This window comes from Squalius cephalus, assembly GCF_949319135.1.
Source record: "Squalius cephalus genome assembly, chromosome: 1".
NCBI classification, from domain to species: domain Eukaryota; kingdom Metazoa; phylum Chordata; class Actinopteri; order Cypriniformes; family Leuciscidae; genus Squalius; species Squalius cephalus.
In genome coordinates, this window is record NC_137122.1 from 16,591,687 (window position 1) to 16,663,775 (window position 72,089).

General features: G+C 35.7%; 2 protein-coding genes across 3 annotated transcripts; one reads left to right on the forward strand and one right to left on the reverse strand.

The window, feature by feature from the left end:
* Positions 1-7,626: 7,626 nt before the first annotated feature.
* LOC307170699 (uncharacterized protein) lies at positions 7,627-19,470 on the forward strand. The gene is made up of 3 exons (XM_079891919.1): positions 7,627-7,695; positions 8,708-8,882; positions 17,451-19,470. The coding sequence occupies exons 2-3, from the start codon at positions 8,774-8,776 to the stop codon at positions 18,656-18,658; spliced, it is 1,317 nt and encodes a 438-aa protein (XP_079748045.1). The 5' UTR covers positions 7,627-7,695; positions 8,708-8,773; the 3' UTR covers positions 18,659-19,470.
* A 10,528-nt stretch (positions 19,471-29,998) lies between these two features.
* On the reverse strand, positions 29,999-36,353 carry LOC307161939 (galactose-specific lectin nattectin-like). 2 transcript variants are annotated; one of them, XM_079876908.1, is made up of 6 exons: positions 36,157-36,353; positions 35,678-35,749; positions 34,592-34,671; positions 32,889-33,023; positions 30,283-30,394; positions 29,999-30,160 (listed from the first exon to the last, which is right to left on the reverse strand). In XM_079876908.1, the coding sequence occupies exons 1-6, from the start codon at positions 36,212-36,214 to the stop codon at positions 30,078-30,080; spliced, it is 540 nt and encodes a 179-aa protein (XP_079733034.1). In that variant the 5' UTR covers positions 36,215-36,353; the 3' UTR covers positions 29,999-30,077. The 2 variants fall into 2 exon arrangements, with proteins under 2 accessions (XP_079733034.1, XP_079733035.1); XM_079876909.1 differs by lacking the exon at positions 35,678-35,749 and having other exon boundaries at positions 36,157-36,297.
* Positions 36,354-72,089: the final 35,736 nt, after the last annotated feature.

Here is a 72,089-nt window from a genome sequence, read left to right on the forward strand (position 1 = left end):
GGTATTTGCGCTGGTTTAAATAACATCATTTTTATCCATTTCTTTCACATCTACTGCAGTCAGATTCACTCGTGTTCACTCTGAAGGAATCACTCACATTGGCTGTGCACTTGTAATGACACATCAAGGATGTTAAGAGGCTAAAAGCAGGTTTAAATATTGCCCCATTGAAGTCAACAGGGTGCAAATTTTAAAAAGAGGATAACACGGTGTAGGCAACACCGATTTTTGTCGTTGTTCTCTGTATTGACAGCACTCCAAATTGACAAAAAAATTAGCTCAATGTTAAAATTGACCGGAGTTCTCCTTTAAGCACACCAGCTGGTGACTGGGACACTTTTCAACAGTTTTTACTAATAACCTTATATCTGCACTTTTGTTACAATGAGCTCATTAGGCAATGATTAAGAAGTGAATTGTTATTAACAGATATGTGTGTTTGGCAGGAGGAAGCAGATGTTTGGTGCTGATAACCGTGAGTCTCTGGCTGATTTGTTTTGTTCTAATGATCATCATCATGCTGCAGTACTTCATGATCACAGCAGAGAGAGAAGAGATGAAGAATTACAAGAATGCAGCTGGTCAAGTTAGATACTGCATAAGTGGTAATTACACTGGATGTAAATAGCAATGTTGCATCTTTGAGTGATCAACTAGAGAAGACAGCTTTCAAACATGGTTAATACAAATCCATTTCAGTGTCAGTAGTGTATTTTCCTAGTTTTCTTTATCTTTGCTGTTTTAAAAAGTGTGTGTGTTTCTTTTAGGAACTGTGATTGCTTTAGGTGGGTTTTTCACCACCATGGGATATAAGAACTGGTCTGACAGCAGACAGTTTTGCAGAGATAATGGTGGAGATCTGGTCATTATCAAGAGTGAAGAGAAGCAGGTGAGTTTGTACGGGTGAGTGTCTGTTAATGAATGAGAGGAATCACACTTATTCCCCAGTCAACACGTTGATCTCACAGTGATCTCTCCATATGATCACAATATGAGTCACAGTGAGCTAAAAGGTGTAACCTCACAGTGCACTCACTGTGTGCTCATACTATGATCACAATATGAGCTCATCCTAGCTAGAAATGTTATTGGACGTGGACTCCAACATTGCTCAGATGTAAAATTTTGGTTGAAAATGAAAATTGGGTTGACATCTAAACATTTGTTTGATTTATTTGAACATTTGTTTGAACTCCACAAATAGTATTACCAGCTTCACTTATTACAAACCAAATTTACTTCTGTCATATGTGTACAAAGTCCTTATTGAGATTAACAGAGGTTTAGATGATAATAATAAAAATAAATAATAGTTTGGACATACTATCATCATTATGGTGATCAGTGTTTGCTTTAGTAGGGCAGTTTTCTCTGGCTGCTGGAACTGTGTTATGGCAAGAACAGTAAGAGAAAATGTGATCAGATGATGTCAGCTACTTGATAATGATGATGTAACTTTTCATTTTTTTCTGTTTAGATTAGCCACAAATGAGGGTTTACCATTAAAAACAAATAACAAACATAAGCATTCCTCCCACATTCTAAAATAATAAGGAAGACAATATTTATATATACTCACATGTCGAGCTTAAAACCCAAAGTTTACCAACTAGGACTTTTTTAATAACCAGTTCAAGGTAGCCATAAAAAAACATGTTCCGTCTACCCAACTTAAAGGGGGGGTACAATGGTGTTTCATGTATTCAGAGTTGTTTACAATGTTAAAGAGATGGATTATCATGCTAAACATGGGAAAAGTTTAAAAAATATATTTTGGACGAATAACGGAGAATTTCTGTGCCGAAAATCTTACTTCCGGGTTGGTACAAGTTTCGGCTGGGTTTTTTTCGACCGTGGATCTAATGACGTAGACCAGAGTGGAACTCCTTATATGAGCATTTCTCTCGGAAAAGCGCGCCCGCGCACACGTCGCCCAGAGGAGAGCGAGACCGCGCACATCAACGCGCTTCAACAGGAAATCATCGGCAGCGCTGCATAGGATTTGTTCAAGAATGTCTCCAAAAAAGTGTGTTTTTGGATGTGAGGGAAAGCTTACCGTGTCCAGCTTTCCAAAGAACCCAGTGTTACAGGAACAGTGGATGCAGTTTGTTTTTCCGGCGCAGCAACGGAGTACCGAGTGCTGTTGTGTGTTCTGGTCATTTCAGTGACGAATGTTTTATTAACAAGGCCCAGGTCGACGCTGGATTTGCAAATCGTTTGCTATTAAAACGTGGAGCGGTCCCAGTGATAAAAGACCCCATTCATGTAAGTACAACTGGATCAGATTTCTGTCTTTTGCTGGAAATCAAGCACTACCGCTTGACTCTATAGCTCCGCCTCCAGGACTTCGGCTTTTTCCGGAGAGAATCGGAAAGCTGTATTTTTCTATTATAAATATAATAAAACTAAACACTTTTTGGATATATTAAGGATGCACTACTACTCTATAGGTACTCAAGATTAACATGAGATTAGGTGAAACTGTGCATGTTATGTACCCTTTAACTACTTCTTCAGGCAAGCACTCAGCTTATATACAAACCCTGTGATCTAACGAGCGCCCTCTAGTGGATCGTAGCATTACTAGACATGGAATTGATATCCCTTTTTGGATATGGAAAACTGTGTCAAATATTTCACTCTGTTACAATGATAAAAATATAATCATCATGTACACAGCAAAAAGTCCAGTGTTAAATTAACTCTCCTGGGAGTTTATATGGCTCCAGAGTCAGTGTTAAAATATGAGTGTTAAATTAACACTCAAGAGTGTTAAAGTTAATGAGCTCATTAAGTGATTAATTGAGTGATGATTGAGCATTATTGAAGACACCTGATGTTAGCAAGCAGAATCACTGAAGGAGAAAATCAATTTTTTTAAGACACCGTTATGGAGATCAGTGTTTGTTTTAGTTGGGCTCTTGACCCTTAAACTGTAAACATTAGATTATCTTTGGCTGTTGTATCTGAGTTATAACTGCCAGATGAACAAAGAGAAAGTTTATCAGGTTTTTTTGGTTATGTTTTGACATAATCATAATTTCACTTGAATCACTGATCTCATTTAGAGTCTAATCTCTGACTTAAATGTATATTGTTGATTACAGCATCACTGTGATTCTACAGCATAAGATCTTTTTTTCTAACTAGTCTAAAGGATTTCTTAAAAGTTGTTCTGATAAAACAAAATCTTTCTTTTAGGCACATACAGACATCAAGAATCAGTGTATGAATCTCAACTATGGTGACAAACAGAATATTCAATTAGGAAAAGGAAATTAGTAAGACAATTCAGATCATAATTTATTCATACCGCAATGCATGATGGGAGCCATGAATGAGTTTTGATTGGTGGCACCCAGAATGCACTGCAACATGCTTTATTGTTGTCACCATTGTTGAGATTCACAGGCTGATTATTGATGTCAATGTGTCTAAATAAAGTAAGTTTCTAAGTCTTTTTATCAGAACAATTTTTAAGAAATATTTTGGACTATATTGATAATGATAAAAAATCATTTGCTGTAGAATCACAGACTGCTGTAATCAACAAGGTAAACCTGACTCTCTAAATGAGAGTTGATATTAAGGTCGAATTATGATTATCAAATCATAACCAACACCACCTGATCACCTTTTCTCTTTGTTCATCTGGCTGTTATAACTCAGATACAACAGCCAAACAAAATCTAAAGTTTATGTTTTATGGGTCAAGAGCCCAACTAAAACAAACAATGATCACCATAACGGTGTCTTAAAAAATTTGATTTTCTCCTTTGGTGATTCTGCTTGTTAACATCAGGTGTCTTCAATATTGGTCAATTATCACTCAATGAATCACTTAATGAGCTCATTAACTTTAACACTCTTGAGTGTTAATTTAACACTCATATTTTAACACTGACTCTGGAGCCATATAAACTCCCAGGAGAGTTAATTTAACACTGGACTTTTTGCTGTGTAGTGCTCTGATCAATTGATCTATTCTAGACCATCATATATGTTATTAATTTCATATAATTGATTATAATAATGTTTCTACAGCATGACATCCAACAGCATTTAAATAAGAAAAACTGTATAATAATAAAAAACAAACTAAACACTGTGAACTAGACTCTGTTTCACGTAAACACAAACAAACTTTTTTTTTTTACTTTTTTTTTTTTAAATTGCAGCATGAAACATATCACTGTTATTGAGATTCACACGCTGATTCTTGAGGTTTGTGTTTGTCTCACTGAAGGGGTCAAAAATGTATTGTACACATATTTTGTTTTTATTATATTAAATATTCAAATAATTTTTTTAATTAAAATACTGTAAGATCTCATGCTTTATAAATTCAGGACCTTTATGCTCATTTAAAATTGATACCAGAGAAAAACTAACTCAAATCAAGGCCAAAGAGCCCAACTAAAGCAAATACTGATCACCATAACTGTGACCAAACTATTACTTTCAAACAAACTTCAACATCTAAACCTCTTTTAAGAGGTTCAGTCCTGTGTCTGCTGGGAAACTTCCTGCTAAAACTTTATAAGAATGTTAGGGGATAATGTTCTATCAATGTTATCACTAAACATGTTTAAAATGTTTTTAGAGAGTGTTATCCTTCCATTAGGAGAACATTCTGGAACTAAAACTAAAATTATCTACAGAAAACATTACAAGAATATAAGATAATGCTCTCAAAACATTGATAGAACAATAACATTTCTAGCTGGGATGAGCTCATATTGAGATCATATTATGAGCACACAGTGAATGCGCTGTGAGTTACACTTTTAGCTCACTGTGAACTCATGGTGGACACATGGTGAGATCAGTGTGAGAGCAAAGTGTTGACTGGTCATGTTTTTATTCACACACAGATGCTTGTATATTCATTTGTCGTGGAGAGGATAGGTTTGACTGTGTGGATTGGTTTGTCTGACACAGAGAGTGAGGACAACATGAAATGGGTGGATGGTTCAAAACTGAATAAAGGGTAAGTGCGTGCTGAAACATTCACAAAAAAGCAGTATTTTTTCAGTCTCATTTTAAAAAAGAGACTATCACAACCTTCAGAAAACAGCTGAAGACACAATACTTCCAATATTAGAACAAATCTCTTCATCTCTGTTCTTTTACTCTTCTTTCTGTACTGCTTTAGTTTATTCTTGAGTATTGTTGACTCATGAATTTGGGGTTGTGAATAACTGAAAATCTAATACATGTTATTCAGGTTTTGGAGGAAAGGTGAGCCGAGTAACAATGGTGGAAATGAGGACTGTGTTGAGATGAATCCACAACTCGACCTGTTAAACTGGAATGATATCCCATGCTCAGCGCAGAGCAAAGTTCTTTGTGGATAAAAGGGTTCGTCTTATCTTGTCATGCATTTTCTTTTATTATTTTATGGCACAAAATTGCAAAGTCATTAAGATTCCTGCCTTTAAAACCCTGTAAGCTCATTTAATCATATATAAACTGCTTTCATGATGTCCGTTTCATTTTATAATTTACTGTATGTTCTTATATTCTGGATATTGATATCACACACTTCTGCTGTGTTCATGTTAATACCTTCTCATTCTGTTTGTTATGTATTTCGTTTGTTATCAAGTCATTGGTCTGAAGTGTTCAGCGGTAGATGAAGCTCACAAATCATGTACTTGATTAGATACCCAATAAAACATTACTTCAATAAAAATATAAAGAACACTTTTCTGAATTTACTTGAGTAAAAGTACATTTAATTAGCCTGACGTCGTCATACTCAGATTCTAGTCAGAATGTGAGTCTGATACTGCTCCATTGGGCTGTGATTATGGGGCGTGTTTCAACCGAACCAGGAATGAAAATGCCTCTGTACTCAATTGGATAGACCTACAACCAATCAGAGCAATGGAGTAAGTGACGTATGTTCTTCATTCATCTTTCCGATCGACAAATGCCTTGATCGCGGTTCTTTTCCTCTTTTAAAATTAATGCGCTGTCGATATCTTCTATAACAGACACAATGGCGGAATCTATGATGTTTCATAAACAAAGTTCGGGAGGAGCACATTCAAATAATCAATCCAATCAACTTGTCATCAAACAATTACCATGTCTACCCTATCAGCATGAGAGGAAGCATATATGTATTCACTCTGTCAACTCACCTGACATTCCTTGACAGTTTTCATCATCCCTCCACTCACTCTCGGCTTGTTCTTCCACAGCCAGGAATACGGGGGGAGTACTTTGGGTTTGGGCCGAATACCGAGCCCGGAGCCTCTCCTCGGACAGCACACCATTTACATTTATGCATTTGTCAGACGCTTTTATCCAAAGCGACTTACATTGAATTTCAAGGTACACATTTTACATTCTTATCAGTTCTTGCTTTCCCTGGGAATTGAACCCACGACCTTGGCGTTGCAAGCGCCAACGCTCTACGCTCGTGAAATCTCAATTCTCCAGCGTCAGCCGTCTTTGTTGTAAACAAATTCAACCCAAGCGCTCTTTGGTGACATGGATGATTAGTTACTGTTGATCATCTGTCCATCATCGTATAAAGCCCGCCCTGACAATTTGATTGGTCCGAGCAGCTCTGGTTCAGGCATAATAGCTCCACAACAAACCAAGTCCAGACCGAACTTCCCGACCTAAAAATGTTGTTTAAGACTTATAATTTAATCTTTTAATATAATTTCATTATTTAATATTATGTATTATTATTCTTTATTAATATTCCTAATCAGTTGTATTATCTCATGAAGTTTAAAATGCATGAGCTATAGATTGCATGGACACGTGTTTAAGGAACATATTTTAGACACAAGGAGGGTAGCTGGGAGGATTATATATTCTGCTTAAAGGTATGTGTGCAATGCCACGTTCACTGAGCAGAGACGTTCCAATGATGATGATACTTCAGATGTGTACAGTTGGTATGCTCTTTGCAAGGAAAGTAATGTTTCAACTGATGCAAATGTACCATTTGTATACCACTACCATGTAACACAGAGGGATAGTGGATTGTACCATGTGTAAGCATTAGGTATACATTCCATTTTTAAATATAAGCAACATGTTTTTCTACCTTACAAGGAAGTTGAAAGTCGCTCAATTGTGTATTTAAGCTCAATCTTGTACTACAGCAGAGAAACACGAAACGCATAGACCTGGCATGAATATAACATCTTCTCAGAGTTTCTATCCTGTCATATAAGAATAAAGATTTTTCTTGGCTGGTGTCCATTCCCATGAATCAAATAATAACGGGAAAAGGCTTAATTCCAAGTCTACAGTTGTGGGCGGGGCTACGTTCGGCTGGCATCCAGGGCAGGCTAACATTTAATGGCTAACTAACTGAATCTCGTTACAGTGTGAACACTTGTAAGGTTTTTTCTCCGGTGTGAATTCTCTGGTCCTGTTTTAAATGTTCAGCTGCAATAAAAGTCTTTCTCTCACTTAAAGCACATGTAGCCTATTCTCTCACAGCAGTATGTATTTTTTCTCATGTATACGCAAAAATTACAGCCATGAAAAACTCTTTGTCTACATCAGTATACCTTTTACTTTTGTTTGATGTGTTTGTTATAGATGTTTTGTCGTTTAGAAATTGGCGCTTCTTGATGATCTGCCGTTGATCGCGGCTCGCGGCGATGACGTCATCACTGGCGCGCGCGTTAACTTCAGTGTGAGCGAGTCTTCAGAGGAGAGGTGAGCAGGTCACAGTATATTTCGTCTATTTAAACTATTGTAAAGCACATTTTACACAGTTTGTTTATGCAACAATATAGGAGGTCGTTTCTGCCTTGTTTGAATCGGGTACCGCGCTGTTTGTGTGTTTGCCGACTTAAACAATTGAATTAATTGTGTGTGTGTTAGTGTGAATGATTGTTTCGATGTTTGGAGTGATAATGCTTCTGCTACACTCGCGATCTGTGAGGGGAATGGATGCAAACCGATATCAAGTTTTTATTTATGATGTTGTTTATCTGATGTTTATCTTTGGCAGTTACTTTAGATGGATACATACTGCTAATTACTCAATACTGAGTCTATATAATGAGCCACGTGGACATTTAAAATCTAAACATAAATATGAACAAAAGTATAGACACTGAAAACATAAAAAAAAAAAAAAAAAAAAAAAGCTAGTAGCTTTCTGCTACTATTTCTGTTTAAAGATGATTGCAGAAAACACTGCCAGTTTCTGCATATATTATTAGGCTACATCATGTTGTTAATCATTTCATTAGTTCATTGCTCTGAATGTAGTTATTAGAAAACCAAACTACATTTAGATAGTGAATGCTTATTTTTTCATTCTTACTGTTATTTATAGTTAACATTACATTCTTTTCTATATTTTTTGACAGAAATCATATTGTGTATTAATGTAAGGAGGCTGAATGAAATAATAGAAATGTTAGCAATGGAAGGAGACAAAACAAATGCATACAATGTGTGAATCTTCCACATTTGTGAGTGCAGTGTGAATGATCATTATAAATTGATGGGCTCTTTGTGTTGATACTGTTATTTTTATTAGAGTAATATAATGGTTTACAAAGAGGAAACAATTTATATTTGTAAGGCTGGTATCTTCAATGATAGAATTTGGAGGACATCTTCTTCACTTACATAAATGCTTAAATGTATAAATTATTGTTATTTTTCCCCACAAAAAAAAACTCAGTAACTGATTTATTGTTGATTTTGGACACAGAAATTCATGTTCAGTGAAACCCCCCCCACAACAAATCCTGCCTTTAGTGACCGACTTCTCCAATAAATGCTGGGATATTCCCATCAGCTACAAGTGAAGACGAGCACAATGCATCAGGAAGAGCTGAAATCTGTAAAGACTGAGTTTATTAAAGAAGATCCTGAAGAACAAAGAGGTTGGTGTTTATTCTTCATTCATAATGTTGAAGGTTATAAAGCTTCAATATTTAGATTTTGGTTTGTTGTATTAGGATAAATCTTTAAAGCTGTGCAATAATATAAAGCATCAAATAATAGGCTAAGGGACACTTTCTATGAACAAGAGGGTACATTTAGTTTTTTTCAACAAAATCAAACATATTTAATTGTCCTCCCAAATGAAACATGGGATTTGTGCATATTATGTTTTAAAATTAATAATTTGAAGTAGGGGTGGGCGATCTGATGATTTTATATTGATCGATCTTGAAGATGTCCACAATCTCCTTTTCATACGAATCCCCACTAAGCAAAATGATGTCCGAAAGACGTCTTTTCAATGTCTTTGTTAAAAAAATCGGACGTTGAAATGACGTCCACTGAGGAGCCAGAATGAAAGTTTTTATGACGTCTTTTTTTGACGTGTTCTGCACGTCCGATATAGACGTTCATCAAACCTTCGTACATGGTTAAAAACTAGTTCAGATGTGGCCATTGTGGACATATTTCAACATCATGTATGGTCTCATTTAGACATAATTACTTTGACTATTACTGTCAGATGATCTTAGTGAGAATTAACAGAGGTTTAGATGTTGATATTCATTTAATTTGAAGTGTCACCATTGTGTCGATCCGTGTTTGCTTTAGTTGGGCTCTTGGTCCCCGTTCCTTTTACTTTAACTTTTCTTTGGCTGCTGTAACAGTGTGTTTGTGTAACACAATTGTTGTGGCAGAGAAAGCCTAGAAAAAGTTTGAGGTGTTATCAGCTCAATGTTGATGATGACATAATCATCACAAAATGGGCCTTTAATATTGTGTTTAAAGTTTTGTGTTTATATTTGGCATTAAAACCACCAACCTTGTGGAACTGCATTATTGGTGCACGATAAAGTTATTGTCTCCCAAAGGACAGAATCGACGAGTCGTTAGGGATCAGTTAGGGACCTCAAAGAAATGCCACAATCAAGACCTAGAAGCAGAAATGAGTGAGAAAAACCCAGAAACTCTTCATATGTGCCGCTCACAGTAAAAGGGTTTTTCCTTGCCATTAATGCTTGGATAACAAGCCTACATTTCCTTCCATTAATAAGAATAATGTCTAGTGCGGTACGTGGCTGTGATATATATATATATATATATAACTTACCAACGTCTGTTGCCATGATTTTTGGAATGACTTATCGCCAGAGGAAAAAATGACGTTTTAGTCGCATAACATCATTTAATGGAAACGCCGTCATTTCGCAAAAGTTTTTTTATCGATATTTAGAAAAAAATTGCACAAATTTTACGCAAATCTTGAATGGAAACGCGCCTTATGTCTGTGATTGGCAACAATGATCAACAATGAAATTGTTTACGCTCTTCACTGAGCGCTTACACAGATAGCAGGCGTCTATCAGCGGATCCCTAATGTATCCACTGATAGTCGGATCCGCTGATTGACGCCCGCTTTCAAACACTACTGTGGGAGAACTTAGTATTGCTGACAATTTTAATAACAATGGCAAGTTCTTTAGGAAAATGAGCATTTCTGCTCCCTCTCCTCTAGCCTGTTTCTCCTTGCATCCACAGTAGCTGCATTTACATGGACACTTATAATCGGATTGACGGCTCAATCGGACTAAAAAAAAGTATTGTTATTTCGATCGGATTGAAAGGGGTGGTTTATTCCTTTTGTAATGTGATCCAGAGAACACGTAAACGCTTGATCGGATTGAAAACCGAAACTGAAAGGACTGCGCATGTGCAATGACGTTGAAATAGCGTAATGACGTATGACGCACGGAACGAGCTGTTCTTCCTGTTGAATAAAGTGTAATCTAAATGAGTGTCCCGTTATTCTAAAATTCTCATTTCACTCAGCATCTGTGAAGTGGAGCAGGACAACGTCCCACCAGTCCTTCTTTCAGACTCTCATCCACAGATACTGGTTTTGGGCGCGGGGTTTTACTGCATGATAAATATAAGCTAAACGGTTCATATGCTCCTTGTCTCCAAATCATGATATTTATATTTTATATAAGGATTTGGAGAATCCTTGTCTCCAAAATCAGTGGTTACTTCTGGCTACGCAGCACGACTTCCTGTGTTGACACAAGCAACCACTGTTTAGAGCAGCGAAGAAGAACGGATTCCCGATATGCATTACATTTCCATTATTAGTATCGGAATTGGAACAACCCTTCAGAGAAACATGATTCGTCACTCCAGAGAACACGTGAGCCTCAGCATGCGCTGACCCGCTCTGTGATTTTTCATGGCCTACCACTTCATGGCTGAGTTGCTATTGTTCCCAATTGCTTCCACTTTGTTATAATACCACTAACAGTTGACCGTGGAATATTTAGTAGTGAAGAAATGTCACGAATGGACTTATTGCACAGGTGGAAACCTATCACGGTCCCACGCTTGAATTCACTGAGCTCCTGAGAGCGACCCGATTTTGAGGGGTGTCCCAATACTTTTGGCAATATACTGTATATGTTGAGGCTGTGAACACAATCAGAGACATTTGTGTTGAGTGTGTGAACACAATGGCCAATCAGAAGTGTTTAAGAGTCCATTCAACAGCGCTCAAAAAGCTGGTATCGTCACATTTTTACTTGTTACTTAGCCTATAATGCCATCATATTCTGTGCAGGCAATTAGCCTACTACACTGTAAATAGAAAAGCCTGACATATCACTGCTAAATACATGTAAGTAGTGTGGTATTCCATCATGTTTCTCACTGACACACCCCCAACTTGTAAAGATCGAGGATTAAAGAAAATCCCGAGCTTCCCACTCGTATTTACGACATTGCGGTTGTGTTCATGTGCGTTCAACTCGTAAATATGATCTTTATGAGATGACTTGAAAGCACCATATTACTATTGTACATTAGCGTGTACTTGGTTTAATAGTGATAATAATTCCGTTTATTAAAACACAAACTCAAAGGTCTTCATTGAAATTACAGAAATGCCTCACAGTAAAAACATGATTTAAATTATTTAAAGGTGAACTAAGTAACTTTTTTACATTTACTGAACAGCTTCGGAGTCACTGGAATGGTTATATTACTTATTTCGGGTTGAATGGTGGTCGTTTCGCACCCCCCTGGTGCCCGTGAGCGGAAAATCCGCACTTGCAACTTTGAGCCGGCGGGCCGGGCGGCCGCCGCGTCAGGAACTATCGCGTGAGATCAGGTCTCGCGATGTAAACAATTGCTTTACGGCAAAAGAAATCTGCTCAAATACTGTCATTATTGCGCTCCCTCACGCTGTTCGAACCCGAATGAAGAAGACGTTTTAAAGAATGTCCCATCTGCTTTGATGTCGTTGATCTACTAGCCTCTGGTGTCTGAGAATCACCAACGAGTTTTTACAACAGTGTTGTCAAATATCTATTCCGAAGCTGTGGGGGGAGCTCTAGAGAGAAACCTGCGAGCAAAAAGCGAGAATACAGCGAAGAAATCCCAAAGCTACTGAGTGCTGCTTTAATTACATTAATAATTTGTTCTGATTACTTTTTAAACTAAATCGTTAGATTTATTAACTGATCTGATTACATTTTTTAAATATATTTGTTATTTGTCATTTCAGTGTTATACATATATATACATATACATATATATATATATAGATAGATATAGATATAGATATATATGTATATATATATATAAATATATATAGATAGATATTAGGGGTGGCACGGTTCACAAAACCCACGGTTCGGTTCGTATCACGGTTTAAGGGTCACGGTTTTCGGTTCTGTACGGTTCTTGTTATTTTTTCTTTTAATCTTTAACACTCCAAAAATGTACTTCAGCATATGTTATATAGCTTAATTATCTAATTATTTATTTATTTATTTCATAAATAGGGCGTGTTTGCAAAACGCAGCTTCTCATTTCCCATTTCGAAGTAATATAGTGAGTGAACGGTCACTGTGAGGAAACTTTCAGTGGCCCTGGAGGTCCATCCATCTGTAGTGAGAGCTATGTGGGCTGTGTCGGACAGTTCTTTGTCAATTTCTCCTCGTGTCTCGTTATCATAGGCGCAATTTGCAGGTGGGACATGTCCCCACCATTTTTTGCCAGGGTCGATATTGTCCCCACCACTTTTGAAACGTCTCGCGGCACGGATGTACCAATACAAATAAATAAAACATCTCCAGTTAACTAGCAAATTATTCGTTTCGTTCGTTTGTTAAATAAGAAGCAATCTAGCGCTGAAATGTGTTTTTTTTAATCAAGTGATGAAAGTGCTCGTTGCCGCTGCGATCAGTGGCGCTGATTAGGGCTGCAACAACTAATCGATAAAATCGATAATAATCGATTATGAAAATCGTTGTCAACGAATGTCATTGTCGATTAGTTGGTCTGCTCACGTCACGGGGAGCGTTACTGATGACGTCCCTTTCATGACAACGCAGTCACGCGAAATGGCAGAGAGTAATCGGAGAGAAACATCAGCACAGCAAGCAAAAACTGTATATTCTCATTATATGAAGATGTGAAAATGGTATAGTCGAGTTTAATTCAATGCTACTGTGTAAACAGCTTTGTTTACTAACTTCGGGACAGTCACAATAGATCTATTTTGTATCGAGCATCAGGTTGCGCAATCAGTTCGCTCGCAACATAAGTGATGGATTAAAATAGCGCTACCGCAGAAATAGGTTAAATTAAATGGTATTTACAAAGTGAAGCACTAAATATAAAGGCAGTTAATAACAGCAGCAGTAAAATATTGTTTTTTAGTCACTGTAGTCAGTGGTTTTCAGCGAATGCTTGTGCAGTAATACATAATTTTTCCTGTACTTTTAATCAAGCCTGTTGTCAGCTGCGTACCTCCATTCCGCTCTCTTTTTATAGCATTTGTCTACTATGTAAGGGATAATCCCGCTTATTACATGGCTACCCACCAAATAAATCAATAATTTTACACAAAATATTGATTTAAAAAGGAGTTTATTGATTTAAAAATGATTGTATTGCTTCCGCTAAAGAAAATACTCCGTTCCGTCTCTACGGTTAGAATCCTGCGTCCATAGCAACGCTCTGTTTTTCTGGTGTGTTATACTTCGCAGCGGTCTGTTATCAAGAAATAACAGATCGCATTCTACATTGGAATTCAAAATCTGCTGCTTAATATCTTATTACAAACATGTTTGTGTGTGTCCTATTTTCATAATGTGAAGTTTATATGAGCAGCGCAACTCAATATTTTGTTTTGTTTATTTATATTTTGGATATTTAAAGAAGTTTTACTGTTTAAAAACTGGACAAACTTTTGTGTTTGGGGTTTAAAATGTAAAAATTAAAGATTATATTAGTAAAACTCAATGTGTGGCTTTTGCACTTTTTAAAGTACACTTTTACACATAAATACCCTGATTTAGGGTTTTATTTAGTTATAAACAAAAATCAAATTGAATTTAAAAAACCTATCCGATTAATCGATTAATCGAAAAAATAATCGTCCGATTAATCGATTATCAAAATAATCGTTAGTTGCAGCCCTAGCGCTGATACAGTGTTCTCTTGTGGCTCGCGCACACACCGCACACGAGTCTTTACTCGGACGCGCGCTTCAATCCGTTGAGGACTCTCTATTCGTTCATCTCATTAAATGTCTAAGTAAACCCAGTGCACTATTTAAATCGATTGCTGGACAACGTAATGTTATTCTACATACATCTGATTGTGATTTAGCACGGGCACGAGGCTACATTGCGCATGCGTCGAACCGTGCGACGCACACACGTACCGAACCGAGACAAGCGAACCGAACGGTTCGGATGTTTTTTCATGTACCGTGCCACCCCTAATAGATATAGATATAGATATAGATACACACACATATATATATATATATATATATATATAGTGCTGCTAAATTATTCAGGCTCGCGAAACAAACTAAACGTACGTAATTAAGAGATTTATAGTACATTGTTGGCAGCTTCACTGATCATAACAGAACTTTGTTAGATTGTGATGAACTGATAAAGCGACAGCGTTTTAGTGCTTGTAAAGGCAGCGGTCTTGTCTCGCGTTCGAGACTTCAGCATATAATCCATTGAATAAAACTATAGGTTTCCATGCTGAAAAGAGGACCGACGGCCAATTTAGTGTACTAAATCTTTATATTTTTCATCCAAAAGTTTATATGTTTTGTGTATTTAATATTTAGCATATTTTTATTTAAATTATAGTTGCACTGATTGGAGAGGCTTGTGTTGTTCACTTCTTAACTACTTAACTGTTAGCCAAAAAACAGTTATTGGCCTATATTGGCCAAAACATCTGCATCATATATCGGCCATCGGCTGCCCTGATTTCTAAATATCGGCATCGGCAATAAAAACCTATCGGGGAAAAACCCATATCGGTCGACCTCTAATACATACATTCCTTGTAGGGCTGGGCGATTTAAATCACGATATTGTTATGCGCATCTCATCAGTAAAGCCGGTTCCTTGATTAGTAGTAAATCACCATCACCTGCTTTCAGATGGAGTGGCATTCACTACAAAGAGCCGTAGTTCACTGACAAGCTGAGCCAAATCACATCAATATCGCAGACGTATCGCCAGCGATATTTAATGCGATATGGCTCAGCTTGTCAGTTAACTACGGCTCTTTGTACACAGCGGAACCTCCAGTGTTAAATTAACACTCCTGGGAGTGTATGAGTCCACACTCAAGAGTGTTTAAGTTAATGAGATAATTAAGTGATTAATTTAGTGATGATTGAACATTATTGAAGACACCTGATGTTAACAATCAGAATCACTGAAGGAGAAAATTGCAAATTGTAAGTTACCATTATTGTGATGGGTAGTTGCTTTAGTTGGGCTCTGACCCTTTTATGTGTACTTTAGATTTTGTTTGGTGATTGTATCTGAGTTAAAACTGCCAGTTGAACAAAGAATAAAAAGTGATCTGATGGTGTTGGTTATATTATGACAATCATCATTTGAATTTGATCACTGAACTCATTAAAATTCTTTTTTCTGACTTCTATTTATGTTGTTGGTTACAGCATAACTGTGAATCTGAAGAAATGGCCAGAATTTTTGATATAATATAAAGGATTTCTTTAAAGTTGTTTAAAAAAAAATCATTCTTTTAGGCACACACAGATGTCAAGATTCAGTCTATGCATCTCAACAATGGTGAGGAGCAAAATATTCAATGAGGAAAAGTAAATTACATAGACAATTCAGATCATAATTTATTCATACCGCAATGCATGATGGGAGCCATTAATGAGTTGTGATTGGTGGCAGCTACTGCAACATGCTTTATTATTGTCACCATTGTTGAGATTCACAGGCTGATTATTGATGTCTGTGTTTTAATTGAATATGTCTGAATGTCTTTTTTATCAGAACAATGTTTATTAAATATTTTGCATTATAAGTAAAGTCCTGATAATCATAGGCTGAAGAATCACTAAACTGCTGCTAACAAGTTAAACCAAACTATCTCAATATGTTTCATTTTTCAGATCACAGCATGATTGTCAAAACATAACCAACACTATCAGATCACATTTTACTTTGTTCATGTAACTGTTATAAATCAATAACAGCAGACGAACAACAATAAATATTAAAGTAAACATATAATGGTCTAGAGCCCAACTAAAGCAAACACCCATCACCTTAATGGTAACTTACAATTTGTGATTTTCTTCTTCAGTGATTCTGCTTGTTAACATCAGGTGTCTTCAATAATGCTCAATCATCACTAAATTAATCACTTAATTATCTCCTCAGCCCTAAATGCCGCTTCATCTGAAAGCAGGTGATGGTGATTTACTACTAATCAAGGAACCGGCTTTACTGACGAGATGCGCATGACAATATCGCGATTTAAATCGCCCAGCCCTAATTCCTTGTACTCCTTCCCTGTACTGCCCAGCACTATATATAATCTAGTGCTGTCAATGGATTAAAAAAATCAACTCGATAAATCACACATTTTTTCTATGATTATAGGTTTAAATTTAGTTTATATATTTTATAATGTAATAATTTCACAGTTAATCTCCAAATTAATGTAGAGACAACATAAAGACTGTATATTATAAATACTTGTTTAACACCATCTTTTTTAGGAATGAAGGCCAGTATCGCTGATACTAATACAGCTATTGATGTCTGGATAAAAATGACACGAATGCTGCGTTAATTAATTTAAATATTTTAACGAGTTAAACTTGACAAAAATTAATTGCATGTGTTAACGTTGACAGCCCTAAAATATATATAATTTAAAAAAAAAAAACACTCTAGATAGATAGATAGATCCTGTGGCTGTGGATCCTGATTGTTTGTTATAAGATTGTTATATAAAATTTTGGGAAGATTGCCCACCCCTAATTTGAAGATCAATGTACCTCATTCATGAAAAATGTCAGGGTCAAATTTTTTATGGCAATTGTTTACTGTCCACTGTTACATCAGGGTTCACTTTTATGCCTTTCACATTTCTCTGTTTTATTATGAGTTACTGAAAATGAATTGTTTTTACTTGTATTTCAGGGGAGAATGAAGAATTGAGTGAAGTTGAGGAGAAAAAGCAAGTCATAACTGGAGAAAAACCTTTGAATTGCTCTCAAACCAAACAGAAAGATGTAAAGAAAAGAAGAGCCAATAAATCTTTCACCTGCACTCAGTGTGGAAAGAGTTACACAAACAAACCAAGTCTTGAGCGTCACATGAGAGTTCACACTGGAGAGAAGCCGTTCTCATGTGATCAGTGCAGCAAAAGTTACTCAAGGAAAGATAGTCTAGAGGTTCACATGAGAGTTCACACTGGAGAGAAACCGTACACATGTGATCAATGTGGGAAGAGTTTTGCACAATCAGGACACCTTAAAGAACACATGAACATACACCCTGGAGAGAAACCTTACAAGTGTTCACACTGTGACAAGAGATTCAATCAGTCAACAATCCTGAAAAAACATGAGAGGATCCACACTGGAGAAAAACCTTACAAGTGTTCACACTGTGACAAGAGATTCAATCGGACAACACATCTGAAAGCCCATACAATAATCCACACTGAGGAAAAACCATACACATGTGATCAGTGCGGGAAAAGTTTCGGACAAAAAGCACACCTTACAAAGCATATGATGATCCACACTGGAGAGAAGCCGTTCACATGTGATCAGTGTGGAAAGAGTTTCACACAATCAGCAAACCTTAAGATTCACATGAACATCCACACTAGAGAGAATCCGTTCATGTGTGATCAATGTGGAAAAACATTTTTGTGGTATACAGTCCTGAAGATGCACCTGAAATCGCATACAAAAGTAAAGCCCCATTCATGTAATGTTTGTGGAAAGAGTTTTTCACGTCTAGAACATTTAAAAATTCATCATAAAATACATACTGGTGTAAGAGAGTACATGTGCTTTGAGTGTGAAAAGATTTTTACTAGAGGGTGCGATTTAAAAGTGCACCAGAGGATTCACACTGGAGAAAAACCTTACAAGTGTCCATATTGTGACAAGAGATTCAGTATGTCAGGAATCCTGAAAACACATAAGAGGGTCCACACTGGAGAAAAGCCTTACAAGTGTTCACACTGCGACAAGAGATTCAGTCAGTTATCAAATCTGAAAACACATGAGAGGATCCACACTGGAGAAAAATCGCATCACTGCACTGCATGTGGGAAGTGTTTCAATCATTTATCTTCTCTTTACAGACATTCAAAAACCATTCACAGTAAGTAGATCCTCTACAGGTCCAGCATTTTCAGGTCTGATGCCGCGTCTTCACCAAATGCAACACAATAATGCATCAAGCAATAAAATATGTGGATAAATCTGTCTTAACCAGCCATAACCGACATGACAAAGAAACATTATCAGAAGTTTTCACTGTGAATAAAGTTCATCTTTGAGAACTTGTGAGATTCAGATCAACTCTAAGGCGGAGTTCCTCTCCAAAGAACAATGTCAAAAAGTTTTATTCTTGTATATCATTTTGCTTCATGATATAAATGATATTATTGTGCATGCTTATGAGTTTTATATTATAGTCACTTGTGTATCTCTTGTAGATTGCGTACTCTTTCATGAAGGAAAGTAAAAGCTTAACTGTTCAGGAAGCTGAGATTTATTTTCAATTTGTTCTTCACTGCTGTTTTTAAAATGACTAGTTATTCTTCCACTTATGGTTTTAGAAAACCCAGATGCAAGATATACTGTCATGTAGCTTTGCAACGGATCCTTCTTTGCTTCTCTTGTAAGTAGGGATGGGTACTGGAACTGGTATTAAACTGGCCCTGGGGCTTAATTATGATTGAATAAAAACTAAATACATTCATGTTGGGTCTGTTCTGTCACCCCCCTTAGGATAAACAGAACAGAACCAACATGAATGTGTTGCGGATATCATTGCTCTTATCCACGCTAGGCTGCATGGATGCGCAGGGAGTTCTCGCCTAGAACAGAACCATACCGCCAATCCAAACTGTATGCTAATTGTCAATCGTATTTGACGATAGTGGTCCTGACAGACGTTCTGTTTATAACATACTGTATATTAAATAAGTAAATAAACAAAAAACAATTGAAGGAGAATAGTTTCAATGTGGTTTATTGGAACACTAGTGTGTAAACCTTTTTTCCTATAAATGTGAAGGTTATGATGACGGTGATGGACATGAGCGTGAGGTTATTGTTCTCAAGGTATTTGTTTGTATATATAGGCTACTGAATATGATTGGGTGAAAGCACATCTCCAAAAAAAAAAAAATGTTTTGAGCTTTCATGACCCCTTAAGAATGCAATGTCCAATGTGGTAGATTTTTCCACCACCATTTTTTTTGGTGGTAGAACTATCTGGGGCGTCTCCAAATCGACACCCAATTGATCTTGTTACCTGAGGCGTCTCCAAATCGACACCAATACCTTTATCTGGGGTGTCTACGAATCGACACCCAATTCCTTAAACTGGAGTAAGTCTTACTCTAACTAACTTGCTTCCCTAAACTAGCTCACTTCCTGCGCAGGAATAATCGACAAACAGACTTCAGCAAATGTCCTTCATATGCTTTAATCACGGCCAGGAGATCTTCCCGAGCAGTTCTCAGGGAATCTCTCCCAAGAAGCAAGGCCAGAGGATCTCAGACAAATTCCATTGAGAATCCCACCAGAAAACACGGATACAACAGTTTTTTATAGAATCGAGAAAACAAATAAGATTATCGTGACTAACATTTCACCATCAATATGACTGGTTCAATTGTTTCAAAAGCCCCAACCTTTTCCCTCTGTCACTGGCACAAGCAAACTCTGTTTTTGTGATTACTTATCACAAGGTTTGAGAACTAGTCATCTGTCTAGTTTAATTTCCCCTTTTTGTTATGTATACACATACACACGCACACAGTTTTCCTCCAAAAGACACACATACATTCAGACATTGTGTTTCAGAGTGTTAGTTTTGTTTGGCCTGAAAGTGAAGTAAGGTTAGATGTTAGAAACATGGTTAGTTTGATATACAGTTTAAAATTTCCACGACACCAATCAGAGGCGTTTTGATTCGTCACTGCACAGATTGCCGGTGTCATGAGGGTTGCACACACTCTCTGAATTAATTATGAACATGAACTCGCATGAATGTAACATTTGCAATATGGATGCGCAAGACATGGAAGAGTTTCTGATCAAATGTGGTAGCTTACCTTAGATATCACTTTAACATCTGGTTTTCACATCAACTCGCTTCAAAAGCTTAGCACTGACTGTCCACAACTGCACAAAGTCAACCAATGCGAGTAGACCTCAACTGCTACAGAAAAGACGTCCACTGATCCGGCATGCCCATCTGCCAAAAGCATCACACACATACAAAACCACACCTAAGCAGAAAAAAAAAAATCAACTTTCAACTAATGCTGGGTACACACCAAAAGATAATCGGGCTGATTTTGGGCCGATTTCCCCCCTTCCGACAATCCTAGCTATGTCCCGATTATCTTGATGGTTCAACAGATTATTTTATCAGATTTTCCCTTGGTGTGAGGTGTGTTAAGAGTGTCCGAACCTGCTCGGAAGAACGTCGGAGCCGCCCCGATCGCGAATCGTAAATATTCAACATGTTTAATATTTACGATCAGAAATCCTTATGTGTGGGGGGAACCCCGAGGACAAACGCGCGCACGTTCTGGAGATTATCACGTGAAACGAAACAATATCCAATCAGAAAGTGAGATGATGGAAGACGGTCATTCTCACACACACACACGCACACATGTAGGAAGCTGAGTGTTATAAGGGTTCAGTGAGGGATTAAATAGGCTAACTTTTTCTAAAGAGACAATAAATACAATAAAGAATAAATAAAGACAATAAAGAATGATATATATTTCTGTATAAAAGGTTATATATAATGGTGGGTACAATGTTTTTTTTATTGTTTTTTTTATGTGAATTTTCTGTGAAAATCATTCCAAACACTATCATCATAATTTCTTCCTGCATATCATCCAACATGCTTATTCTGAAGTCTCGCGAGATTTTGCGAGATTTCCTGTGTTCACAGTCGAGAATCTGGTTGAAAATCTGTTTGTGTGTGGTGTGCTGTCTTTGTCGCATCATGGCACACCACACACTATAGGAGCAAAATGCTTAAATCTAGGATTTTTTGTCCTCATGTTTGTGGTCTATCACATTTTGAAAATCTTATAAGATGTGAAAAATCTTTTGGTGTGTACCCAGCATAAGTCAATGTGTGGGAGTCCTATAGGGCAAGCAGGATTGTATCCGCTGTGTCAGCTAGGTGGCAGTACTTGACTTCACAGTCAATGTTGTTGAGGTTCAGTGTCTGTTGAACTGTCAACTTTATTTACAGCAGCAGACAGTGTGGATATCTGTAAATGACAATAGAGTTAAAATAGAAGCAAACAGAGGTTTTACTTAGGTTATCTCAAGCAATGAGGAACAATAGTTTTGTTTTATTTAAATATTAGCCACAGGTAAATTTAGGTCTGTATAAAATCAACTTGCTATGGATTATGATTAACTGAGATTAATTTTAAATTTGTGATGGAAGGGATATGTGACCACATGGAAATTTGCTGTTAATTTATTAACCCTCATATATATATATATATATATATATATATATATATATATATATAGGTTATTTGCCTGCAATGTAAACACATGTAGCCTACATGAGCAGTGTAAATAAACATAAATGCCATGTCACATCATACATCTTCTGTTGCACCCTGACAGTGTAAAAATGGCTTTAACTGATGGTTGAAAAAAAGTAATTGGTAACAGTCTGTAGAATTGTGATTGCTTAGGGTAAACGTACCTATTAAGCTCAAGTACCCATTAAGCACACTACCATCTTGGAGCTCAGATTATAAAAAGAAACAGCAATGTATTATCCTATTTGATGTATTAACCAATTGATGTGTTTGTTACTATATACCTCCTGTAATTTTAAACCAATCAGACCATTGCACACTGAGATATGCGTGTTCATGTGTTCACACTGTCTGGCGGCTGTTTTCAAAGCTGTCTGAAAACTTTCACCAGAAGAGGAGCCCCTCAAATGTGCATTTTTTATATGTTTAAGCCTTTATTTTGAAGAAGTACATCTTCTTATTGCAAAATTAAGAGATTAATGTTTAGACTTTTGCATATTATAACCTGGAACCTGGATGTGGGAAATAATTACAGTTAGATCTAAAAGATAGTTTTAGCAACATAGCCCAGATGCTACGAACATAGCTAGCTTACTAGCTGTATAAGATTGTGTGCTACACTAATATATTACTTCACAGGCATTAATGGCTTGTACTTTTAAATCCATAATATTATAATTTTACATTTTATTGATAGTCTGTGGTTTTAAACTGCTGTAATTTTTAAAGAATTCATATTATTGTTAGGTGAGCTTAAAGGGTGCACTACTATGACAATCACACAGCTTCAGTGTAACATCAATTAGAAAAAGCATAATTTCATAGATATTGTCAATAATAGTTGTTCATATTAAAATTGGTATAAACTTAATACATTACCTAGATTATTAATTTAGCTAAATATTTTCCTTTAAATTTAATTTAATATTTATTAATTAAAAATTGTTTTTGCTCCAATTAAGCACAGTGTGTGCTCCCTTTAAGCTCAACCCACATTAAACGTCTATGTAAATACTTAATAATCAGAATTTAAATATTAACTGATGGTTGTCACTATGTTAATCTTCAAAAAAATGATTAATAAACTTATTTTCACAGTCTTAAGATGACAAAAGCTAGACGAAACTATAGTGTATGCCCAAAGATGAAAGAGGCATGTCATACAAAGAAGGAGCCATCAGAAACCTGTCGTATCTGTCCAAGAAGTTTGGAGTAGACAGGAAAGCTCTGACCCAGAGAGTTAAAGGGATACTCCACTTTTTTTGGAAATAAGCTCATTTTACAACTCCCCCAGAGTTAAACAGTTGAGTTTTACCGTTTTCGAATCTATTCAGCCGATCTCCGGGTCTGGCGGTACCACTTTTAGCATAGCTTAGCATAGATCATTGAATCGGACAAGACCATTAGCATCTCTCTCAAAAAAATGACCAAAGAGTTTCGATATTTTTCCTATTTAAAACAAGACTCTTCTGTAGTTACATCATGTACTAAGCCCGACGAAAAATGAAAAGGTGCGATTTTGAGAGTATAGTTCCTAGCCATATCAGCCTAGAAAATTGCAACTTTACATTTTCCGTCGGTCTTATTACACGATGTAACTACAGAAGAGTCAAGGTTTAAACAGGAAAAATATCAAAACTCTTTGGTCATTTTTTTGAGAGAGATGCTAATGGTCTTGTCCGGTTCAATTCATTATGCTAAGCTATGCTAAAAGTGGTACCGCCAGACCCGGAGATCGGCTGAATGGATTCGAAAACGGTAAAACTCAACTGTTTAACTCTGGGGGAGTTGTAAAATGAGCTTATTTCCAAAAAAAGTGGAGTATCCCTTTAAGGAGCACATTGGTTTGTTTTGTTATTTGATTTTTCAATATGTGTTACATAGCTGAACGTGGACTAGTCTAGATGTTGCAATGAGTTTGAATGACACGTCACTATGAATAGGATAGGCTACCTGATCAAATTGAATGCCTTGTTGCTTGATTTTAGTGTTCTGTTTTTTTGTGATTGACTCTGTACCTTCAAATAAAACTTTTTTCAATTATTCCTTAAAAAGGTTGTTTAAAATAAACAAGAATTTTTAATAAAACTTGTTGTGAGCTTATTGGGAACAGGGGTGTGCTTAAAGGGTACAAAACGTACCCATTAAGCACAGCCAGACTTTTTATATTTAATGATGTACATCTTAATTGAAATACTTTTGTCATTTAAAATAAAATGAAATATTATAGTGTGAGAGATTAATATTTTATTTTAAAATAACTTCTTGTACTAAAACCAATATCTTGTGCACTAAAAATGTCTCAATGTAGATTTTGGTGAGCTTAATAGGTACGTTTACCCTATAGCTGTTTCGACTGATTGAAGTGTTTTTGAGGCCGCAGTCACTGAACAGGGGTGTGTTTCCCGTACTGGTGATGTAACTTGCTGGTTCACTAGTACGATGCATTGGTGAAGAATTCTACTAGCCAGTCACGACTGTTTCCCAAACCGTATTGTCGCAAAGTGGTCGTTCAACCACGTTGGTTAATGATGTCACGCATGCGTGACATCATTAACCAACGTGGTTGAACGACCATTCATTGACTTAGTTATTCATTGACTTAGTTATTCATTGACCATGAACGACCATTCATTGACTTAGTTGAATTTGCTAAAAAAAATTATGTTAATTGGTTCCACATAATTAATTTTAGCTACATTTAAACAAATGCATTACGTTGAACTAAGTTCAACGTAATGCATTTGTTAAAATGTAGCTAAAATCAATTGTGTGGAACCACTTACGATAAAAACATTTAGTAAATTCAATGAATTTACTGAAATCATTGAATTTACTAAAAAAAATTATCGTAAGTGGTTCCACACAATTGATTTTAGCTACATTTTAACAAATGCATTACGTTGAACTTAGTTCAACGTAATGCATTTGTTTAAATGTAGCTAAAATTAATTATGTGGATCCAATTAACATAATTTTTTTTAGTAAATTCAACTAGTCAATGAATAATTTTTTTCAGTGCAGGTGGTGGAGTAAAAAATGTAATTAATCTGTTTGAGATCGAATATGACACAGTGGGCAACTGGATATAGCACAGCATATTTTCAAATGAAGGATTTAAAGTTTTTCGATCACATCTCCTGTGAAGCTGATCTTCGGTTCGCATTCACTCACTTCACACGGACCGACTGTGTGCCTTTTCTGTTACAAATAATATAAAAGCAAACGCTTTACTTTTTCGCATACCATTTACTTTCTTTCAGTTTCAATTTGTTTTTATTTGATAGGGACAAAGCATTAATGAACATTTGCACAAAATACACAATGTGAACAAGCCAGATTATAGCAACATTGCTAATTTACGTCCGCAGTTCCTAGGCAGGTACACACAAAAACAAATCCTCAGCACACAACACTACAAAAAAACAAAACCCAAAACACATTACTAAAATTACTTTTACGATTTTGTCAAAAGCCACTTCTTTAGATGTTCTTTAAAAGTGTGATAAGTAGACCATTCTCTTATTGACTGCGGTAAACTATTTTATAGTATTTGCTCCCTATCACAGATAATACTTTCTGGCCAAAAGATGTTCGCCTATATGGTACTTCACAATCTCCTATAATGACAGACCTGGGGTCTCATTTATAAAACTTTGCGTAGGATTTGCGTCAGAAGTGGCGGACGGATGAAACATAGGACGTGCATACGCACAGAAATATTCGGATTTATAAAACCGTGCGCACGCACATCCTACGCAGTTTTCCCTTAATAAATCACAATCAATTCTAAATGTAGCGCAGCTTTTGCGGCTTCATGTCACGCCCATAGTTGCCCATAAATAGTCCGTGAAACGCCCACAAATTAATATTCATCGATTGCGAAATCATGGCAAACACAGAGAGGAAAACCAAGAAACGTAACTTCACTCAAGGTGAAGTACACTCTCAGAAAATAAAGTACATAATTGTACCTTTAGGGGTACAATGGCTTGTCACTGGGGCTGTACCCTCAAGGGTACAATATTGTACATATTTGTACCCTTGTGATTTGTACCTTAAGAGACCAGTCTTGTACCTGTGGTGACAATTTTGTACCTTTATTTAACAGTACAAAAATGGACCCTTCAAAAATGGTACAAAATTGGCTTTGACAGGGTACAATCGTTGAGTATAATGAGATATATATTACACACACGCAGAAGTAAAATAAAAATGTATTAAATACTTTTCATTTTCACATTTCACATTTTTAAACTTAATGTCTAACTGTGACATATAAATTATTATCATCTGAGTAAGTGTCATTTGCCTGAAAGTCCATTTCATGTCCTTTCATCTCGACGCCGGTTACTTCTATGCCTGCTTCTGATATTTTCTGAAGGACCTCCTCGGTTGAAAGCCCTGTAAGAACCATGAGTAACCGTGCTATGACTTCTTCTCCACCGATGGCCAAAAGAAAGAAAGGCCGCGAACTGGACGTTCTTTTAAATTGAGATTCAAGCAGCCAATCAGGGCTGGCTCTACATACACTCTCAGAAAATAAAGTACATAATTGTACCTTTAGGGGTACAATGGCTTGTCACTGGGGCTGTACCCTCAAGGGTACAATATTGTACCTTAACCTTTAAAAGAAACGGTACATATATGTAACTTTTAATGCTTTTTGATCCTCAAAAAGTTACATATATATACCTTGAGGTCCAACAGCAAACACTCCAGTGTTAATTGAACTCTCCTATATGACTCCAGACTCAAGAGTGTTAAAGTTAATGATATAATTAAGTGATTCATTGAGTGATGATTGAGCATTATTGAAGACACCTGATGTTAACAAGCAGAATCACTGAAGGAGAAAATATAATTTTTTAAGACACCGTTATGTAGATCAGTGTTTGCTTTAGTTGGGCTCTTGACCCTTAAATCATTCACTTTAGATTTTGTTTGGCTGTTGTATCTGAGTTATAACTGCCAGATGAACAAAGAGAAAAGTTGATCAGGTGGTGCTGTTTTGACATAATCATAATTTGACCCTGAATCACTGAACTCATTTAAAGTCTAATCTTAGGCCCTGTTTACACGAGAACGCTCGCGGGTGAAAACGTAAAAATATTTTATCAGATGTGCCTTTCGTTTAGACGGCGACGGCGTTTTTGGGGCTTAAAAACGCAAAAAAGTGAAACCACCCTCCAGAGTGGAAATCTTAAAAACGCTCCACCGTCGCGTTCCCGTCTAAACGGTAAAAACGCAAAAGTCTGTTAGACAGTGAAGGCACCGACCAGTACTTCACATTGCCACCTAGCCGCCTGGAGAGCATACTACATTGAATTTCACACACTTTTGCGTCACCGTATGCACGCAGATTTCCCCCACATAACGCTCGTCTAAACGCAGAATAAAAAGTGATCACTTTTGCGTTTTCTCTTCAGATCGTTTCCGTGTAAACGTAGCCTTAGACTTAAATGTTTATTGTTTATTACGGCATCACTGTGATTCTACAGCAAAAGATTTTCAGCATTTTCAATATAATCTAAATATTCGTAAAAGTTGTTCTGATCAAAAGACTTTGAAAAGTCCTTTATGTAGACACACAGACATCAATAATCAGCCTGTGAATCTCAACAATGGTGACAATAATAAAGCATGTTGCAGTGGCTGCCACCAATCAAAACTCATTCATGGCTCCCATCATGCATTGCGGTATGAATAAATTATGATCTGAATTGTCTTACTAATTTCCTTTCCCTAACTGAATATTCTGTTTGTCACCATTGTTGAGATTCATACACTGATTCTTGATGTCTGTGTGTGCCTAAAAGAAAGATTTGTTTTATCAGAACAACTTTTAAGAAATCCTTTAGATTATTTAAAAAATTCTGGATCTTATTCTATAGTATCACAGTGATGCTGTGATCAACAATAAACATTTAAGTCTGAGATTAGATTCAGTGATTAAGACAATTTATGATTATGTCAAAACATAACCAACACCACCTGATCAACTTTTCTCTTTGTTCATCTGGCAGTTATAACTCAGATACAACAACCAAGCAAAATCTAATGTTAACAGTTTAAGGGTCAAGAGCCCAACTCAAGCAAACACTGATCACTATAACGGTGTCTTAAAAAAATTATATTTTCTCCTTCAGTGATTCTGCTTGTTAACATCAGGTGTCTTCAATAATGGTCAATCATCACTCAATTAATCACTTAATTAGATCATTAACTTTAACAATCTTGATTGTTAATTTAACATTCATATTTTAACACTTTAACACTCTTGTGTCTGGAGCCAAATAAACTCCCAGGAGAGTTCATTTAACACTGGAGTTTTTGCTGTGTTTAATATTTATCAGTATTTAATATCAGTAAATTGACATACAACATTTTTATTTCCTTTATTTCAAGGCTACTCAAATATAGTGATAAGTTAAAATATACCTTAAATGATTAAGGTATCATTAAAACCTTTAAAAAAACGAAAAAAATAAAATAACTAAAAAAAAAATAAAAAATCACTTAGCAGAGGCTGTCTTTTGATATTGTACCTTAACCTTTAAAAGAAACGGTATATATTTGTACCTTTTAATGCTTGGGGACATATATGTATCTTGGGGGACAGAAATGGACTCCTGCTGTACCCCTATTTCTGACAGTGTAGAAATTATCGTTGGCGAGGTGGAAAAGAGGAGTAAAATGTTGTTTGGAGGGCACAGTGTGGGCATTACTAATGCCAAAAAGGCACTTGAGTGGCAAAAGGTTGCAGACGCCGTTAATGCTGCAGCATCACAACCTCGGACCGTGGCCGAAATAAAAAAGAAATGGTCGGACATCAAAGTCGATGCAAAAAAGCGTCTAGCGCTCCATCTCCAGAGTGTGTCTGCCACAGGTGGGGGAAAAGGGGAAAGCTACAGATGTGTTATTATGAGGATGAATTGCATAACATGCCAATATTATTGCAGAACATATTTCACTTTTCTTTTTGCAAATATGTGTTAATTTGCATTTCTGTTGTAATCTTCGTTTGATTTTGTTTGTTTTACACTGCATATCGATCAAACGGGTGTTCGTGTAGGCTGTTAATTGTAAGACTTGCTTTGTGAAGTCTTCATGTTATTTATGAGAGGCAGTATTGCCATTTCTTTTACACAACGGTCTACAGTTTCACACTTTCACGTGTTTCTTCCATCTGCCGACGGTGTCGCCATTTCTCATTTCACCCGTTTTTGTGCGTATGCCTGGGTCAGAGCTTGCGTGAAGGACGTAAAACCTGTATGAATTTCTCTCTTCTGCCAACAGAAAGGAAGATATTTAGAAGAATGTCAGTAACCAGACAGTTTCTGGTCTCATTGACTTCCATAGTAGTTTAAAACCTTAACAGGGTTTTTTTTTTTTTGGCAGCCAATCACATCATGCCTCTTGTCTTTTTCAGCTAGCTTTCACTAGTTAGTCTGTGGATTTGCCATGGTCACCGTCCTTCATGGGTTACAGAATTGGGGGAAAGTTGCAGCATACGAAAACAATTCATATAGACTACTTGGTTTTGGAGAAAGTGGAATAAATACTTGACATTTATCGAAGGTATACAGGATAATAACCTGGTAGTGAGACACAAAATAAGAGTGGCTTTAATATATTTGGTGAGTGTGACTAACTTTTTCAAATTATAATTTTACTTGTTTAATTATTTATTCATTTATGGGATTTATTCTAGCAATCTCCATGTGTTTTGGGGTTTTGTTTTACTGTTGGTAGCCATTTTAGGATGTCAAATTACTTATTCTAATGTGTGTTAGTGTGAAAAGACAGAGAGGGTGATTAATTTAAAAATTATAAAATGGTGTTTAACAGGTGTCACTGAGTCATTAACTTATCATTCACAAAACACAATCAAACAAACACAATTAACCGTCTTTAAAACACATTTATTACCTCCACTGAACATTTCTAAAGGGAAGTAAATGAGTCAAACGTGCTTGTTTCTTCTACACTGATCTTTTCTTATGCTGGTTCAGTACACACACAAACGGCTTCTTTTCAGAACATACGTCATCATTCCAGTTGCCATCTGTTGCAAGATAGAACAAAATAGTTGTTTTTATCATTGTGTATTATGAAAAATTAATGAAGAATGATTAAAGAATTAATGTTTATTTAGATAGTTTATGAGCATTAACATCAGTTACTTACTGTCATAGTTAATCTCAAGGCAGTGCTCACTTTGAAGATCGTTATTGGGATTTCCAGGTGACCATGTTTGAAAGTTCATTTGGGTTCCATCACTCCAGAGCCAATCTCCCTCCTGTGAACAGAGTTGTGTTTATGTCCACAGCTTACATGGCTTAATTTTATCTTTATTCATCTAAAATATGATTCCTCATGAACCCTAACCCCATCTCCACTTTAAAAATGTCAGAAATCTAAACAGAAATGAATAGAAATTATTTCACAAAAAGGGCACACAGCAAAATCCCCAGTGTTAAATTAACACTCCTCAGTGTTTATATGTGTCCACACTACAGAGTGTTAAAATTAACACTGAAGCAGTGTTGAAGTTAATGAGATAATTAAGTGATTAATTAAGTGATGATTGGCCATTAGTGGTGACACCTGATGTTAATAAGCAGAATCATTGACGGAAAGAGAAAAAACAATAACAGAAAAAAGAGAAACAAGAACTAAGACTGACTTCCAGTCATTACACATTGTTGCACTTATTACCAGTTTGACTTTATTTCTGTCATACATCGACAAAAGTTCTTGAGAGTCAACAGAAGTTTAGACGGTAATATTTTATGGAATTTTTCTTTTCAAGTCACCATTTTGGTGGTCAGTGTTTGCTTTAGTTGGGCTCTTGACCCTTTTCATATTTTAACATTAGTTTTTCTCTGGTTGCTACAACTCTGTGTTTATAAAGCACATTTGTTACTGCAAGAGAAAACATGACCTGCTCACAATATGCTTTGATGATAAAAACATTATCATGTAGTGACCTGATTCACTGATGTAATTCAGAGTCTACATTTTTGACTATATGCTTAATGTCTTGTTTTAGTTGGTGATTGTAGCTCTGAGATTTTACAGTTTGAGATCCAACAGCAATATGAAAAATTTTGAAAATACTTTGAGCAAAGAAGTTATTGTGTTTAAACGCACAGACATCAAGAATCAGCATATCAATCTCAACAATGGTGACAATAAACAAACTATTGACGAACAGATCAACTCTGAACATCACAAAACAAGCTACTAAAGTCAGAACAAAACAATAGCAAAATAAAAGCCAACAGAAAAAACAATGAAAATTACAGGACAATTCAGCTGCATCATTTATTCATGCTGCAATGCATGATGTCAGCCATTGATGCGTTCTGATTGGTGGCTCGCATCATGCACTGCAACATTAAGCATTTGTTTGATTGTCACCATTGTTGAGATTCATATGTAGATTCTTGATGTCTGTGTGTGATCTTAAATCCTTTAGATCTTTAAAACATTACTGGAAGTAACTACTGTAGTGAAAAATTAATAAAACAATTAGATAATCAGTTTATAATGCTGGGTGCCATCATTGAATCAGGTCACTAGTAATTTCATCATCAAAATATAACCAGGGCTGCATTTCCAAAAGCATCTTAAGCCTAACTTAATCGCAGACCAACTGAAATAAATGGTCTATACCAGGTGTCACCAACCCTGCTCCTGGAGGGCTACAGTCCTGCAGATTTCAGCTCCAACCCCAATCAAACACACCTGGACCAGCTAATCAAGCTGTTCAGGGTTGCTTGATAATTACAGGCAGGTGTGTTGGAACAGGGTTGGACCTAAAGTCTGCAGGACAGTAGCCCTCCAGGAGCAGGGTTGGTGACACCTGGTCTATACTATTAAATTAGGCTTGCGATATTTTCAGGAAACACAGCCAAAGTCATAGCTTCTCTTGCCACAACATATATGCTCTATAAGCACAGAGTTGGAGCAGCCAGAAAAAAAAACTAATGTTAGTGTCAAGAGCCCAACTAAAGCAACCACTGACCACCATAATGGTGACATGAAACGAAACATTCCATAAAACATTACCATCTAAACTTCTGTTAAATCTAAGTAAGACAGTGTGTAGATGTATGACAGAAATAAAGTCAAACTGGTAAAATAATAAGTGCAATAATGGCTCTAAGTCAGTAGTTCTTGTGTTTCTCTTTTTTCTGTTCTTGTTTCTCTTTCCTTCAGTGAGTCTGCTTGTTATCATCAGGTGTCACCACTAATGGCCAATCATCACTTAATTAATCACTTAATTATCTCATTAACTTCAACACTGCTTCAGTGTTAATTTTTAACACCCTGTAGTGTGGACACATATAAACACTGAGGAGTGTTAATTTAACACTGTGGATTTTGCTGTGTATCAGTAAAGAACATGTGAAAAATATTTAAGGCAGGGCTAAATTACTCAATTATCATATCAGCCATCGATTTCACATCAAGTTTCACAATACAAACACTCGAGTATGTCATGATAAAGGTGAGTGGTGCCCATCTCTAAGAGTGGTGCCCTAAACTAACTATTCGGAGGACCAAAAAAAAAAAAAAAAAAAAAAAAATTATATATATATATATATATATATATATATATATATATATATATATATATATATATATATATATATATATATATATATATATAAAACACTATCTTCATGCATTTTGAAAAATGTTTTAATGTAAAATTTGTTTTAATGTAAATGTAACTGTTAATGCCCAGTAGCACAAAAAGTATGATCAAAAAAAGAATTGCATACATGACCAGCATCACTCCCTCCAATCCAGGCACGAGTTGCGGCACTAGTTGCGGATCTAACCAGGCGCTGTACAAAAGTGTACTCCCCAAGGCTGTGCACAGAAGCAAGGTTCCCATCATAGACCAAACAGCTTTTCTGTAGAGGCGGAGACATGAACAAACACCACTATTTATAAAAAAAATTAAAAATGTGTTATTTTAAATTAATTTTCCAAAATCTGTGACATGCCTTCAAATGTATTATTTTACCCGTGAAGTCTAAATTCTGCCTTTTGAGGCGGGACTACTTTTGTAGAAAAGGTTCTGCTTTACTGTGTATACACAGCAAAAACTCCAGTGTTAAATTAACACTCCTGGGAGTGTATATGAGTCCACACTCAAGAGTGTTAAAGTTAATGAGATAATTAAGTGATTAATTGAGTGATGATTGATCATTATTGAAGACACCTGATGATAACAAGCAGAATCACAGAAGGAGAACATCTCAAATTGTAAGTTACCATTATGGCGATTTGTGTTTGCTTTAGTTGGACTCTTGACCATTATATGTTTACTTTAGATTTTGTCTGACTGTTGTATTTGAGTTATAACTGCCAGATGAACAAAGCAAAAAAGTGATCTGATGGTGTTGGTTATATTATGACAATCATCATTTGAACTTGATCACTGAACTCATTAAGACCCTTATTTCTGACTTAGATTTACGTTGTTGTTTACAGCATAACTGTGATTCTGCATAAATATCCAGAATTTTAGATATAATACAAAGGATTTCTTAAAAGTTGTTTTGAAAAAAAGATAAAAAATCTTTCTTTTAGGCACACACAGACGTCAAGATTCAGTCTATGCATCTCAACAATGGTGACGAGCAGAATATTCAATTAGGAAAAGTAAATTACATAGACAATTCAGATCATAATTTATTCATACCGCAATGCATGATGGGAGCCATTAATGAGTTGTGATTGGTGGCAGCCACTGCAACATGCTTTATTATTGTCACCATTGTTGAGATTCACAGGCAGATTATTGATATCTGTGTTTCTAAATAAATTCATTTGAAAGTGTTAAATATTAAATAATAGTTAAATATTTTGAATTATATGAAAAATACTGATAATCATATGCTGTAGAATCGCAGAGCTGCTGTAATTAACAAGTTAAGCCATCTCAATAAATTTTGTTTTTTGGTTCACAACATGATTATGTCAAAACATAACCAACACTATCAGATCACACTTTTCTTTGTTCATTTGACTGTTATAAATCAATAACAGAAGACAAACAAAATTTAAAGTAAACATATAAGGGTCAAGAGCCCAACTAAAGCAAACACCCATCGCCATAATGGTAACTTACAATTTGTGATTGAGTGTGGACTCGTATACACTCCCAGGAGTGTTAATTTAACACTGGAGTTTTTGCTGTGTATATAGATTAGATATAACTAATCTAGTTTTTAAGTGATCCTAACACACTACTCTCATGATAACATGAAATGTGTGCTGTGTCTGTATTTTCCTAGAGCTCCATTGTAATTTATTTACTGTTAACATATTTTTTTTTTAAACTGAGGAACAAGTTGAAATTATTTTCCTGCGATAATTGACAGGTGTCACAGATGTTTACAGAGCTTAAGTTGTATTTAACCAAGAATATTCATTTATGATTGTTAGGTCATATTAGAAGATGAATGTATCATACCTCGGCATCAATCCACGTCTGATCGTTATTGAAAAACCTGAAGCATCTGCATCCATAGGCAGACCATCCAGCCCGACACACTGTTAAAGGGAAGTTTTGTATGTTATTATTTTTTATTTCATTTTTACCATTAATGACCTTTCATGTAATTGAATTAAGAATTTTAAGGTACAGTATGTAGCTTTTGTCCCTTTACCGGTTAAAACACACAAAGGCATGCAACATTGTTGTGGTCGTGCTTCGGCTTTGCGTGACAGTGCAGATGAAGACGACGCTTCACAATAGATGCTTTACAGTGAACTCTGTTAGACAGTCTATCTGTTCAATAAAACACCTTTGAGTAATAAAAACACCATCATCTCCACTTCACTTTTACAACATTTCAAACCCCTCAGTTCTCTCCATCTCCTAAAGCTGATGTTGATTCTTGTTTTATTACGAGTTCTGTCACGTTCTCTTTTCTCCTCTGTTCAGTGTTTGTTTAAAACAGGTTTTTGCTGCTCCATCTCTTCCTTTCTTGCTCATGTGAAAGCTAACCCCTGCCACTCACACACATCAACTCTTCTCTATTTACGTATATGACGAGACACGCACGGGCGAGTGATGCATGTATGCAATTCCCCATGAAAACCATTCCGACAGGTCTAAAATATAAACACTTATAACAGGCTTACCATAGTGAATCAGTGAATCATGTTTTGTAAGAAGGATTGATGATGTTTTGACTCATTACTTAAAATTGCATATTTTGAACAAAAAAAAGCTACATAGTGTACCTTAAATAAACAAAGGATTAAACATTAATTTTAACAGAGAAACATCATCATGTGAAAAGACTTTTAAGATTTTGCACTAATCAAATAAGTATTTTTTAGTTGAGTTTTTGTTTACATTAATCATGCAAACCTGTTTTTCAGTCAAATTTTCTTTCTTCCAAGATGCTCTTTAGAATATTTTTAAAGCATGCTGGAGAACATGATCATCAGGTATCACACACACTTGTTAAGATAGAGAAATGCAAAGGTTTTTGGACTTTTGGACTGTATACACACTGACAAGAGAAGTAGAAGACAAGAGAAGCCTTACCGCCACAATCTCTACTTCCAACAGAATCTCTACTTCCAGAAGAATGTTTATTGTAATCAGGCCTCGCTTCCACTTAAAAAGAAAGAAATACTACATTTTTAAAACAGAACTGCTAATGGCAGCAGCAGTAGTAGTGGTACTGCTATTCTACTACTACTACTACTAATAATAATAATTATAATAATATTAATAATAATAAATATACTACAGATTTAACATGCGTATCTGTTATTGTTTTTTTTATTGTCAACAATTAAAATATACAATACATTAATATGAATTAATAACTTTATCTGATATAATTGTTGTTGTTTTATTGTCTAAATGTTATCATAATAATTAAGAAACAAACTCAGGTTTACTTTAGTGCACATACTGTATTAGATCATTCTTCTGATTAGTCATTACAGAGTCCCAGGTGTGCTACAATTCATGTTAAAATAACAGTAATGATGTGAAACGTTGAATAAGGCTCTTACCTGAAGCACTCAAAGCCATGAGAAGACAGAGAGACAGGTAGACAGTCCAGACCGCCATTGTTCCTCAACGAATACTGAAACCGAATTATTCAGAAATAATTATTACAAAGTTTTGTATTTTTGTGACACAAACCAGTTCAGTAGATCAATATCAACGTCTGGATATTGCGTTGTGGAGCGGAGCCCTGGTTTATCTTTTTATATACTGGAGGTGAGTGTGTTTATCAGCATCATCCATCACATGCTCATGTTCTCACTTCCTGTACAAACAATGTGTTTGTATAGTTTGTACTTGAGCCACTTCTGTTATAATACCATTATTGTTTTACGTGTGTTCTATGAATACAGAATAAATGTTTATTATTCATCTACTCAGTAGTGTAATTTTGTAATTGCATTAGTGTGCATGTTTTATGTACATGGTTTATACATTTCTCACACTCTTCATAAGATGCTCTTTGTTCACCTGGAATGAATGGAGGATTGTTGCAGTCATCAGCAAATATGCACACTGTAAAACCTTGCTGTAAAAAAAACAGCCAAATTCTGACCGTAACATACCATTCTCCCTAGATACCCTAGAAAACAATGAATTCTGGGTAATATTTGTTGTTTTCGAGAAAGTAGCCTACTGGAATATACTGTGAATGGTAACACTTTTGAATACTGTTCCTTCATTAATGAATAACTACACTGCAACAAACGAGTGATGCACTATTAACATTCTAGTAACTACCTTAAGCAAAATGATGTTCAAAAGACATCTTTTCTACGTCTTTGTCACAAAAGCGTACGTTGAAGAGACGTCCACTGAGGAGCCAGAATAAAAGTTTTTATGACGTCTTTTTTTGACGTGTTCTGCACGTCTGATATAGACGTGATGATGAACAAGGAATGTTGACCGTACGCTTTTGTGACAAAGACATTGAAAAGATGTATTTTGAACATAATTTTGCTTAGTGGCTTCTATTAACTAACAATAAACTCTGTTCACTATTAGCTAACAAAGATGGTCAGGTGATACATCACTCATCATCATAAAGAAAAATTTACTAATGTGATCAAAAGTGATCGCTTGATAATATTAGATTTTCACCAGCAATGCTTTCTTGCCAGATATCAAACATTCTGAACTCAGAAGGTCTTCGGTCATTTCTGACCGAAAAAAATTCTGTTTTCTAAAAATCACAGCTTCATCAGAATGTTATGAAACTTGGTGACTTTTATGGCATTAGGTATGTGAATACAAAAAAAAAATTGAGGTCATGATCCGAGCATGCTAAGTGGTCGTAAAAAAAATAGTCACACTAATGGTCTTTGGTCAAAAATGACCGACCCATAGGAAATGAATGGGAAATTGACAAAAAAAATAAAAATCTCAGAATTTTTGTGTGTACAATCTACAAATTGGCCTAAAAAAAAGTACACAGCTGTAAAGGGGTGACACTCTACAACATCAAGAGTGCAAAAAAGACACACCCACCCACACACACACACATACAAACACACTTTTATACACATACACACCAATAAATTTTGATTACAAAAATCTGTTTTGAATTTTTAAAAATCACAGCTTCATCGGAATGTTACGGTGACTTTTATGGCATTAGGTATGTGCACACACAAAAAAATTGAGGTCATGATTCGAGCATGCTAAGTGGTCGTAAAAAAAATAGTCACACTTGTGGTCTTCGGTCAAAAATGACCCCCATAGGAAATGAATGGGAAATTGACAAAAATGAATACAAAATAGACATGTTCATTTAATATTATTTCACATAAAGTGTTATAATTGAATGAATTGCATTTTTTGTTACAAATTCTGAATTAAAAAAAATAAATAAAAAATAAAGAACAAGCTTCTCTTTCTAACACAATGTTTAGGTTTGACTGTAATCATAATGCAAAAACTAACACTTTAAATCACTATTTCTAAAAAATATTTATCCAAAACTTGATAAGAAATAGTTTTTGAGATTGTTTAAATATATATTCAAATCCACCAAAAAAAAGAAAAAAAAAAAGAAAAAGTAAATGTGTCCATAAACAGCTGGGGAATTCACATGCCTCTCCATAGAGAGCTGTAGATGCCATCTAGTGGTTACACCATGGTTCTATGCTTTCTCTCCATGCTCTCACCAGATGGTGCTAATCTGCTTAAAACATTTTTTTTTTTTTTTTTTTTTGAAGGCCTAGACTCTATATTAAACTAAAATACTGCATTAAAAAAAAAAAAAAAAAAAAAAAAAAAAACATATATATATATATATATATATATATATATATATATATATATATATATACATTTTTTTATTATTTTCAATGGCAAAAATAGACCATAAATATTGCATAAATATTAATAAATTCAATAAAATTCTCTCAAAATACAAAACTAAAAAGAAAACATATTACAGAACAAAAATAAATTGCATTGGTTTTACTGGGATGGAGGAAGTTAAATTTTTAGGTCTCCGGTCACTTCTGACCGGGAAGGCCCAGGGTGTGACTCAGAAACGAAGGCCTTCTGAGGGTTAAATTTTTAAATACATTGTAAGAAAAAACTTTAGATACTCATACAAACATCAGCATGTCTTCTTCTATGATATGTCTGCCTCTAATATGTATCTCAATACATATTATGCTGCTGTTGTTATTTATCTGTACTGGTTGATGAAGATGAGTGTCATTAATGTTTGTTTTTGTGTTACTGATGTTTTATAGATGTCATATTGTGAGAAATAACAGTATTAAGGCCTGTTCACACCACGGATGATAACTATTAAGATAACGATAAATATATAGTTCTTAAGATCGTTCTAAATATTAAAGATAGTAGAGTTCACACCACAACGAAAATAGGAATAGAGAAGCGATATTGTTGGAATCACTTTCAGAATTATTTTTCTTCAACTGATGAACGTGTTTTGGATATGGATATTGCCGTTTACCTGTTTCAAAGAAATATTATTTGCTTGCTTTTAAGTTAATGCCATATAAAGATGCTTGAATGCGGCTTGGAAAGATCATGCATTACTCAAAATGGAGTTAATGTACACTCTAAAAAGAGATGTGTTAAAAATGACACATGTTGTGTCAGTTTTAACACATGTAGTGAGTGTGCTCAGGGACAACACATGTTGTGTCAAATTTAACACAATAAATGTGTAAGTCATTTTAACACACAAATTGTGTCATTTTAAAAAATAAAGCGAAAGGGCCAGATGCAAAAATATTAACCGTTTAATCAATAGTCGAGGACAGAATGCATGTGCACACAAAGTACAAGACAATGTTTCAAGCTCAATGACTGGACAGACTCACATACTGGACATTATTCAGTTATTCACGCTTCAACTCCTAACTGATAATGCTGCTTTTGACAAAAGTGCATGAAGAAATAAAGGTTAACCGAGTTTGCACTTTGAATTTTATTAAAATGAAGCAACTGGCAAAATATTGTATATAAATAACTTGTATTCACACTGGCCTGTTTGTTTGAGAACATAGCAAACACTGCATACCATTCACAGTGATGGTGAGTGTCGGCGCTCAAAATGATGAGTTGAAAACAACACAACCTGTAGAAAGAGATGTGTTAAAAATGACACATGTTGTGTAGATTTTAACACATGTAGTGTGTGTGCTCAGGGACAACACATGTTGTGTAGATTTTAACAAATGTTGTGTAGATTTTAACACATATTGTGTCAGTTTTAACACATGTAGTGTGTGTGCTCAGGGACAACACATGTTGTGTCAAATTTAACACAATAACCTGTGTTGATTCTTAACACATCTCTGTGTTTATAAGGACTACACATTTTGTGTTACCTTTAACACAACTAATGTGTTATTCCTCTTACGCAGAAGTGTGTTGAAACCTTTTACACACTAATGTGTTATAGTTACACAACTTGTGTCAGATACCGACTGTAGTCGGTGTGTATTTGCCAGAGTTACTTCCTGTGTTTTTACAACTGAGTGTTTGGATAAAAACTGAAACGTATTGTTAACTTGTGTTTATGGAGTCCAGTGACGTTTAATAAAGAGTTTGTTTGAACACTTGGATGTTTTAGACATCATGAATCTACATAGACAAGCTCTTATTGAGAATTACCTGAGTTTTAGATGTTGATGTTTCACTGAATGTTTTATTTGAAGTCACCAGAATCGTGATTAATGGCTCCTTTATTTGAGCTCTTGACCCTTTACTCTTCTTTTAGTGTTTCTCTGGCTGCTTTAACTGTATTTTAATAAAATACATTTGTTATGGCGAGTGAAAATATGATCAGATGTTTCTTGATGATGTCATAATCAACAAGTGCAGATCTGATCAGGTTTATGAGTAAATGGATGGTGCACATTTAATTTATTTATGTACTGTTAGTTATAATGATCTTGTGACACTACATCATGCTATCCAGCAGTGCAGAATAATAAAATTAATGTTTTCTGAAAATTTTAATCTGTAGCAGAAATTAGTCAAACACAGACATCAAGAATCAGCGCATGAATCTCAACAATGGTGACAAATGAAAAGCTTCATGCCGCAATGCATGCTGGATGAGATTTGCACTATTGTGGCACCCAGCATGCATTGCTGCATGAAGCATTTTGTTTGTCACCATTGTTGAGATTCATACGCTGATTCTTGATGTCTGTTTGATACCTTAGACTGTAAGATTCGGTACGAACTGTGTATTTATTAATTAATTTTAAGTTAATTTCATTATGTTAATATATTATGTATTACATTCATCTTTCAAATATTAAACTCTTTCTGAGCTCCATTTGAATAATTTTACATGTTCATGATGATAATATTATCATCTGAGCATATTTTTCTCATGATTATTTCTGCTGTTTCAAATGTGCAAATTAAATACACATTTATAGCAATCAGAGAAAACTAATGTTAAAGAGTCAAGGGTCAAGAGCCCAAATAAAGCTGACACTAATCACGATTCTGGTGACTTTAAATGAAACATTCAATGAATAATCAACACCAAAACCTGTTAATTCTCAATACGAGCTTCTGTAGAGTCTGACAGAAATAAAGTTAATCTGGTTATTAATAACAAGTGAAAGCAGCATTTGAAAAAGACATTGAAAAAGAGGCATGATGTGATTGGCTGCAAAAAAACAACCGTTAATCTTTAAGTTTTCATGAATTAAGATTTAATTTATTTATTTGAATATATTGCTTTATTTATTTTAGAGCATTTTATGGGATACCATATAAAATATACCTATAATTTTTTTTTTTCATAAAAATTGCCCTCCACCCAGTGCTATTCTATCCAGAGTTACATTTTAACACACATTGTGTCAAAATGCCATCAACACATCTTGTGTGTTGTTTTTTAACACATCTCTTTTTAGAGTGTTTCCAGTGTTACATTTTAACACACATTGTGTGTTAAAAATCTACACAACATGTGTCAAAATGCCATCAACACATCTTGTGTGTTGTTTTTTAACACATCTCGTTTTAGAGTGTACACTCTAAAAAGAGATGTGTTAAAAAACAACACAGCATGTGTTGATGGTATTTTGACACATGTTGTGTACACAGCAAAATCCCCAGTGTTAAATTAACACTCCTCAGTGTTTATATGTCTCCACACTACAGGGTGTTAAAAATGAACACTGAAGCAGTGTTGAAGTTAATGAGTTAATTAAGTTAACACTGAAGCAGTGTTGAAGTTAATGAGATAATTAAGTGATTAATTAAGTGATGATTGGCCATTAGTGGTGACACCTGATGATAACAAGCAGACTCAGTGAAGGAAAGAGAAACAAGAACAGAAAAAAAAGAGAAACACAAGAACTACTGACTTCGAGACATTATTGCACTTATTATTTTACCAGTTTGACTTTATTTCTGTCATACATCTACACACGGTCTTATTTAGATTTAACAGAAGTTTAGATGGTAATGTTTTATGGAATGTTTCGTTTCATGTCACCATTATGGTGGTCAGTGGTTGCTTTAGTTGGGCTCTTGACCCTTTACTTTTTAACATTAGTATTTCTCTGGCTGCTCCAACTCTGTGCTTATAGAGCTGGTAAGTCCCGCCCCTTCCGTAAAACCCCGCTGGACCTCAAAGTTGAAAAACCGTCAATGCAAGTGAATGGGAGAAAATTATTATTTTCTGGTCCCGTTTGAATTGTGCCATGAATGTGAACATATGTTGTCTGTGAATTTTTTATATAACTTTTCATGTTACGAGTTTGACAGTATATGGTATGATTCTTCGGCTAGCAGTTGTGGAAAAGACATAACGAGAAAGACTACATGTCGCCATGTGACGTCACCCCATAAAGTTGACTTTTACCCGTGGTTTTCACCAACTTCAACGATTTTGTCCTCTCCCTGAAAGAAGGAGGTGAAGTGCACCAAAGACACAGCCATGTTTAGCGGGATCCGTGAGCTAGTGTCCGTGTGCTAGTGGTGTTGACGTTTCAAACGCGTCGAGAGTTGTAGTCCACAAAGTGCTCTCACACAAAGTCTAACCGTATCAAACTTCTACCCGCTAAATTGTATCATTCTTTACACGAAAAGTTATATAAAAAATTCACAGACAACATATGTTCACATTCATGGCACAATTCAAACGGGACCAGAAAATAATTATTTTCTCCCATTCACTTGCATTGACGATTTTTCAACTTTGAGGTCCAGCGGGGTTTTACGGAAGGGGCGGGACTTACCAGCTCTATAGAACATATGTGTTGTGGCGAGAGAAACTATGATTTGGGCTGTGTTTCCTGAAAACATCGCAAGCCTAATTTGATCGTATAGACCATTTGTTGCAGTTGGTCTGCAATCAAGTTAAGTTTAAGATGCTTTTGGAAATTCAGCCCTGGTTATGTTTTCATGATGAAATTACTAGTGACCTGATTCAATGATGTCACCCAGCATTATAAACTGATTATCTAATTGTTTTATTAATTTTTCACTGCAGTAGCTTCCAGCAATGTTTTAAAGATCTGAAGAATTTAAAATCACACACAGACATCAAGAATCTACATATGAATCTCAACAATGGTGACAATCAAACAAATGCTTAATGTTGCAATGCATGATGGGAGCCACCAATCAGAATGCATCAATGGCTGACATCATGCATTGCAGCATGAATAAATTATGCAGCTGAATTGTCCTGTAATTTTCATTGTTTTTTCTGTTGGCTTTTATTTTGCTATTGTTTTGTTCTGACTTTAGTAGCTTGTTTTGTGATGTTCAGAGTTGATCTGTTTGTCACTAGTTTGTTTATTGTCACCATTGTTGAGACTCATATGCTGATTCTTGATGTCTGTGCGTTTAAACTAGGGATGACCCGATCAGGTTTTTTTGCCCTCGAGTCCGAGTCCGAGTCATTTGATTTTGAGTATCTGCCGATACCGAGTCCCGATCTGATACTTAATACATAAAAAAAGAATAAAGAAGAGCGAAAAAACAGATCCAGGATGTTCCTTATTTTTTATTTAATTCACCTTATTTTAACATTCAACAACTCTGTTAACAAACAGAGCACTTCTGTGAGGTAGCTTGAACAATCAAGTAAAAAATAAATTCTTCACTTTTGGACTTTAGTGCAACAGTAAATATAAAAAAGTCTAATATATAAACAAATAGCACCTCAACTTAAAATACCCGGCAGGCATGTGAACAAATAAAAAATAAAAGTGCTACAGTGTTTGCAAAGCCAGTAATGTGCTTTTAGGAACTGCACTCCTAACTCTTACACCGGTTTCACACTGCAATGTTAGCAGAGCGTGCAGTGCGTATTTTTTTCGCCGCCCATGTTAACAGATTAAACCAGGCTTTAGAGCATTCACACCGCGCGCAGAGGCGGCGCGGCAGTGCGTAGCAGAGCAGAAGCAGCAGTGCCGCAATCGTTTCGGCGCCGAGTCTATTTTTGCTGCGCCACTTTTGCTGAATTAAAGTGACAATACATTGATCATGGCCAAAATACACCGCAGTTTTATCCTAAAAGTGCATTGATGATATCTATTGTGTTTTAAACAGTCAATCAAATGACCAACAGCAATTTAAAAAGAAAACAAATGTCCAAAAACAAACTTGTTGCCAGAACAATAAAAACAAAGATGAACAAAAAGTTATATGAAATTATTAATAAAATAAGCTTCTTGACAAGTCTTTTCTCTTAAATGTATTTGAAAACGAAAAAAAGCAATGCCAACTTATCCATTATAGAGTAGCCTACTCTGTCTGTAGCCTGCCCTACACAACCCGCGGTTCAGCCGCGCGCGTCAAACGCTGCCAGTGTGAAAGCAAAACGCGCGTGTCCTGCTCCTGCTCACCATATGCACTGCTCCTGTGCTGCTTACGCTCTGCTAACGCGTGCAGTGTGAAACCGGCATAAGTTAACTCTGTGCCACCGCATAACTATAGATGTGTTAAAAAATAATGAGAATATATAAACATATATATCCGAGTCCTGATCGGGAGGTAACGTCCGATTCCGATCGAGTCTGAAAACACGTGATCGGGCCCGATTTCCGATCATGTGATCGGATCGGGACATCCCTAGTTTAAACACAATAACTTCTTTGCTCAAAGTATTTTCAAAATTTTTGATATTGCTGTTGGATCTCAAACTGTAGAATCTCAGAGCTACAACCACCAATACTAAAACAAGACATCAAGCATATAGTCAAAAATTTAGACTCTCACATCAGTGAATCAGGTCACTACATGATGATGTTTTTATCATCAAAACATATTGTGAGCAGGTCATGTTTTCTCTTGCAGTAACAAATGTGCTTTATAAACACAGAGTTGTAGCAACCAGAGAAAAACTAATGTTAAAAAATGAAAAGTGTCAAGAGCCCAACTAAAGCAAACACTGACCACCAAAATGGTAACTTGAAAAGAAAAATCCCATAAAATATTACCGTCTAAACTTCTGTTGAATCTCAAGAACTTTTGTCGATGTATGACAGAAATAAAGTCAAACTGGTAATAATAAGTGCAACAATGTGTAATGACTCGAAGTCAGTAGTAGTTCTTGTGTTTCTCTTTTTTCTGTTATTGTTTTTTCTCTTTCCGTCAATGATTCTGCTTGTTATCATCAGGTGTCACCACTAATGGCCAATCATCACTTAATTAATCACTTAATTATCTCATTAACTTCAACACTGCTTCAGTGTTAACTTAATTATCTCATTAACTTCAACACTGCTTCAGTGTTAACTTAATTATCGCATTAACTTCAACACTGCTTCAGTGTTAATTTTAACACTCTGTAGTGTGGACACATATAAACACTGAGGAGTGTTAATTTAACACTGGGGATTTTGCTGTGTAGATTTTTAACACACAATGGCCCTCATTTATCATTCTTGCGTAGAAACGGGCGTATATATTGGCGTAAGATTATGCTTACACTCCTCTCATCGCCTGATTTATGAAGCTGTGCGTACCTTTGAAATCCAGGTGTACGCAATACCTGCCCTTGATAAATGCCGCGGCTGAAAACGAGCGTCATTAGAATAACGCGCCCCGATATATTCAAGTCTCCGCTCCCCCCACGCCCTCATTTTACGCCATGGACACACGGAAGACGGCAAAGAAGAGAAACTTCTTTGAGAAAGAGAAAGCGAAACCAGGGAAGTGGAAAGAAACAAAATTGATTTCTAGATTTTTATTGTTAATGACACTTATTGTTATTTAGAAGAAGAATGTCGTTATTATTATTTGTATTATTATTATTATTTAAAAGAAGAAGAATGTCATTTTTATTATTTTGTCAGTCTGAATTATTTTTTTGGTCATTGAAAGCCTTTCATTACTAAACCCAGTCCGTGCACATCTGCCGGGCCTAACCCTGGCCTAACCATCGTTTCAAAGAATAGTACAACGGCGAGCGCGTCGAGTATAAACGCCTCCGTTTGGGGAGGTGCACGCGCAGTCTGTGCGGAGACTCGCGCTGCGGAGCCAGGCGAAAGTATAAACAAGGCTTGAAACGTCAGGTAAAGCGCACAGGCTCGCAACTTAAGGAATACATATGCCTACAAATCAAATGCTTTGGTAAAATCACAAAAAATTAAACATTGAAGTCCATGTTGCACAAAAATAAACACTGAAGTTTATAATTACTATGTTGTTGTTTTTTTTACAGTGGGTCATAATATATCATATCTTTTAGTTTGTCAGTGCGTTTTGTGGTGTTAGGAATTGTTTTTCTGCGCATTCCCGCACTCAAAACGTGCGTACACCATCTCCTGAGCTGGAGTAGGATTTGAGCGTGCCGTACGCCAACGTCCATATTGATAAATCTCAAAGTCACCGTGGTTTTGGGTGTACGCCAGGTGTACGCTGGAAATTTGGTGTACGCACTTTTGATAAATGAGGGCCAATGTGTGTTAAAATGTAACTGGATAGCACTGGGTGGATGAGAGTTTGTGTTTATGAAAATAATTATAGGTATATTTTATATGGTATCCCATAAAAAGCTCTAAAATAAATAAAACAATACATTAAAATAAATAAATAAAATCTTAATTCATAAAAACTTAACAGGTGTTTTTTGGCAGCCAATCACATCATGCCTCTTTTTCACAGTATTTTACAAATGCTGCTTTCACTTGTTATTAATAACCAATTTATTATAACAAACAATTTATTTCTGTCAGACTCTACAGAAGCTCTTATTGAGAATTAACAGGTTTTGGTGTTGATGATTCATTGAATGTTTCATTTGAAGTCACCAGAATCGTGATTAGTGTCAGCTTTATTTGGGCTCTTGACCCTTGACTCTTTAACATTCAGTTTGTCTTTTTGCTGTATCTGTGTAACATTAAAATGTTGGTACTCAAAAGCGCTTCCTTCCATGTTTTCTGCTGCGCGTCGTTTATTTTTACCACACGTGAGCACCAGTTATGTGCACCCCTGATTATACACGTTTGAAACAGCTGAAAGAACCATGAGGAAAATGTCATCAGATGATAACGTTAACATCATGTAGATTTGTTAATCTTAGCAAGAGATTAATATCAGAAAGATGAGTTATAAAAGGTTTAGCAAAATTAACACACTGAAATTAGTTTAAAGTTTATTTTTTAATACTCAGTGCGTACAGGATCTTACAGTCTATGCTAACTTATCCTATATTTCTTTAAAAAATATGTTTTCAGATAGTTTTAAGCTGCAGCAGAAACTAGTCAAACACAGACATCAAGAATCAGCACATGAATCTCAACAATGGTGACAAACAAAAAGCTTTGTCGCAATGCATGCTGGGTGCCACTATAGTACAAAACTCATCCATGACTCCCAGCATGCATTGCGGCATGAAGCTTTTCGTTGGTTTGTCACCATTGTTGAGATTCATGCGCTGATTCTTGATGTCTGTGTTTGACTAATTTCTGCTGCAGCTTATAACTTACTGAAATTTCTTATTTTAAAAGAAATATAAGATATTCTGCAGTTTTGGATAGCATGATGTAGTTTCACAAGACTGTTGTAACTAGCAGCATGTAAATAAAATAAATGCACACCACCCATATACTTATAAACTTGATCAGATCACCACTTGGAAATTAAGACATCATCAAGAAACATATGATCATATTTTCTCTCGCCATAACAAATGTATTTTATTTAAATACAGTTAAAGCAGCCAGAGAAAAAACTAAAAGAAGAGTAAAGGGTCAAGAGCTCAAATAAAGGAGCCATTAATCACGATTCTGGTGACTTCAAATAAAACATTCAATGAAACATCAAACCTCAGTTAATTCTCAATAAGAGCTTGTCTATGTAGATTCATGATGTCTAAACCAAACAGGTGATAAAATGTTCAAGCAAACTCTTTATTAAACATCAATGGACTCCATAAACACAAGTTAACAATATGTTTCAGTGTTCATCCAAACACTCAGTTGTAAAAACACAGGAAGTAACTCTGGCAAATACACACCGACTACAGTCACATGTGACACATATCTGACACAAGTTGTGTAACTATAACACATTAGTGTGTAAAAGGTTTCAACACACTTCTGTGTAAGAGGAATAACACATTAGTTGTGTTAAAGGTAACACAAAATGTGTAGTCCTTATAAACACAGAGATGTGTTAAGAATCGACACAGGTTGTGTGTTAAATTTGACACAACATGTGTTGTCCCTGAGCACACACACTACATGTGTTAAAATCTACACAACATGTGTTAAAATCTGCACAATATGTGTTAAAATCTACACAACATGTGTTGTCCCTGAGCACACACACTACATGTGTTAAAATCTACACAACATGTGTCATTTTTAACATCTCTTTCTACAGGTTGTGTTGTTTTCAACTCATCATTTTGAGCGCCGACACTCACCATCACTGTGAATGGTATGCAGTGTTTGCTATGTTCTCAAACAAACAGGCCAGTGGAAATACAAGTTATTTATATACATATATTTTGTCAGTTGCTACATTTTAATAAAATTCAAAGTGCAAACTCGGTTAACCGTTATCTCTTCATGAACTTTTGTCAAAAGCAGCATTATCAATTAGGGGTTGAAGTGTGAATAACTGAATAATGTCCAGTACAGTGAGTCTGTCCAGTCATTGAGCTTGAAACATTGTGTTGTACTTTGTGTTCACATGCATTTTGTACTCGACTATTGATTAAACGGTTAATATTGTTGCATCTGGCCCTTTCGCTTTATTTTTTAAAATGACACAATTTGTGTGTTAAAATGACTTACACATTTATTGTGTTAAATTTGACACAACATGTGTTGTCCCTGAGCACACTCACCACATGTGTTAAAACTGACACAACATGTCATTTTTAACACTTCTCTTTTTAGAGTGTAGAAACAAATGTATTTTACTTCCTCTTTTTTGTAGAGCAGGATGAGATGAGCAAAAATTTTGAAAGATAAATTCTTGAACTTAATGTATTGTAATCAACCACAGAGATTATCAAGAGGATAACATGGGCGTAAAGAGAACGTGTTGAAAGAGATAAGATAGACGAAGACTACAATGAAGAGCAAGAGTGCTAGAAGAAGACAACAGCATAAATGACAGAGGAAGGACAATCCAGGACCAATCCAGTTTATTCCAGTTTGGTAAACCAGCAGTTATTATAACCCACCTGGGTAGTTTAGAGAGGGCCGGTGCATCATTTCTACTGTCAGTGAAATTTAACTCTACTCAACTTTTATTTGTAACTTAAAGATAAGTTCTTGAACTTAATGTTTTGTAATCAACCACAGAGATTATCAAGAGGATAACATGGGCGGGAAGAGAATGTGTTGAAAGAGATGAAGAAGAGAAAGAGTGCTAGAAGAAAACAACAGCATAAATGACAGAGGAAGGACATCCAGCTTATTAAGCACCTTAACTCACCTCAAGAAGTTTTCGCTTAGGACAGAAGACAAAATTACCAATCCAGTTTATTCCAGTTTGGCAAACCAGCAGTTGGTTATTATAACCCAACTGGGTAGTTTATGAGAGGGTGCATCATTTCTAATGTCAGTGAAATTTAACACCATGTTTATATGGAAACCATCAGCAGGGTGTTTAAGAAACACAGACACAGTGTTAGAGTTAATTCGATTAATCAATTAATTGTGTGATGATTGTTTGATTACTGAAGACACCTGGGGCCGTATTCACAAAGAATTTTAAGGCTAAAAGTAGCTCCTAACTGGCAAATTTAGGAGCAACTCCTAAAAATAATGGGCGTGTCACTCGTAACTTTAGAACTCCTAATTTTTTTGACTAAGAGTCATTCACGAAGCATTTTAGCCCTAAAAGTAGCACCTAAGTCTGGGACAGCTTAAAAGAAGTCGAGAGGACTCCTAACTCACTAAGACCTATTCACAAACCGCTTTTTGTGGCATTTCACGTTGCGATGTTTTGAAATGCGTATGTGACGGCTACAGGAGCTTCCAATCGCGAGGGAACAATTTTGCATTGTAGGCATAACTAGGGATGCAGTAACGCCACCAACAACAACCAAAACTAGGCTACTCATTGCATGTAAACTAATTGTAACGTTTCATTGTGAATCAAATTAAAATGTTCTTCTCTTTGCAAGTGTAGGCAGAGGCATATAGTGACAGATTAACTCAATAATATTGCAAAGATATTGCATCAATCCATATGTTTCATTAGGCTACTAGGCTATTTGTTTTGCCTTACTCTTTATTCATTTAGGCTATTTATTCAGTTATTCATCATCTTCCGTCCTTCGCACTACTTGTGTAGCGCACGCATTCTCAGACCTGTCACCTGTCACTCATCATCGTAGGGGAGGTGTTTGAATCATTCCCGCGTTACAATCATCAGCCAATCAAGGTGGTCACTTCAGTCAAGCTTGTGCATGAGTAATGACGTCATCCATAGCAACGAAGACTCACTCTTAGTTTAGGAGTTGTCATTTTTCTTTACTAAGAGTAGGTCTGAAAGGCGTTGTGAATAACTTCTAAGAGAAAACTCCTAACTAAAATCTTTTAGTGCGATTTAGGAGTACTCCTAGTGGCAAGATAAAATGCTTTGTGAATACGGCCCCTGATGTTAATGAGCAGAATCACTGAAGAAAAGAGAAACACAAGAACTACAAATGACTTCAACCACAGCGTTCACAGAAATCAACTGAAAAGACATTAAATATCTCTTATTACAAACCAGACTGACTTTATTTCTGTCATTTGTCTACAGTTCTTTTTGAGAATTAACAGAGGTTTAGATCTTGATGTTTTATTGTAAATGTTTGGTCACCATTATGGTTATCAGTGTTAATTTAGTTGTGCAGTTTGACTCTTGGCTTTGTATGTGAGTTTGTGGTTTTTGTAAAAGTGTTACAAAACACTGTTAGTGAAAATCTATTAACGATGAATAACCACACTGTTAACCCTTGCAGTAAAAAAAGGGTCAAATTCTAACAGTTTCATACCATTTTCCATTAAAAACGCAATCTACTGTAGAAAACAATGCATTCTGGGTTATAATTGTAGTTTAACACTGTGTTCATATGGAAACCATCAGCAGGGTGTTAAAGAAACACAGACTCAGTTTTAGAGTTAATTCGATACTTAAGTGATTAATTGAGTGATGATTGGTTGATTATTGAAGACACCTGATGTTAATGAGCAGAATCACTGAAGAAAAGAGAAACCATTATGGTGATTGTTTCCTTTAGTTGGGCAGTTTGACTCTTGGCTTTTTATGTGAGTTTGAGGTTTTTGTAATAGTGTTGACAAAACACATCATTTGTTGCAAAGGAAGCGTATACAAAAATGATCAGATGATATAATTTTCATCATCATAAAGAAAAATGTTTGACTAAATTGACCAAACCTGCACTGTTAGATCTTGCCAGTTTTTTTATTACAGTAAAATAATGGCAACAGTAATGTTGTAAAAACTACTGTAAAAAAAAAAAAAAAAGGGAAAATTAAAACTAATTTCACTTAGAGAAAACGACTGCCTTAATCGACCAACTGTCATTTAAATGTATTAACTATGTATTGTTGTATGTAATGTATTAAGTTTATGTTGATTTGAAGAATCAGTTTTTCATTAGCTACAGTCAGAATTATTAAGTAAATCTGGTTAGTAATAAGTGAAGCTGGTAATGCTGTTTGTGGAGTTGTTTAATCCGCCTCTGCTTTGTGGCTCAGATAAGGTCTAGTTCTGGTTTATTTCTTTGCTCTTGGCTGACCTGTGGCATTGTTATGGCCTGCTTGTGGCCCAGGGGCCCGTTCTTCGTACGTTGCTTATTACATCCGAGATCAAATGACACATCCAAGATGATATCATCGTGCGAATCATGATCTGGCTAACTCGGTTCTTCGAACACACTTGCTGGATATGATTAGTATCGCTGAATTGAGTTATCTGAGATAATTGCGCGTTCATGCGCTGGTTAAAAGGGGATATGTATCGATAGTAGAAACATTGATCAGCAACGCTGCTATTGGCTGCTCAGCGTGGCCAAAGAGCGCGCTCAGTTTTTCTCCTCAGCAGAGCAAGAACTAATATAGTCGAAGTTTATTCGGAATTTTAATGTTTAATCAAAACGCCAGGGAGCACCTCAAAGTCTGCAAAAGCCAGGAGAGAGGGCTGGCAAAAAGTAGCAGACGATTTAAATCCGTTAGAAGTGGCCATGTTAGATGTTTTTATCACTTATTAGCCTAAATTTTTGTATTTTAATAATTGCATAATTACTTTGTGCATTGTAATGTCAGTCACCATACTAGAACATGGGAACAAATAAAAGTGAAGTACAAAAATATTCTACATAATGGTCATTTTTAGTTATATTATAGTCTCTTTTATAAAAGGCACTGTTAAATAAATGGTGTTCTGTTTATAAAAGCAACCAAGAAAAAGGCTGAGAAAAAAATAGAAAAGATCTTAGTAGCCTACACTGTAAAATAATTTTTGCTGCGTTAAATTAAGGCTGTATAGTCATTTCAACTGTTAAATCTTGAGTAATGATGAATTGCTTTGACTTGTGAAAGTGAAAACTGATAAACTTATGTTAATGTACACATATTTTGCCATGAGTTATTGATCACATTTTTCCCCAGTGTAGTTCATTGTAATGACATTGTGTTTTCCTCTTTTGTGCACTTTTACATAATACACACTTGTATCTGTTCCCAAGAAAGTGGTGGCTGAAATATGTGCAGTAAGTGGACATTTTCTAACTTTCCAAAAGAAAAGAAAGTAAGACTTTGTAATGTCCATTTGTTTCCATTGCACTGGACAGTGAATAAACCCTCTCAGATAACTGTCATATGGAGGAACTAGCCTACCTGCAAGTGCATAAATAACTTTACTTCATTTATACTTGTATGCTTTATGGCTGCAATATAAGTTGTAGGATTCCACATCTACAGAAAGGCCTACAGAAGAGTCTGCACAGACAGAGGAGACATAGGCCTACAGGTGGGCAGTGTATAGCCAACTTTTCCTTTTTATTTGTTGCATGAGGCATGTGTCTAATATCTCTTGTTGCAGGCCCTTGACCACTGGCTTTTCTTTACAAAGAACAATTGAAATAAAACTCAAGGAACTAAGCATATTTGTCTTTTATTAAACATTTAATGAAAAGTGTTGTTTTTTTTGGCAATGTTGTGTAATATGGCACATGCAACAATGTCACAGGCCCTGTCAGGTGTGCAACCCTCAGACTTTTCAGACACTGAAATCTTCCCTTTAGTTAGCCAAAGTTAATTTCATTGTGTGCCCTTGTCCTGGCTAGAGCTGCATTGTAACTGGTTTGGGTCAGGGAATGGGGTCATAAAACACCTGTCTGCAGGAACATGTCATAATCACCTATGAAAAAAATGCAGTTCTGTTAGGATCAGCATAAGTGTATGTAATACATTGAGCTTGATATTTAATTGTGGAACTTTCCTTACCACTTTCAAATAATGTGCATAAATGTGAATCTCTGAAAATTCTTAAGTCATGCACAGATCCTGGCCATTTTGCTTTCACATTTGTGATATGGAAGATTTTAGTCAACTGCCTTTTTTATGATATAATATTACTAATCTGGAATATCAAGAATCACAATAGTAACTGGGCTGCACATTTACATTGTGAATCCCCTTTCTGTTCACATAATCCCCTTCATTGAGGCCTTGGTGGCAGTCTATGGTAGCCTATAGTCTATGGTACCAATCACGTTAGTGAAGCCTGAGTGACATATCTGTAATTGGCATGGTCATGATTGTATGATCTTCATAAAAAAATATGATAGCCTAAAAAAAAAAAAAAAAAAAAAACTGCTTTACAACATTGGGTCTTAAGTGGCTTGGAAATGCCACAAAAAAATTAAAATAAATAAATAAAATAAAACTGTTTTTTAAACATAAAAGCGACAAAAACGACAATTTCACGAATCACGAGAAAAAAAATATATATCTCAGAAAGAAAGTGCACTATCGCGCTGCGCTGGCCTTCCCGTATCAGCTCCGCTTATGAAGCCGGGATCTATGGCAATCCTGTTAACATGAAATAAGCCTGCTCCCAAGCAGGTTTAAGTTTGCGCACATGTTGCTATGACAGCAAGTCCAGGATGAGCGTTGAAGAACCAAACAATCCAAGATCATGCCAAATCACCAACAATCAAATCCAGCTAAGTGAGTTAGCGACGTACGAAGAACGGACCCCAGATCTGGCAAACAGGAGCGGTCCGCCCAAGTGCCATCATAACACACCGCATGTGGGCCAGATCAGTATTCCACAAGTGCCGGATCTGAGCCGAAACAATGTTGCTATCTGGGAAGGCATAGAGAAGCGATATTGTTGGAATCACTTTCAGAATGATTTTTCTCCAGCTGATGAACGTGTTTTGGATATTAATATTGCTATTTACCTGTTTCAAAGAAATATTATTTGCTTGCTTTTAAGTAAATGCCATATAAAGTTGCTTGAATGCGGCTTGGAAAGTATGGAAGCTTATGGGTAGCAATATTCAATTTGAAATGTAATATGCAAAATGACAATGCAATATGCAAAATGGCAATGCATTTCTGTATTTAAATTTGAATTTTCCCATACATTTGTGCAACGTTTGGAGCAAAATGAAAATAAAAATTAAATTATATAATTTACATTTGCCATTTCATACACTAGTTTTAATATGTTAATTGAATACATATTTTAACGCTTTATAAGTTGCAAAATTAAAATTAAAATGTATTACAAAAATGATTAGATATGTTTAACATGTTCAAGCAAAAACTGTAGAAAAATTGTAATTTAAATGTAATTTTTTTCTTAATTGCATTTACACTCACAGTTAAGACACTTGCGATTGCATTTCCATTAAGTGTCCCGCAATGAATGTAGCAAAATTCAATGTGCAATTTGAAAATGCATTCTGAGCCGATCACGTGCCCGCCCCACCCTGTCAATCACTGTGTGAAGTTGGCCCCGCCCCCAACCCAATGCAAAACGTCGGCAAAATAGGCTCAATTGTTTTTACTTCCTTTGTGCTGTAATTTTTGTTTGTTTGTGCTGGTTCTGTTTTTTAGATAGTAAAAGAATATTTATACATCATTCTGATGTCACCCAGGCTGGCACATGCTCCAAATAAAATAGTCTCGTTCGGTTTGTGCCGGTTTTGTTTGTGCTGCTTCAGTTTTTAAAATATTAGACCGAATTATAGCCGATGACGTCACCAGCCCCCCGACCTGCTCCACATTCGCCCCAAAATAGTCTCATATGTTTGTGCTAATTTGCGCCGATAAACGTTTATTTTGTGCTGCTTTGGTTTCTTAAATATTAAAATAATATTTATTGATCATTCTGAGGTCATTCAGCCCCCTACTGCTCCACATTCACCCAAAATAGTCTTGTTTGTATGTGCGATTGTTTGTGCTGGTTAAAGTTTCGTGTGCTGCTTCGTTGTTTAAAATATTAGACTCTGAATTATAGACGATGACGTCACCAGCCCTCGACCTGCTCCACATTCACCCAAAAAAGGCTAGGTCGATGAATTTGACCCGTCAGATTCCGTGACCCTGTGTATTAATACCTGATCAATATGCTTTATAAAATAGAAAGGGGATTTGCATGTCTGCCTCATATTTTATGATTATACAGCTGCATAAACAGAGATGCTCACACATCACATTCGTTACTTTATTGAACATTACAGTCAGTTATAAATAAAGAGCGGTCACGTTTTTAGGTAGCTATTAATACCGAATACCAACGGAGTTTTGTCATATTATGTGATCACAGAGTAATAGCCCAGCCAGCACAGCCATGTGGGGCCCAAATGGGTTTGACCTGGGCTATCTAACTGGGACCCAGCCAGTTTTGTCCTCGGTTTTCATGTAGTCCCCACATGGGTTTGCCCAGATTAAATGAACACTGCTTAGTGTGCACAGTACAGGTCAAGTCAAGTCAAGTTTATTTATATAGCGCTTTTCACAACATAGGTTGTATCAAAGCAGCTTCACAGTATTAAATTAAAACAATACATCACAGGCTGTTTAATGTAACACTGAATCAGTGTTAGAGGTAATGAGATAATTAAGTGATTGAATAATGATAGTGCATTATTGATGAACACCTGCTGTTAACAAGCATAATCACTGAAGGAAAGAGAAACACAAGAACTAGGCCTACTTCCAGCCACTGCCTTGGTTGAAATCAACTGAAGATAAAATACATTACATCTCTCAAGATCGGATTAAACAACTCCACAAACAGCATTGCCAGCTTCACTTATTAGTAACCAGACTGACTTTATTTCTGTCAGACGTCTTCAGAAATTCTTATTGAGAATTAACAGAGGTTTAGATGTTGATTACTTATTTGAAAGTAATAGTTTGGTTTGATGTCACCATTATGGCGATCCGTGTGTGCTTTAGTCAGGCTCTTGACTTTTTAACATTAGTTTTTCTCTGGCAGCTGTATCTGTTTGTTATGGCGAGAACAGCAAGATAAAATGCAATCAGATGCTGTAAGCTGATTGATGATAAGAATATAGGCATCGTCATGTAGTGGCTTAACTCACTGATATTTTGTGTAAAGTTTGTACGAGTAGTATGTCATTCATTTTGTTTTATTGTTGTGATTCTACAGCAAGAGATCCAGCACAGTTTAATCAGAACATCAAATGATTTTAAAGCCCCATTTACACATGTTGGACTACTGAAAGTTCTACTTGCACACAGACATCAAGAATCAGCATATGAATCTCAACAATGGTGACATGCTTCATGCTGCAATGCATTCTGAGTAGGGCTGGGTGATATATCGCACAATATTGTTAGGCGCATCTCGTCAGTAAAGCCGGTTCCTTGATTAGTAGTAAATCGCCATCACCTGCTTTCAGATGGAGCAGTGTTAAATTAACAAATTAAGTGTTAAATTAAGTGTTAAAGTTAATGAGATAATTAAGTGATTAATTTAGTGATGATTGAGCATTATTGAAGACACCTGATGTTAACAAGCAGAATCACTGAAGGAGAAAATCACAAATTGTAAGTTACCATTATGGTTATGGGTGTTTGCTTTAGTTGGGCTCTTGACCCTTATATGTTTACTTTAAATTGTACTGTTGTTTGTCTGCTGTTATTGATTTATAACAGTTAAATGAACAAAGTAAAGTGTGATCTGATAGTGTTGATTATGTTTCGACATAATCATGCTGTGATCTGAAAAATGAAACTTATTGAGATAGTTTGGTTTAACTTGTTAGCAGCAGCTTTGTGTTTCTACGGCATATGATTATCAGTACTTTACTTATAATCCAATATATTTAATAAACATTGTTCTGATCAAAACACTTTCAAATAAATGCATTTAGAAACACAGACATCAATAATCAGCCTGTGAATCTCAACAATGGTGACAATAATAAAGCATGTTGCAGTGGCTGCCACCAATCACAACTCATTAATGGCTCCCATCATGCATTGCGGTATGAATAAATTATGATCTGAATTGTCTATGTAATTTACTTTTCCTAATTGAATATTCTGCTCGTCACCATTGTTGAGATGCATAGACTGAATCTTGACGTCTGTGTGTGCCTAAAAGAATGATTTTTTTTTTGTTTTTTGTTTTTTAACAACTTCTAAGAAATCCTTTATATTATATTAAAAATTCTGGGCATTTATGCAGATTCACAGTTATGCTGTAACCAACAACATAAATCGAAGTCAGAAAGAAGGATCTTAATGAGTTCAGTGATCAAGTTCAAATGATGATAGTTAGTGATGGCAAAATGAGGCTTCCTGAACCACTGAGACCTCGCAGCCCATTGCTTCAGCCAAAGGTTCATTACTCGAAGCTTCATTCAGCATTGCTCACTAGTGACACCTAGCTACTGTGCAAAGAAATAGCAGACAAATTAATTCATTCTGAACCAGTGTCGCCCCCCCCCTCCCTCCCTCCCACCCACCCAATGTATATTTTCTAAAAATACTTTTATAAATAAAAATATTTATTTGTAATATAAATATACAAATAAATATTTATATTTATTTGTATATTTATATTTAAATTTATATTTTATAAAAATATTTTTATAAATAAAAATATTTATTTATTTATTTTGTACTCACTGTTGATGTCTGTAACCTTTCATTTGCAATAATAAAAAGACATGATCAGACATTTGTCCATTACTGTGTATAATATAAAATATGTATCTTTCTCTGTCTGAATTTACTTGTGCCGAGTCACACACATAGTTAATTAATTATTCATAAATTGTTTGGATAGTGACAGTATGAACAACAATAGTGACACTGTGTTGAGTGCAGTGCTTATGTTTGAGGGAGTGTAATAAAGTACATTTATTCATTTAGCAGATTATAGATAACAGATTAAAGTAAACTGTATCAGAATAGTCCAGAAGGAAGGATTACAATAGATTTTTTATTGAGAAACAGAATTATTTCAAGTGTGTTGGGGTTTAGATGATTCCTCTTCTTGGACAAAATCTCTCTAGCCTTGGAAAAGATCCTTTCACAAGGAACAGAGGATGCAGGGGAACGTAAAAATGCCAGCTGGTATAAATGAGGACACTGATGCTTCTGTTGAGCCCAGACAGCGGAGGATTCCCTCTTTCTTGCTGCTCCATTACCAGGAAAAAGGAAGAGTCACAAAAAGCAAACAAATCCAAAAGGGCAATCCAAATCAAAAAGCAGTCCAGTCCAGATCCAAAAATCCAGAGCAATCCAAATAATCTTATCTAATTAATATAACAAGACTATAATATAGCTAGGCCTACTATAATAATAATATACTACAACTATTCTAACCTGATAATGTAATAATATACAGCCCTCACATAATGACACAATAACGACACTGACACTGACAATGATAGTTTTCTAACTCTCTGACTCTCTGACACTACTACAACTGCTTCTACTACTCCTGACAACACCCACAAGGTGGCGCGAGTTTCGAACCGCATTTTATCCGGAAGCGACACTCAGACCGAACCGATGACGTATCCACACAAACCGAGGCCTCGTTTGTCATTAGTCACGTGATTTTCACGTTAACAACACAAGCCTCGAATCGCGGCTTCATCTGGCACGCCCATTTTTTCTCGACACAAGCTCCGACGCCTCGCTTCAAATGTCACATCACTAATGATAGTCATAATATAACCAACACCATCAGAACACTTTATTCTTTGTTCAACTGGCGGTTATAACTCAGATACAGCAGCCAAACAAAATCTAAAGTAAACATATAAGGGTCAAGAGCCCAACTAAAGCAAACAATGATCGCCATAACGGTGGCTTACAATTTGTGATTTTCTCCTTCAGCGATTCTGCTTGTTAACATCAGGTGTCTTCAATAATGCTCAATCATCACTAAATTAATCACTTAATTATTTCATTAACTTCTTGAGTGTTCATATACACTCCCAGGAGTGTTAAATTAACACTGGAGTTTTTGCTGTGTACAAAGAGCCGTAGTTAACTGACAAGCTGAGCCATATCCCATTAATTATCGCTGGCGATACGTCCGCGATATTAATGCGATATGGCTCAGCTTGTCAGTTAATTACGGCTCTTTGTAGTAAATGCCGCTCCATCTGAAAGCAGGTGATGGCGATTTACTACTAATCAAGGAACCGGCTTTACTGATGAGATGCGCATAACAATATCGTGCGATATCACCCAGCCCTAATTCTGAGTGCATCATACGAAACTTATCCATAGCTCCCATAATGCATTGCACCATGAAGCATGTCACCATTGTTGAGATTCATATGCTGATTCTTGATGTCTGTGTGCGAGTAAATCTCACAGGAGCCCAAAATATGTAAATGGTGTGTCAAAAATCATTTGACGTTCTGATTAAATTCTATTATTCTCTTGTTGTAGAATCACAACAATAAAACAAAATAAATAACATACTACCAGTATAAACCTCACACATAATCAATGAGCTAAGCCACTACATGATGATTATACTCTTATCATCAATCAGCTTACAGCATCTGATTATATTTTCTCTTGCTGTTCTCGCCATAACAAACAGACACAGCTGCCAGAGAAAAACTAATGTTAAAAAGTCAAGAGCCTGACTAAAGCACACACGGATCGCCATAATGGTAACATCAAATCAAACTATTACTTTCAAATAAGTAATCAACATCTAAACCTCTGTTAATTCTCAATAAGAATTTCTGAAGACATCTGACAGAAATAAAGTCAGTCTGGTTACTAATAAGTGAAGCTGGTAATGCTGTTTGTGGAGTTGTTTAATCAGATCTTGAGAGATGTAATGTATTTTATCTTCAGTTGATTTCATCCAAGGTTGTGGCTGGAAGTAGTTCTTGTGTTTCTCTTTCCTTCAGTGATTATGCTTGTTAACAGCAGGTATTCATCAATAATGCACTATCATTAGTCAATCACTTAATTATCTCATTACCTCCAACACTGATTCAGTGTTACATTAAACAGCCTGTACTGTGCACACTAAGCAGTGTTCATTTCATCTGGGCAAACCCATGTGGGGCCTACATGGAAACCGAGGACAAAACTGGCTGGGTCCCAGTTAGATAGCCCAGGTCAAACCCATTTGGGCCCCACATGGCTGTGCTGGCTGGGAGGCCTATGCATTTGTAAGGAAAAACTATAGGATCTCCAACATTATTGGGTATTAAAGTTAATAGTAATAAGAATAAAGATAAGCATGTATCAGACAATGAGAATATTTTATACAAAACGAGACCATCAACACAGTCCAGCATCAGACAACAGCAGCTCAGCATAATGTTGACGCCTGATAAGGCAGAACATTCTCCCAGACCCAGATGGTCCAACATCGTACTGGTTCTATCACCTGCAGACGCGTAATAATCTTCGGAAACACTACCATTTCTCTGTCCACACTCCACTTCATCTACTAGTGAATGTAACGCTCGTATCAGCTCTGCCACCGCCGTGTTTCCTTCCAACACCTTAAAATAAGCACCATAGCGTATGTTTACCTGTTGCCGAGCACCGCCTTCACGCAGTGATTGACAGGGTGGGGCGGGCACGTGATCGGCTCAGAATGCATTTTCAAATTGCACATTGAATTTTTCTACATTCATTGCGGGACACTTAACCTCTTAAGTGTCACCGGCCCACCGGTGGGCCCAAAATCATTACATATTTAAAACAGTAATATCCTATAATAAACATAAACTAATCTTGACAAACTATATATCATTTGAAAGCTTACAAACTCTAGTTTTCATATTTGGTGAATGATTTCCAAAATAAATTAGAGAGGAGCTGTAATTTATCAATTTGCAACAAGAATATTTTCATATTTATAAGGCGTGTTCAGACCTTTATTTTGAAATAGCAATGAACATGAAAAATCATGAAAGAATGGATGAAACCTCAGTTTGTTTTCATGCCAAGAGTTCAAAAGATATCATCCATTCAATTATTTTAGAAAAAAATATATTAATATGTTTTTAATAACACATATGGAAATGAAGGCGCCCTTATATGGGCAGTAATGGAGTCTGGTTGTCACCTAGTGAAAATGTTTGGTACTGCGCTCAAACAAAATCTCACTGAAAGCTCATTTTTTGAGATATCAACCTAAAATTTGAAACACAACTTATTCAGATTTTTGGCTTTGATTTTCTAGCAGTTTTAGAGTCGGCCAGGTTTTAAAAATATATATTTTATATAAAATATGAATAATTAAATTTTTTAAATTGTACATTTTCATAAACACAAACTTATATAACTTTTTTTTTGTTTCACTTTCTTAATTTATTTCACTTCAACAAAAATCTGCCAAATGTCTTCTTTAAAACAAGACCAATTTTACGTCTATACTCCAAAGCATTCTTTAATTACAACCATTTAAAGTCGAAATGTGCATTTTCATGTATATTTAAAAAAAGGGGGGTGACACTTAAAGGGTTAATGGAAATGCAATCGCAAGTGTCTTAACTGTGAGTGTAAATGCAATTAAGAAAAAATAACATAAATTACAATTTTTCTACAGTTTTTGGTTGAACATGTTAAACATATCTAATCATTTCTGCAATACATTTTAATTTTAATTTTGCATCTTATAAAGCGTTAAAATATGTATTCAATTTACATGTATGAAATGGCAAATGCAAATTATATCATTGAATTTTCATTGTCATTTTGCATATTACATTTCAAATTGAAATTTGCTACCTATAAGCTTCCATAAGAATCAGCCATTTGTGTGTTTATGTGTGTTGTTTTTCATTTACATAATCAATATAATATCATAATTTCATCAGCTGGATAATTGAGAAGCGATATTGTTGGAATCACTTTCAGAATGATTTTTCTCCAGCTGATGAACGTGTTTTGGATGTTGATATTTCTATTTACCTGTTTCAAAGAAATATTATTTGCTAATATTGTTTGCTTTATATGGCATAAGTTAATGCCATATAAAGATGCTTGAATGCGACTTGGAAAGATCCTGCATTACTTAAAATGGAGTTCATGTAGAAACAAATGTATCTGACTTCCTCTTTTTTGTAGAGCAGGATGAGATGAGCAAAATTTTTGAAAGATAAATTCTTGAACTTAATGTTTTGTAATCAACCACAGAGATGATCAAGAGGATAACATGGGCATGAAGATAATGTGTTGAAAGAGATGAAGAAGAGCAAGAGTGCTAGAAGAAAACAACAGCATAAACGACAGAGGAGGGACATCCAGTTTATTAAACATGATTTGCAGAAACCTTAACTCACCTCAAGAAGTTTTCTCTTAGGACAGAAGACAAAATTACCAATCCAGTTTATTCCAGTTTGGCAAACCAGCAGTTGGTTATTATAACCCAACTGGGTAGTTTATGAGAGGGTGCATCATTTCTAATGTCAGTGAAATTTAACACCGTGTTTATATGGAAACCATCAGCAGGGTGTTAAAGAAAGACAGACACAGTGTTAGAGTTAATTCGATTAATCAATTAATTGTGTGATGATTGTTTGATTATTGAAGACACCTGATGTTAAAGAGCAGAATCACTGAAGAAAAGAGAAACACAAGAACTACAAATGATTTCAACCACAGCCTTAGATGAAATCAACTGAAAATACATTAAATATCTCATTACAAACCAGACTGACTTTATTTCTGTCATTTGCCTACAGTTCTTTTTGAGAATTAACAGAGGTTTAGATCTTGATGGTTTATTGTAAATGTTTGGTCACCATTATGGTTATCAGTGTTAATTTAGTTGTGCAGTTTGACTCTTGGCTTTTTATGTGAGTTTGTGGTTTTTGTAAAAGTGTTACAAAACACTGTTAGTGAAAATCTATTAACAACGAATAACCACACTGTTAACCCTTGCTGTAAAAAAAGGTAAAATTTTAACAATATAATACCATTTTCCATTAAAAACGCAATCTACCGTAGAAAAACAATGCATTCTGGGTCATAATTGTAGTTTATAATTGTGTTCATATGGAAACCATCAGCAGGGTGTTAAAGAAACACAGACTCAGTGTTAGAGTTAATTCGATACTTAAGTGATTAATTGAGTGATGATTGGTTGATTATTGAAGACACCTGATGTTAATGAGCAGAATCACTGAAGAAAAGATAAAGGAACAACATACTAACACTGTGTTTGACCCCCTTTCGCCTTCAGAACTGCCTTAATTCTATGTGGCATTGATTCAACAAGGTGCTGAAAGCATTCTTTAGAAATGTTGGCCCATATTGATAGGATAGCATCTTGCAGTTGATGGAGATTTGTGGGATGCACATCCAGGGCACGAAGCTCCCGTTCCACCACATCCCAAAGATGCTCTATTGGGTTGAGATCTGGTGACTGTGGGGGCCATTTTAGTACAGTGAACTCATTGTCATGTTCAAGAAACCAATTTGAAATGATTCGAGCTTTGTGACATGGTGCATTATCCTGCTGGAAGTAGCCATCAGAGGATGGGTACATGGTGGTCATAAAGGGATGGACATGGTCAGAAACAATGCTCAGGTAGGCCGTGGCATTTAAACGATGCCCAATTGGCACTAAGGGGCCTAAAGTGTGCCAAGAAAACATCCCCCACACCATTACACCACCACCACCAGCCTGCACAGTGGTAACAAGGCATGATGGATCCATGTTCTCATTCTGTTTACGCCAAATATTTTCTATCGTTAACCCCAAAGAGAACACCAAGTCAAGTGTGTGCCCATGATCGTGTATTGGTCCGGAGACACATTGAGATAAGTTAAAAGAATCAACTAAATTCAAGAATTCCTTGGTCATGGGTTTACCAGGATAGCAAACATGAATATTAAAATCACCCATAATCAAAATCCTGTCAGCAGATGGAACAACCACAGATAAAATCTCATACAATTCAGCAAGAAAATTCTTATTATAACCAGGAGGCCTATATATCAAGGCACAAATCACTGGCAAGGGCAAGTCAATCTTCATTAACTGAACTTCAAAACTCTTGGAACTTTCAACAAGCAGTAACTTGCTCTTCACCATGTTACTGAAAATAACAGCCAAGCCTCCACCTCGACGGTTACTTCTCGAAGTACTTAAATAGCTACATCCCCTTGGTAAAAGCTCAACAAAAGGACTCGTATCAGCGTCATTTAACCAAGTTTCAGTGATAAATAGAAAGTCCAGCCCATACGTTACATAATAGTCATTCAGGATGAATGTTTTGTTGACAACTGAGCGTGTGTTTATCAAAGCCATACGCATTGTGGTCGAATCAACGGACCGATTAGAGGAAGAAACAGCACTTAGCTTTATTGCCCCAGCTCGTCTCACAGACCGCAAATTTTAATGCACCACGCCTCCGCGTCCCGTCTCTCTCTGTGCAGTCCAATGCAATGGTGTTGATGTGGCAGGCAGAACATGCATCAAACAGGAAGGCCGCGACTCCGCCGTTGGTCCAACTCTTCAGGATTCTAAATTTCTTAAGTTTCACCAAGACTCCAGCCCGTATGCCTCGTCTCCTGCGGCATCTCCTCTTCCAGCATGCGCATCCAGTTACCTGACAGACTTTCATCGGCGGCTGGAACATGCATGGCTGTTCAGCGAACAATTTCAAGTTCAAATCAAGGCTGCACATATCCAAGGCCGTAGATCGAAGGCTTAGCAACGAAAGGCGATCATAGATCAACTGTGAGCAATCCAAATGATTGATAAAATATAAAATATAAAATATAAAACAAAAAACAGACATCCTAAATGTGGAGCGACGGCAAGCCAACACACAACCTGGCACCATCTTAGATTCCATCTCAATAGTGTTGGGCTATTTAACATGACATTTTAATTATATACTGCTGAAATGAACGAAATGACTCAAAAAAAGATTCGTTCATTTTGCTGAACAAGATTCAAAGATCCAAGTCCATAAAATGATCTGAACTTCCAACACATAAATTGTTACAAAGCTCGAAACAAAGATGATCAGGTGCTATAGTTTTATAGTAGAACGATCACTGACCAAAAGTGATTTTGCCCTTTCGTGCCACCGATCAGACATTATGATTTTTGATTTTTTTTAATGCATTGCATGCATTTTTGTTTAGAGACAAACAGACATTAAGAACTAGCATATAAATCTCAACAATGGTGACATGCTTCATGCTGCAATGCATACCAGAATGCATTGCAGCATGAAGCATGTCACTATTGTTGAGATTCATATGCTGATTCTTGATGTCTGTGTTTGTGTGGCTAAAGGTTTTTTTTTTTACCTTAATAAAAAAAAAAAATCATAATTAAGAATTTCTCATCTGTGCCCCAAAAGTGTTGATGGTGAAAATAATCTTTTAATAACAAATAACCACTTTTGGTCAGAAATAAGATTAGTAATTTTCGTTTCTGGCTTTCTTTGTAACAAATTATGTGTTTTGGTAAATACTGTTACAAATACCACTAACATAACATAACATAAACCAAGATCTAAATCTAAACTTCTGTTGATTCTTAATAAGACCTTTTGTAGATGAATGACATAAATAAAGTAAATCTGGTTAGAAATAAGTGAAGCTGGTGATGCTGTTTGTGGAGTTGTTTAATTCATATAATGCACATATATGCTCTTTTTATGTTTATTAGAGGTAAAAAAAAAAAAAAATATATATATATATATATATATATATATATATACATATATATATATATATATATATATATATGATATATAATGATATATATATATATATATATATATATATATATATATATATATATATATATATATATATATATATATATATATATGATATATAATATATATATATATATATATATATATATATATATATATATATATATCATTATATTTTTACATTGTACATTTTCATAAACTCAAACTTATATAACTTGTTTTCTATTTCACTGTCATAATTTATTTCACTTCTACAATAATCTGCCAAATGTCTTCTTTAAAACAAGACCAACCATATGTCTATATTCCAAAGAATTCTTGAATTACAACCATATAAGTTTGGATAATGATTTTCATTTCTCAGAAGCTACTCAAAATACCCAGGACACATCGAAATAAAAAAGGAGACTGCGCTTTTGCTGTAGTATTCCTAAACTTTGGAGCATTCCTTTAAATACTTATGGAGACACTGTTGTACAGGATTTTAAAGGGCAACTCAAAACACATCTGTTTTCAATTACTTTTAATCAGTGACAATTATTATATGTGTTGCCTATGTGATGTTCTTCTCTCTTTGTGTGTTCTGTGTGACATTGTAAAGCACTTTGGTCAACTTGTATTGTTTTTATTGTGCTATATAGATAAAGTTGCTATTGCTATATTGCTATGGAAACTTCAAACCACACATTTTCAATTAAACATCTCAATAACAACTTCTGTAGATGTATGACAGACATAAAGTCATACTGGTTAATTATAAGTGTAATAATGTGTAATGGCTGGAAGTCAGTTGTAGTTCTTGTGTTCCTCTATTTTCTGTTCTCGTGTTCCTCTTTCCTTCAGTGATTCTGCTTGTTAACAGCAGGTGTTCATCACTAATGCTCAACAATCACTTACATATTCCCTTAACCCTCTGGGGACCAAGGTGTTTTTGGGGCCCTTGAGATGTTCTGACATGCCTTGACATTTGTGCTTTTTTCAGTTATTTATAAACATGTTAATGGCAAAGGTGTAAATTCACTCTATATAGCACAAACAGGGCTACCATAATATGCAAGCAACGTGTACACTCTAAGAAAAAAAGGTACAAAAGCTGTCACTGTGGCGGTACCTTTTCAAAAGGTACACCTTTGTACCTAAAGAGTGCATATTAGTCCCTCAAAGATACATATTGGTACCAAAAGTGTACATATTAGTACCTAAATGGTACATATTAGAACCCTTTTGAAGGGTACTGTCCCAGTGACAGCTTTTGTACCTTTTATTCTGAGAGTGTATGTAGATGTTTGTATTTTTAAGAGAATAATGTTTATGCGTGGTTATTGGAAAAAATAAAAATGAAAGTTGCTGAAATAAGACCACAAAACACATATTAAATATGTGTCCACAAGACTTTGACTAATGAATGTTGTTCCTTCGAGTTCTGGCTTCAAAATTATGTGAAAATAGTCTTGCTTTATCGTTCACATAAAACAATACATTGATATAAATTGATGTAATACAGGTTTTGCTTGGAAAGCCAATATGCGAGGGGGCGTGAACGAGGAGTGGTTTACACGTGAGAATACAATGTCCCACCCCCTCTGCATAATGAGCCATTCATTCAGGTGTGACACTGACTGAGCCACAATGCAAGGACAAAATATATATTTAGAAGAAGACTTATATTAACCATTTAAGATTTCGCTTACATCTATCTTGTAAATATGTTTTGCTATTTTATTAAAAAGGTTACAATTACAACAATAATTACAATTTCAACAATATTTCAAGTGTACTCTTTCTTTGTAAAAAAAAAAAAAAAGATTATAGGCCTTCATTAGTTTGAATATAGCCAACATTGGAACATCTAACATCTTAGTCTATGACTTTATTTTTGACAAAAATAGTATTTTATATATATATATATATATATATATATATATATATATAGATAGATATGAGCAGAAATTGCTAAACAAAAGCTTATTTGATGTGGCAGTATATTCTACAGTAAAAACTGTACCCAAATCTAGTCAACAAAATGTTGTCTTTCATACTTCGCCTGACTGTAACGTTGTTTTTATGAAATATTAGGGCATATAAATGTTAATTTGCAGTTTAATACGTTGCTTATACAAATACATTTTATTTCAACATATTTCAGTCGATTTTTACTCATCTCAGTAGGCTATAGCAAAGCACTTTATTCTTTCACACACAGACGCGCGATTCATATTTAGGCTAAACAGTCTTTACAAATATGTACCCTTCATTCATCTCACAGAAATATTATAGAAACGCAATTCATCTTTTTGCGGTTTACATAGGCCTACACTAACGTTATTCCATAACGTTATTCCACATTAACACTTGAGAAAAGATAACAGTCTACCTCACTCCTCAGCGGGATCTATTGCTCCTCATATCAGCACTGTTCTGAGGAAACTTTTCTCCATAAGGTAGGCTATATTATGCCTCACTCGCGGCGCTTTGTTTACAGCTGATGTGGGCGTTTCACAGGTCTGAAATGGTTCTCAGAATTTGCGTTTGAATAGCACGCGCTCTCCGGGGAGTGGTCACATTACTTTTGAATAAGCTCGTAATGAGCTCGACTGGAATCGTTCTCTTTTAATACCGATTTCACAAGCTGAGAATATTTGTTTTTTATATAAATTACTTAATTTAAAAGATGCGATCTCAAGCTTTATGCCCGTGGGTTTGTTTGCCTGTTTGACTGAATTTTCGCGGAGTTATAGATCATTTTCGAACGCGTTTCAAATTGGACTTCACTGACAGAGAGAGTACAGAAATCGCATCATGTTAATTTTTCTTTATTTGGCAAAAAGCAAAACACTTTATTTTTATTGTGAGTATACAGAAAAAAAAATAGAAACTGAACAGGATTGATTGATGTATTACACCACATGTGTCAAACTCAAGGCCCGCGGGCCAAATCCGGCCCGCCACATTATTTTATGTGGCCCGCGAGAGCATATGGGTGTCTTAAAATTAGGGATGCAACAAAATTTAGGCGGCCGAAAATAACATTTTCGGTTTTTGGCCGAAATATAGGCCTAGGCTACTAAAAAGCCGCCGCGCCCCTCCGTGTTCGGCGATGGTTTGACTCTGGCTCAGCGTGTTTTATGACTTTGCGTGCGAGTCCGCTTCCGAAGATGCATAACGATGCATATCATTCCGTTCCCCTCGGTTCCGCTGTGTGTGTGCGCTGTGCTCTCCGCTCCGTGTCCACAGCGCGTTCTACTCAATGTTCCGCAAGCAACCTCCGTGTGTGTGTGTGTGAGTGTTGCGAGTTCTGCTCACGCTCATTGGAAAGGCAAAGTCCGCTTAAAAAACGTGCCGACATGAAATTTCTCTGGACTTGTTTCTTTTTGCAATTGTAGCCTACTACTGTGCTGTAACATGGTGTATAGCCGTGCTGGGCAACACTGGTAAAATTACACGAATCACGATCCTCTCGTTCACTGGTCCTCTCCCTGATCTGCTCATGCTCTGACAAAAATAGCTTTGTAGTACTATAGGCCTACTTTATTTTGACAATTGGTAAAAAAAATTCTGTTAAATCTGATTCTGCTGCATAGAACTGATTAAAGAATAATATATTGATATTTTATATTATTTTAAAATAGGTCCCAGTATTAGCCTTTTCACCATTTGTATCACTCCGCTTGTCTGTGTTTGCGCCACTTGCATCATTAAGCCAGTAGGTGGCGACAAGTGACTGTCTTTAGGAGTGAACAATTGAACTTTAAACTGATTAGTTTTAAAAAGATTGCACTGGTTTTTGATTGAAATGTAACATCTATGCAAAATAATCCTTGAAAGATTTCTCATTTAAGGCCATTCTCGTTTGGAATATGTGATTGTGTATTGTCAACAATAAGCAGAAACATTCTGCATTTCCATTTTGTAGTGTGGATCATTCATTGCAACATTTATCCTCATTCTCATTTTTAAGAATCTGTTATCTTGAAAAATAATTTATGCTACTGCCCACTGACATGCTTTTAAAGCTATTGTTATCCCCAAAAAAATTTGGCCTTTAAACACCTTAAAATGCACATATGTAGGTCAGAGAAATCCAAAATTTATCAGGGGAGCATGCCCCCGAACCCCCCTAACTACCTCACATTTGAATACGCATGACTGTGTGGTATTGTGTGCTGGTGTGGCTAGTACAGTGCCAGGGCTGAATTTTTGAGCCAGTTTGCCCCTGCATATATACAATAATACAATATTATCTGTATCAAATCATTATTACCCAGTTTCGGGCTCATCCCCTGATGTTTTTAAAACCTAGAAACACCCCTGCAAATGCATATACAATATTTGTAACTTAAATAAGTAATAATCAAATAAAGAGACAATATATTAACATTTTAAAAGTCTTACAGTTACAACCGGCCCTTTGAGGGCAGCCATAATGCTGAAGTGGCCCTCAGTGAAAATGAGTTTGACACCCCTGTATTACACGAAAATGAAAGATCAAAATTAACAGAGCATTTAGTGTTTATTTTACATTGCTAAAAAAAAAAAACGAGCAAAACGCGCAGGCGCGTTTTTGGTCCCCAAAGGGTTAATTATACACTGCAACACTGTCTCAGAAACACTGATCACCATAATGGTTTCTATTTTCTTCAGTGATTCTGCTCATTAACATCAGGTGTCTTCAATAATCAATTAATCATCACTCAGTTAATCACTTAAGTATCGAATTAACTCTAACACTGAGTCTGTGTTTCTTTAACACTCTGCTGATGGTTCCCATATGAACATGGTGTTAAATTTCACTGACAGTAGAAATGATGCACCCTCTCATAAACTACCCAGTTGGGTTATAATAACCAACTGCTGGTTTGCCAAACTGGAATAAACTGGATTGGTAATTTTGTCTTCTGTCCTAAGAGAAAACTTCTTGAGGTGAGTTAAGCTTTCTGCAAATCATGCTTAATAAACTGGATGTCCCTCCTCTGTCATTTATGCTGTTGTTTTCTTCTAGCACTCTTGCTCTTCATTGTAGTCTTCGTCTATCTCATCTCTTTCAACACATTATCTTCATGCCCATGTATCCTCTTGATAATCTCTGTGGTTGATTACAAAACATTAAGTTCAAGAACTTATCTTTAAGTTACAAATAAAAGTTGAGTTGAGTTAAATTTCACTGACAGTAGAAATGATGCACCCTCTCTAAACTACCCAGTTGGGTTATAATAACTGCTGGTTTGCCAAACTGGAATAAACTGGATTGGTACTGGATTGTCCTTCCTCTGTCGTTTATGCTGTTGTCTTCTTCTAGCACTCTTGCTCTTCATTGTAGTCTTCGTCTATCTCATCTCTTTCAACACATTATCTTCATGCCCATGTATCCTCTTGATAATCTCTGTGGTTGATTACAAAACATTAAGTTCAAGAATTTATCTTTCAAAACTTTTGCTCATCTCATCCTGCTCTACAAAAAAGAGGAAGGCAAATGTATTTGTTTCTACATTAACTCCATTTTAAGTAATGCAGGATCTTTCCAAGCCGCATTCAAGCATCTTTATATGGCATTAACTTAAAAGCAAGCAAATAATATTTCTTTGAAACAGGTAAACAGCAATATCCATATCCAAAACACGTTCATGAGTTGAAGAAAAATAATTCTGAAAGTGATTCCAACAATATCGCTTCTCTATTCCTATTTTCGTTGTGGTGTAAACTCTACTATCTTTAATATTTAGAACGATCTTAAGAACTATATATTTATCGTTATCTTAATAGTTATCATCCGTGGTGTGAACAGGCCTTAATACT

Bases quoted from the DNA above. Each gene is read 5' to 3' on its own strand.
- LOC307161939 (XM_079876908.1), bottom strand. From the start codon at position 36,214: ATGGCGGTCTGGACTGTCTACCTGTCTCTCTGTCTTCTCATGGCTTTG. The intron at 34,672-35,677 runs GTAAGGCTTCTC...TCCCTTTAACAG, and splicing joins TGGAAGTAGAGATTGTGGCG to TGTGTCGGGCTGGATGGTCT. The intron at 33,024-34,591 runs GTATGATACATT...CCGCCTCTACAG, and splicing joins AGACGTGGATTGATGCCGAG to AAAAGCTGTTTGGTCTATGA.
- LOC307170699 (XM_079891919.1), top strand. From the start codon at position 8,774: ATGCTGGGATATTCCCATCAGCTACAAGTGAAGACGAGCACAATGCAT. The intron at 8,883-17,450 runs GTTGGTGTTTAT...CTTGTATTTCAG, and splicing joins AGATCCTGAAGAACAAAGAG to GGGAGAATGAAGAATTGAGT.